This window comes from Bidens hawaiensis, unplaced genomic scaffold (assembly GCF_021521415.1).
Source record: "Bidens hawaiensis isolate Kalapana, Puna unplaced genomic scaffold, B.hawaiensis_p1.1 tig00030492_1, whole genome shotgun sequence".
In the NCBI taxonomy this organism is placed as follows: domain Eukaryota; kingdom Viridiplantae; phylum Streptophyta; class Magnoliopsida; order Asterales; family Asteraceae; genus Bidens; species Bidens hawaiensis.
The window spans coordinates 10136-71083 of record NW_027495075.1 but is presented as its reverse complement, the minus strand read 5'-3'; the positions used below and the strand labels follow the sequence as shown (position 1 = coordinate 71083).

Genomic DNA, 60948 nt, shown 5'->3' with positions numbered 1-60948 from the left:
CGGATGGAATCTTGAGAAGTTCGTACGTGGTGTAAGGTCATTTGTAGGTTTTTCGGGTTCGGGGTGAAGAATCTTCTCACCGGGGAGAAGAATCTTGGAACGGCCGGTGTATTTGGGTAGTTTGGATGCATCGTCGGTCGGGTTGGTTACCTGTGGCTTGACGGTGGGGCGGGCGGCGCAGACAGTGTATAATAACAATAAGGCAAAGAAGGTGAAGGTGGTGGTTTTGTTTTCCATGGTTAATATGGAGGGTGTTGTTTAGGTGTGTGCATGGGTGTGGTTAAAATAGGGTTGGTCATTACGGGTAGGTTTAAAGGTCAGTACGGGCAGCGGGTTGTAGGGGTTATCATACATGTGGTAGGACATTTGTTTCTTGATTGTCGTCCGAAGTTTATGCTACCACAAATGTTATTACATAGTTTGTTCTTTTTGTAGTAAAAATGTTTCCATTCAGTCTGTTACCATGTTTAAATATAAAAACCACATAAATAATTGTCCATACTCTAGTATGGATGTTTATCACCAAGAGGTCGCATACATACATCATTTTCAATGTAAATTTATATTATGAAAGTGACAAAAACAAAGGTTAAATAGGACCATATACTAAATATATATTGTTTGCTAAAAGGTATGTTGGTGTATATATATAGGACATAGACTACTTTATCTTAACAAGAACAGATAAACTATAAGCCAAATTATAATAAAGTAATAACAAGTATTGTAAAGTTATTAATGTGTTTTCAATGTTTATAAATAATTTCCATTGCAGGTGATTAAGATCTTGCATGTTTGAGTTTGTAGCCCGATCGGTTCAAAACATCTTGTAGTATATTTCATGTTACAGTGTTAAAAAAAATTCTGAAAACAAGAGAACTAATGACAAGCAATCTACTTTCAACTTACATAAAAGCTGCAAGAAGTCTTTGAAAGAAGAAAGCGATGACACCATACCAATATCTTGAAGCTAACATACCGATTTTGACTAGCTAAGATTTTGTAATATCAAGATATTGAATTTTCATTCTGCCCGAAGGGCTTGGCTACACTCTTTTATACGAGTTAAGAGCCAGAAGCCCTTGAGGGAGAACGAGCAATCAATGCCTCAAGAGAAGTCTTTTTAAAATCTCCCTCTTATCCCATTGGTATTGAGAGCTTGATATTTGATAAACCTCGTTGGTCAAGTGCCCCTTTTATAAGCCAACAAAATATGGATTTATTGCCAAGAGAGAAAATAATTTATTTTGGTGGGGTCACGCATGCCTTTGGGATTTGTCATCTAGTGGTACCAATGAATCTTTGGTAAGATTAGAACTCACAAAAGAAGAATTATTCTAGGAAAAGCATATCTACCTACAAATCATCAATCCACAAATAAGCATGAGTAGCATCCTTTAATCAATTATTTATGTTTCATATGAACAACGTATACAGATTGCATGAAGATTACGTCGTATCAAAAGTAAGGATGAAGAAAAAAATGCTATGAGAATATATAGTTATATATCCATGTTTTATTTACATATGTAAAACTTAATCTGTTCATCAAATAACCTAAGACTTTAAGGTACACCAAGTTTAAAGATAGCATTGATGTTGTGTTTAAAGATATATACGACTTGATCACGATGATATATAACACGATCAAAGTTAAGAGGGACACATGGCCGTGTTTTGTGATCGTGGCGATTGCTTAATGTACTCTAAAGTCAAATCTTTCTTGTTATTTACTAGATGGTACTAAAGTCTCTTTCAAGACATGTCATTTTTCCATACTCTTTCCATGGACCACATATCATTTCTTTTAAATAACCGAAAGAACAAATGGAAAGCAAATTAAAGGGAAAAATCGGAAACTTGTAGATGCTCCACTACCAATAAGTGCACGACCCTTGGGATACATGACAAGTCACAAGAACTTTTGATCATAAACCATGGGAGAAACCAGAAGCAGGTTCGATCAGGTCCATAAATCGTTCGACCAATAAAAATGTTACATTGATAAGGACATCAAACATATGTACGAGTTTTCTTGTATACGACCCCTTGATGACGAGTATTGACGTTAATGTAAATAAATTGTTTCATGATCATGTCTGAAAGATATATATATAAAACGTTCTAATTCCCAAATCCGACACAATCAAGTGACCAACACTGTATTTGACATGATTAGTAGCTTATAAAATAAAAGCATATTTAAGGATGTGGTGCCATATTTGACATTCTTAGAATCCATTATCTTCCTTGATGCTAGTTTTGAGTGGCAACATATCTTACCATCTTGCATATTGACATTCCTTCATATCTCAAATTCTCAATCATCCACCATCTTTTATATAAATAGTTTTTTATATTTTAGAATTTCAATTTTATGGATGTTGAATACTTGAATTTTATAAATATAATTTATTATTGTTTTCTCGTATTTCTTTGGAGCTAGTGGTAATAGAGAGACTTGGTGTTTCCATGTGACTCAGGTTCTGACTTTTACTAGTTGGATCCTTGAACTAAACGAGTTTTATTTCACCGCACCACCGTGCCTTCGGACGAGTGTTGACGAGCATTCACCTTAGGTGAGGGTTTTTCCCGGATCGAAAAATGAGTATATCCCGATGTGGTGAATTTATTAAGTAGCCAATTTGGAGGATTTGTTGACTGTTAAAAAAAAAGTTAAAGTTTATTGTAATTTACTTCTTTTTTTTTGGTATTAAATAGACTATGGTTATTCTCTTCTAATTTTGGTAGTAATCGTATTTAAATAGGATTTATAGTTATTCTCTCCTATCTTTTGGTGTAAAAATAAATAGATTTAACGATGCAAGCACTTCATTGGCATCAATGAAACTCAAGAAAGCTTCAGAGTGAGATATGCTCTTAGATGGCATCAATAGTGTATCAAGACAAGAGCACTTCTGACTTCTCTAAGTATCTTTTTCAAAGGGTTGAGGATATCTGCTCAAGCCAAAGTCTCTATGTGATGCGATATCATTGGCGAAAAAGTGCAAGACAATTCAAACTCTGCATTGTTGGTACTGCTAGCATTATTGGGTACTATCGGTACTCGACAGTTGCAAGTCTGGTTTGATTCACAACATTTAGAAGATGGGTTATTAATCTTAAAAGAAAAAACAGCTATTTGCATTATCCAAATGTAGCAGTTTAGCGGCATCATACACTCAATGACCCAAACACACACAATTACTATTGGATGATAGTAAGCATACAACATTCCTTAATCATATGTGGTGATTAATGCCAGACAGAACATGCCCTTCGTGCAAAATAGAGATGTTTGGCTTTGAAGGATCCTGATATACATTTACATTATACAGATTATTAGATTAATATACTTGTGTATATAAATATCATTATGTCAATCACTTCACAATTTAATAAGTTGATTAATAATAATAATAATAATAATAATAATAATAGAGTTTAAACAAGTGGATGCAAAAATCAAATATGCGCCTCAGTAAATCTCGCAAGGCTGAATTCGTTGCGGATGTAATAATAAGAGAAGTTGCCAAATTGCTAATTCACTGCACGCTTGCAAGATATAGTTGTGTCGCTCCTCAATACAAATTACATTTTACAAAGTATATACCAAAACAGAAACTCATGTCAAACATATATATCTATACTATATATAATACATGAGACAAGGGTAATTAATACACTTGATTTTAAGAGTTTTACAAATCCTAATATATAAAGTATATGTGTAAGAAGGGGTAAACTTGTCTTTTAAACACAATTCACCTAACTTACAAGTTTGTCCCCTCATCTTTAACCATATTATGTTTTTAATTTTAATCTTAAACTAACTTCCCACCACGATTTTTAAACGGCCATAACTTTTTCGTACGCTAATATTTTTGTAAAAAAAGTGCACCATAAAATCGGGCATTTTATTCTTTTTAATTTGAGTATGATATTATTTTTTCAATTTTTAAAAAATTAATAAGTTACGTAGGGGTGCTCGATGTCAGTTTTTTATGGTTTGTAAGTTAAACTTGTGAGCCCAACCATTAGTATCGATTTTTCGTTGTCCAAACCAAAATTGAATCTTTGAAAATTGAAACCGAATCGTTACCAATTCTCTTATAGATAACAAAATAGGAAAATGATAATTTTAGCTACATAAATGGTAAAGATTAATGGAACACCTAGGATGCGAAATTATAACAAGAACGAAGATTATAAAAAATCATACTGGAATTAGGTTAATTTAAAGTTGCAATAGTCATTTTTACTTGTATTAAAAAAGACTATGTTTATTTATATCTTAACTAAATCTAATATATATAACAAAACTTGTCAAATACTAAATAATAAAAGAGATTAAAATGCATACAAATTTAAGTTGGTCTGATTTAATATGGCCGGTTTTTAGCATAATCCGTGAACCAAACCTTTAGCCACGGTTTTAAAATTTTGAAACCAATCAACCGAGTGAAAGTAAAAAAAAAAAAAAAACCGACCGTGCAACCAAATTGATGACTGGTTTAAAAGGTTTAAAGGCTTTAAACCGAACCATGAACACTCTTAATTGTTATGTGATTCGCAGGGTTTGCGTTCGGACACCCTCCGCATCGCGCGGGCACCCGCCTAGTAACATAATACAGATTGCACATTATACATCAATATTTGTATCATCTAATTGAGACAAGAAATTCCATGAGAAATTGATAACTTGGAGACTGAAGTTAAGCAGATGGACTGTTTTCATCCGCTTCCTTTGCACGGTTGACTTTCCCAAGAGCTTGTCTTAGCCCGATAACAATAAACAAATTGGTCAACGTGAGAAGTGATTCCGCACCACCATGCAACCAATCCACATTTGATAACGAAGTTCCATAATGCACCTTAGCTGCTCCAAAATACCCATAAATCTTTTTATTTTACATATTCACAACTAAAACAATATTCATTTTGTAAACTAATTTTATAAATGAAATTGGAGTTTGGAAAGAGGAGATTACCGTATATTCCTGCTGGGACTGGATGTGATGAAAAGAGGCCAAAAAACATATGAACAAAGAAACATAGTAAGATCAAATGTATTTCATTCAACAATAAATGTGCTTCAAAGTAAATATGTCAAACAAAATTTGACAAAAACTCTTCAATAGGGGTGCAAACGAGACAAGCGTAGTTTTGATTTACGAAAGCTCGAGCTCAGCCTGTTTTGAGCTCTTTTTCTAAAGCTTGAGCTCGGCTCATTAGTCGTTTCTTAAGCTCGATCTCGGCTACGGCTGGGATTGTTTATTATTTCTAATTAATTTATTTACATTTTAATTATTTTTATATATTTTGAGAAAAACCTTAAACGAGCCTCAGCTCAGCTAGAGTTTAGCTTTGTGGCCTGTTAACATGTAATTAATGCATAGAAGTCCTAAGATTCAAAAACTTAAAAAATGCACCTGGCTCCTTAAGGCTCGACGAGCCTTAACGATATTCCCATACTAGGCTCGAGCTCGATAAGGCTACGCTCATTGCGAGCCTTTTATCGATCCGATCTCGAGTAGCTCGCGAGTGGGTCGGATCATTCGCGCCCCTACTCTCCAATTAGGATATAGAAAGATGATTGAAACCATAACACAAGCAAATTATATGTATCAGTTATGAAATTAATGCAACAAAGGGCTCACTATTAGAAGTTTATCATAACAAGCCACAGTTTTCAAAATAAAGTAATTTTGAACATATTTTTGGAATGTAAATGAAAAGAATTATGCATGAAACTGTTTCCAAAATCCAAATAAGATGTAGTTTCACAAATACCATAGTTTAGTCAAGATATCATGATTAGTAAGAACATAAAACTAGCACAATTCAGTTAGGCATTTTAACAAACACTTGGCGGGCATAAACAATGAAGAAGAAAACTTAACTGGTGGCACCCACAAAAGCAAGCAAGAAGTAGAAGCCAAAAAGGGTAAGCTTGGGGGCAGAATTGGATCTAGTGATGAAGTACAAGAATCCAATGTAGGGGAACAAGGAGACAGCAAAGAGTTGCGAAGCTATGCTCTGTGAATCAATGGTGGGTGACCATGGGTCCACTGGAAATGGTAATGCGTTTGCGGTGAAATTAGGTTGATTTCGAGTGGGAAGTTTGTGGGTTTTGAAGTTGAATTGGTTGATTCGATTGGGGTAATGAGTGGCACGCGTTTGAAATAACGAACACGAAGAAGTAGAAGACACTAGTGTCGGATTACAGTGGAAGGATTGAAGAGAGTTGATCATTGCTGTGAGATTTATCAACACCACCAAGTTCAGTTCAGTTCAGTTCAGTTTCCTTATCGTGTTTGGTTCTTTGTCGTGTCTTTTACACGTGTCGTTGGAAAACACAAAATTTTTTATTGGTTTAAAGAAGCAAATGATAGTAGTGTAATTACTAACATTAAATTAATTTAGTGCTTAAATAATTATACACTACAAACAATAACTACTCTAGTTCAAAAAATTGGAAAAATTCCCAAAATAATCATTATGAAAACAAATTTCTAGTTTTAGGTGTAATTTGCAAAAAATTACAGAAATATGTATTATAAACCAGTCGTGACGAGTAGTTTGTAGAACCAATTAAAACTTGTCGCGTGTCCTTAAACTGAACGTAACGAGTAGGTTCACTAATCATTTACTCGTCACGACTAAATAAGTTCATGCCTAGTAATCAACGCCTACGAGTAATTCATAAGTCCTTTAGTCGCGATGACTAGTTTACCTGGTTTACATTACCTATACGAGTAGTTTATTAGTAGTTAACTCGTCGCGACTAGTTTAACCTTATAATCTACTCGTACGGACTAAATGATTATGAATTACTCGTGGGCGTTGATTACGAGACATGAAATTTATTTAGTCGTGACGAGTAGATGATTAATGAACGTGCTCGTTACGGTTAGTTTAATGACACATGGCAAGTTTTAATTGGTTTTTATAAACCAATCGTCACGACTAGTTTATAATACATATTTCTGGAATTTTTTATAAATGTTACCTAAAACTAGAAATTTATTTTCATAAATACCTATTTTGAGAATTTTCCCCAAAAAATATATATAACTAGTCTAGTTATACATGAAATCAGTCTACTGATTAAGTAATAATACACTACAATTAATAATTACTCTATTTATAATAATATTACATTACTAATAAGAGAGATTTCTTGGTGAAATCAGTTATAAAACTGGCCAGTCGTGCTGGTAATAATGATTTTGTTTTAAATTGGCGTAAGCGGATACCTTCCAAATGCAATATTATGTATGGCGAGCAGAGATGAATAAAATTCCTACGATAGAAGCGTTGAAGAGGAGGAATATATAAACCCATGCTAGTAAGTAGTAAGTGTGTTTTGTGTAACTTGGCTATCGAAACTGCACAACACGTTCTTATCAACTGTTTAGTGGCTTTGGTGGGTCGAAAGGCGCCACAGTTCTACTTCCGTCTCCCGTAGTTCCCCCCAGAAACATCCGTTTGCCTACTTCTACTCTGGCCGGGGGTAACAGTCTTTTTGAAAACCAAGTGGCCCTTGAGGAAGACCTTCAGAAAACCCCTCTAACTCGGGGAAAGGAATTCAAGCCCTTAAAATGAGTCAAGTCTATGATAGGTACCAATAGTCTTTATGGCGCGTTTACCCCTTATGCAAAGCACCAATGACTTCGGTCTTCTGAAAGGGGCTTAGGGCATATCATCAAAGAAAGAATCCCGAGGAAGGGGGTGAAGCTGAGGTTAGAAAAGGTTTCTCCCGCTGTTGCTAGTTCTTCCGTTGTTGGTAGTTCCTCAGGTCGGGTTGTTTCTTTTTCAGAGCTTTTTCAATTCTTTCAGAACCTTTCGTATGCGCCTATTGGAAGATTGGGGCTACTTCCTCTCTTTCCGATCTCATTCAGATAATAAGCCAGTCCGGTTTATTAGATAGTGAGTGGGTAAGAGAGGTGCTTGGTCTGTCTCCGAATGTGGGCCTAGAAGCATTAGCCGAGTCTCTGAATATTCCCGAGGGTTCTCAGGAGAAAGACAACCTTAAGGTGCTAACGGAGCTTCCACGTCTCAGTCCAAGAAGGTGCTTGCTTTATTGGTTGGCAGCTTGGTTATAGTCGTTATGAAGAATGAAGGAGCACTGCTGCACTTCCACGACATGGGAAAGGATCATGGGATGAGGAAAAGAAAGAAAAGGTGCAAGGTGAGGAGATATCGAGAGGTAGAATAGCTGAAATGAGTTCAAAGGAATTAGTTAAGACACGCTTCTTTAGCACAGGCCACGGAGTGAAGTTGGAAGGTTCAATGAACTACGCGAAGGGCAAATCTTGGGCGCTATTGTTGTCTATATACAAGTGGCGTAGGCGAAGCTGTGGCGACTCGTGGAGTAGACAGCGAGCTCCGCATGAACAGAAAGCAGCAAGCTGCAAGCACTACTCTAAAAGTAGTGAGCTCCGCAACAAAAGCGAAGCGGGCCGCGGTAGCCTATTCAGTTTTTCAGCTGCATCGTACCGTACTATGGGAGGGGTTCGTACCTCCTTTAGATAGAGCCCCCCTGCTCCTAATGTAGAGCTAGAACTACTGCTACCGTGGAATCCGCGGTCACACATAAGTATCTCGCCTTCCAAAAAGGCTGCTAATTAGCACTAATCCTAATGGGGACCATCAATCAAGAAGGACTTCGAAGACTGCAATCGAATTGATCAAAAAAAAGAAAGAGGGCCAACTCTTCTAGTTGCGCCTCTAACCTTACTACGCTACCCTGATAAAAGGTCGAATTCAGCAGGACTGCAGGCACGAAATGCCGATCAAATCCGTTAAAGGAAGCCTAATCAAAGCGGGCAAACAAGAAGATCTCGAAAGGCGAGAGGCTTTCATAAAGACGTATGATAAAAGGAGGGTCGAGAGAGGCTTATTGCACGATCCACCCAACCCAGCTAAGCTAATCAATGCTGCATAAGATAAGAGAGTGGGAGGCCGGCCCCCCTCTGGAGGTGCACTCCCATTTATGAACATATACAAAGGGCTAAAGAGAGAAGTCCATGGAGAACTACCAAATCCAATTACTTTGATTTGTTCGTACCATTATGTCATCGATCACTGCTGGGTCGGTTGGTGAGTCACCCAAAAAAAGCATCGAGAAAGGGAAAGCATATATGTTTTATGAAATGATCAGCGGTTTCATTTATGCTATGCCCTGCATCGTGTTCGTCTGTGTTTATTGAGCTTCAGCGCCATGCGCTTTGCTTCGCTTTATAAAAGAGAGAGAGCCTTGTCTTGAGAGTGAAAAGAAAGGGCAAGCGATAGAAAGGATAGTCCCTCGCGCGTTCGCGAGAACTACTAGAATCTGTGACTGACCCTGTGTTCAGCACATGAGTGAGCGTTACCGCGTATTTAGTGGAAGCGGATAGTTAGGGACTGACCCGGTACCACTTTGAGTTACTGCCCCGAAGTACTAGACCAGCTCCTGTTGAAGAATAAGGCTTTTGGTTTGGGGCTACGCACCTTGGTTCTAGCAGCACCATCTCCATACCTTCCTTCCGTATCCGAGGTGGGCTCTTTCATCGGCCTCTCTTGGATTTGCCCGAGTGAAACGGAACGCTCGTCATTCGCAGGCAGTTACGGAGACTTTGCTTTTAGCTTTTAGCCTTCCTAGCTAGCCGACAAAGGTCGAACTTTCTTACTTCTTTATTGAAAGCGAAAGATAAAACTGACTTACTGAACTTTTTTATTGAAAGGGTATAACTAACTGGCTAGCACCTTACGAAGTAGTATACTTATTTTGTTTAGTAGTAGGAGGCTTCACATACTCTTACTATCTTTCTTCGATGATAGATCTTTTAAACTTTCATGATAGAGTTGGCTGGGGAGAAAGAAAAAAGGCGGCTCTTCAAGGCGTTGTGATTTTCGGTTGTATTTGAAAAGCGAGAAAGGAAAAGATTTTTGAAGATAAAGTAGTGAAGATTGATGATATCATCCGTAGCATTAAAGCTTTAGGTTTTTTGTGGTATAAACATAGATCTAAATATAGAAATATTTTGTGGTTGAAATAGTGTTCTTTTGGCTTGATGTAATTTTGGTTTGATGGCTGCTCTCCTGTTGGGAGAGGGGTTGTGTTCGTGTTGTTGGTGGGTGGTGCGTTTATAAAATTTTCACAGTTTGAAAAAAAAAGTCATTAGTATTACAATTATGTCAATGTGCCTTTTCTGCTGTATTAATCAATTCACACACTTAGTAGAATAAAATGATTTATACGTTAGCTCATACTTATAGGAAAAGGTAAAAATACAAAGAGAGAAAAAAAAAATAAGAAGTGTGAGAAACATTTGTGCTCTAAGAAAACCCTAAAAAATCAAAAAAAATAATAAAAAAATTATAACTCAAAATATAAATAAAAATCAAATAAATAAATAAATAAATGTTTGTCCCGTCTTTCTCGTTAAAAAACGAAAAAAACATATTATCGAGAAAAAAAAGACACAAGAACGAAAATAAACAAAACACACAATGTTATATAAAAAAAGACACAATAGATCGCAAAATATAACACAATGTCGAGCAAAATATAACACAATTTTGAGTAATATAACACAATATGACATGATGCCAAGGAAAAATACACAATCAATGACGAAACAAACAAAAAAACACTATGATAAATAATAAAAAGACATAACGATCTTTTTTACTCAGTATTGTGTTTTTTTAGAAAGAGAAAGACATGAGAAACATTTTTTTTTTTTACTTTTTTCTGTTTTTTTTATTTTAAATTATGATTATTTTATTAATTTTAAGGTTTTTTAATGACCACCTACTCTTATTATGTACATGAATGTGACTTAGATTGACTAAAACTAGTTGTATTTGGGACTGACATAATATATCCAATCCACTGACCAAATAATCAATATCCACTCTAAATAGTAAGTAGGGTTAACACTTTTGTTCGTACCACCCTTACTCTTGGTCTATTTGATAGTCGAGAAACTTTAAAACTAACTAATTCAAAATATTTTTAGACAGTATAACTCTCATAATAGGTCCCCACAAATTCATAGTGAATTTTGAAAATATTTTCTCTTGCAGACTTGTAGCAATAACACGTTGTCCATTGCAATGAATTTTAATCGGATGTCATTCATACATTTATTTTTTGTTGCTAAAATTTCAAGTTTCTAGTAACTTTGACATTATTATAATCAAAAATATGTTTTTTCAGAATCAAATTAATTCGAATTTCAAATTGGCTGTTAATTCAAATTTAATGTTCTGTGTGATGTTCTTAAATGGGCAGGGATTTCTGTTAAAAAGGAGGCCTCTGTTAACTTTCTCACGGATCCTATTGAAGGGAGGTCTACTTTACGACCAGCTGATATTCTTGTGTTCGGGTGGGCAGGGGGGAAACACGCCTGTGTGGATCTTACAGGAGTGTCTCCTCTTGTTGGGCTCAGGGACCGTGGGTTTGTTGTGGGTCAGGCTGCGATGAAGGCTGAATCGGGCAAAGTTGTTAAACACGAGAAAGCTTGTTTAGATAATCAACATGTCTTTCTACCATTTGCCTTTGATACATTTGGTTTTCTGGCTCCAGAGGCTGTGAAATTTTTGAGTAGGGTTCAGCGCGTCGTACACGGAACCTCTTCAGCTTCTAGGTCCCAAAACTTCGTTTTTAGCAGGATTGGCTTTGCTGTTCAAAAGGGGGTTGCGGCGCAACTTGTTGCCCGTTTGCCTGCCACTTTATTGTAATCGTTTTATAGTAAATTATATACTATCAAACCCTTCTCCTAAAAAAAAAAATTTCGGATCGAATTTTTTGAATCCACTTTAGACTCAAATCGAATTTTTCTAATCTACTTTGAATTCGCATCAAAACGGAATACAACTCAAAATATTAAAATTTGAAGAATTTGATTAAATAACTCATATTCGAAATTCGATTCATTAAACATTAAGTGTTGTTGTACTCGTAATAAATAAATTTATATAACTGAATGACCTCATTTGGTATCAAAATTAATTTCCTTAGTATTTCTTTCTCTTAAATAAGAGCCTTTATTCTTGACGCTAGCCATATTTGATGGCAAAAGATCAAGTACCCTCCTACTAGGGGTGTGTTTTTTAACCATACCCGAATAACGAACCCGAATTGAAGCGGCCCGAGACCCGAATAACCTGAACCGAATTCACCCGAACCGATTAAGCTCCTAACCCAAATCCGAGACAAAATATTCTGGTCGGTATTTGGGTTGAAATACCCAAATTTGGGTTGACCCGAATAACCGAAGTATAATACATCGATGCATGTATCCCTAATTTTTATAGGGTAATTTAGCGGTGAAGTAACACAGTGACCTATGTATTCTTGTTCGATTGTTCTCAAGACTCCAATTAATTTTGGATATATCACATCCCAATGCATTAATTACTATAAAGCATGTTGAGAATGTATATTTAGTTCAAAATTTTAAATAATATAGTATTTAAACCAATATGTATTGAGCATGTTTCTTCAATCTACACAAGTATTGATCCGCAGGCTACGACACTCCTTCATCCGATCTAATAAATGCTTGTATGATAAATTTCATGTTTTGCTAAATAATATATGCTATTGTTGAATATGGCTGTATATTATGGTTTTAAAACGACTTGGAATACGGTTTTTTAATTTATGATATTGTCAAAGGTGGATATATTTTTTTAATTTGTTAAACCCGAAACCCAACCCGAATTAACCGGACCCGTTCAACCCGAAACCCGAAACCCGAACAAACCAAACTTATTTGGGTCGGTTCTTGGGTCAATTTGTTTTGAGCTCAAACCCGAACAACCCGACCCAAACAACCCGAAACCCGAATAAATAACCCGAAGAACACCCCTACCTCCTACCACAAGAGCATATATTAAGACAATAATTGCAAAATTAAAATACGAGTTTATACTTTATGGCATATAATTTGTTTTCTTACGCTTTTGAAAGGTTCGGGAGATTTTTCATGAAGTTTAAGTATGCATGCAGCTCTTTTCTCTCCAATGCCCTACAAATAGTCTGGATCAACGCAGTTGATATAGCATTCCTTCACATGCATCTCCATTGAATAAAGTGTTGTGGTGCTCGTAATAAATAAAGTTACATAACTGAATGACCTCATTTGGTATCTTAAAATTAATTTCCTTAGTATTTCTTTCTCTGAAATAGCAAACCTTATTTTTAACGCTAGCCATATTTGATGCCAAAGATCAAGTATCCTCCTACTACATCAACGCGGTTGATATAGCATTCCTTCATACGCATCTCCATTGATATATATACTAAGGGGGTGTTTGGGATTGCTTATTTTCACCAACTTATAACTTATAAACTTTTTAAAAAGTAATAAGGTGTTTGGGATTGCTTATATTGTGAGAAAAAAAGTTTCATAAGTTACACTTTTGTAACTTATTAACTTAATGAAAAGTTATAAGCAGGTAAAATAAGGAATCCCAAACACCCTCTAAATATATTATATAGTCAAATTTTTTATGGATATTTACACAATTCACTTGTATACCAACATATAAATAATAAAACAATAATAAATAGCATCCGTAGTATTGAACAAGACTTTGGTTAATCACATACAATAGAATAAACTTAAATTTTAAGTATAACACATGGTCCTATATCCATGAAACTATATATGTAACAACCATGTCCATATGTAACTAAAGTTTCAAGCATATGATATACCGAGGGAAGTTGGCACAAACCGAAGAGACCGTGTTCTTGTCACCATCTGCTTCATCTCGGGCGAAATCAACTCGAATTCTGGTACCTCCGGTATAGTGGAAAGAGGGCCAGAAGTGTCATAGGGATAAAAAGCTTCAACTTTTGTTGAGCTATTATGTTTAACCCGGAAAACTGACCTGAGGAGTTTGTTGAATGAGCGGGTGAGTTTGGAGTGTTTTTTGGAGGTGGGATTGTCATCGAAAGGCGGTGGTTGATGGCGGGCAGAGGCGGAGGAGAGGCGGGGCATTGACATGGCTCGGACGGTTAGGGCGGAATCTAGTTGTTGTAGGAAAGATTTGAGTTCGTAAGAGTCGTAGAGAGAGCTTTCACAATCCCATACTTCATGCTTGTGTTTTGTTTTTTGGTGTTTTTGTGTTTGGTTTTCCATTTTTTTCCTTTGAAACACTTCAAACTTTGTAATGTTGTGATATATATAGAGAGGGGAAGAGGAAATGTATTTCTAAAACTTATAACGCCGGTTTTATTATATATTAGTGTAACCGGTTTTATTAGGCATAATGATAATTAATAATGATATGATTACATGTGCGCATATAATAGCTGGTTTTGTTATATATAATAAATTTTTTTCTAGAAAATAGTTACGGTTTTACCATACAAGTTTAGAACAATCGTCAGTGATTCTACGAAATCCTAAAAGGAAAAAAAAAGTAACTTTTAGTTTTGTAAAAAATCTTAGATGATCCGCAAAATCCTAAAAGGAAAAATAACTAATTTTTTTTATTTGACGTCGATTAATCACGTCCATGGTTGGTCAAACACATTAGTAGACTCGTTCATGGTTGGTCAAACACATGTTTAGTGATACGGCTAAGAGTTATTAGACCCATTACAATTGAGTGTAATCCACCAAGATCTATGATCAAGTCCCATCATGTCATTCTAGGGTCAATATTGTTCAACAAGGACTAATGTTGGTAATGCATATTAGTGAGGGACGATGTTGGTTTATGGTTAACTAGGGTTAATGAGCATCTCCAATGGTCAATAGAGATCATTGGGGATGAACGAGGACGCGGGCCAGTGAGAGTTGGTATTCATAATTATTAATAACTAGTGAGGGTAGAGTAATTTATTGTTAATTTATGTTTAATTGGTCAAGTATGGTCCATCATGCTCCATCAAGAGCTATTACAACCAAATATGACTCGCTACAATCCATTTATGACCTAATACAATATTAACCCATGCCACCTATTACGTGTATGTGGAACCAAGGGTTGAAACCAATCCTTTTAACCGGTTGGTTGGGCAGGGGACTAATATATTCCCGAAACAGGTATTTTGTGCGCCAATACTTACTTTGACGAGTGTTGTATGTATATATGCATATATAATTTTTACATTATTTATAACGTTGTATGGTTTTTAAATCTAGCCCGATTATTGTACTGATAAAGTGACAAGTTCATTGTTCGGTCCGGTCCCGAAACATCAGTTTTCTAGTAGTTTTTATAAGTAGAGGGCGCATTCAAACCAGTTTGGGATCTCAAACAGGTATCTAATCCGAACCGATCCAATACTGGTTTTGACATAAATTCCGTTTGCTTGCACATAGGGTAGAGTTTAGGCCCTTGCGCAAAAGGTGAGTATTATCTGTTTTGTCATTTAAATAGCATTGTATGTTGTGTTTTTACCAATATCATGTTTGAAATTTCACTAACATTATCATTATCCAAAAGTTGTAAAAATTTAAACAAGCTAGCATGAGTTTGATTATAGAGAAGAATTAGAAGTGCAGGCTGAATGCAAGAAAGGACATTAATTAGAGGTCACGAGATTGGAACAAGGACCATTAAATTGTAAATATTTATGGTGACAGTGATGGTCATGTTGCAAGAGGTGTTTGTTGCCTTGTGCCTTGTTTTCAATTTGTATTTTAAGTTTTTAACCGTTACAACGAAATAAAGCAACAATTGAATGACTTCCCGCATCAGGAGTTGTATACCATGCATCGACCTTTGTACTTACAAGTCTATTTTCTCGTCAATCAACCACGTCATCACTAAACAGTTTGAACTTACTTGCATCAAGAACCAGCTTTCTTATCGAAGAAAACGAACCCAACAACCCGAAGCCCGTAAACACCACCATAATAATGGCATTGATCCAGTAAGTGAATGAAGATCTCGACGGCTTGTAAGTCATGTTGTATAAAAGCATCGGAAGGATAAAATCCAGAGGAATAAAACCCAAAGCTCCAACCACACCATTAATATCCCCAAAAAATGGCAACATCGCCGCAAAAAACCCGCAGAATATCATGTAAAGCGACCGCAAAATTATTCTTGGTATTAGATTTCGTCTCGAGAACATTCCTTGATTCACATCCGCAGATTTCGTTTCCATTATCTCATAAGCTACTTGAGAATAAACCTGTTTCAAATCGAGTTCTATTAGCCATCAAGTATAATCGCAAACTTAAGTTGTAGACTTGTAGATTCTATTTGGGCCCAGTCCACTGGGCTCAAGCCCATTCCTAATCAGCCCATTTACAGGGGAGCTAACCAATACTCCGTCAAGATGATTGGAAACTCGGGCTGTAGACAGTACACTGCCTCTATTTGGGCTGGGTCCAGTTGGCTCAGCCGATTTCTATTCGACCCATAAGGGTTTGGTTCAATACTCCTGGGTCCGGTTTCTGTTTTTTCAGTTCAGTTTCGGTGTTATCATTTGGGATTGAAATTTTTGGGCCGAAAAAAATTTGTTCCAAAAAAATAGATTATTATGCATTCGGGTTTAATATATTCGAGTAAAACTGTTTATTAAATTCTTATTAACTACTAAAAATTCAAATTAAAAATGAAAATCCATATATCAGGTATGGTCCAATTTGGCTTTTTCGGTTTTAGTTACATGCAAAACCAAAGGCAAACTGAAAGTTCAATTTTTACAAAAACATAAAACCAAACCTTCGGTTTTTGTTTGGGTTTGATTATTTTGGTTCAGTTTTTTCGGTTTTGTGCACCCTGCTAGGATTTATGTTTCAAAGTTGATTATTTAATAATTACATTGTCAAAGATGCTATCTAACGTTAATTGCTTTCAAAAGACATCCAAACACCGCCAAATTATTGAATAATTATTTACTTTTTAGAATTCTCATGTTGACAAAATGGTGACAAGTTGAGATCATACCAGGCCAATAGCAAAGAGTTGAAGAAGAACAAATACAACACCTAGCCCGAGAAGCCAGGTCGGGGCTAAGGCGGGCCCCTCATCTGGCAAGAGACTTTTAAGAATGTTTGAGCTAGCTTTATTGCCAAACACATAATAACCTGAGACTGCAGCCGAGTAGAATGTAACAAAAATCACAGAGTAACACATAAGAAGCCCTTTAAACATCTTCCCTGTTACTGGTGGGGCCAATGTAGCCTGCATAATACCTTTTTTAAAACACAAATATAATTTTATCATGATGATGAAGTTACATAGTTTAATGAACTTACTTGTATTTCAGGAACAATCCCGTTTCCAAATATTGCAGCAATTATAGAGATGGATGTGAAGGCGCTCATAACTATTGAAAACTTTGAAGACTCTAATGAATAATCTCTTGGTGGTGCATTCTTTGATAGCCCTGCATTTTAAACAACATGCGTTTTGACCCAACCCGCTCATTTAGACTAGGCTTGTAAAAGAACCAAACGTTCAGTGAAACGGTTGGTGGGAAGTTCGCTTATATTCGTTTATTTAATAAACAAACAAGCAAGAGCAAATCTTTTTGTTCATTTAGTAAAACGAACGAATATGAACACGTGTCCTGTTCGTTCAGAAGAATTCTCAAATTGCTTTATAGGCCAGTTTTAGAGTTATCAACAAAAACCCTTTTCCTATCTATCTATTCAATTAAAATACAAATAGATAAAGAATTTTTTTATAGTTGATTGTATAGTGTATACACGCAAATAAACACAAAAAAATGGGCGGTTATTCTATTTTCATCATACAATGATTCTTTTTCTTCTTTGTATCATAATTCAATCAACTGAGGTTATTCTAAGCTGTAACTTCAATAAACACAAACATGCCTCGTTCGTGTTCATTCAAGGCTCCTTTACAGGCCTAATTTAGACAGAAGTAATAACCGTACCCGCATGGAGACACGCGCCAACCACAATAAACGTGTAGGCTAAACTCAAGAACAGTGAAGCTAAGTTAACGTGTCGTAGAGAATGAAAAGTCGGTAACTGAGATAGAACCATCATCACCACGGTCACCATTGCTATGAATTCCCAAAGATGAAGGGGCCCGTCAGGAGATACACTGGAATACATTATCTGAATTCAAAGGAAATTTTTATTAACAAACCAATATAAAAATGTTTTTTGAGTAGCATTTAATGTGTATGTGAAGTAACAAAGTGTAACATCGATCATACCTGAAGGCATTCACCAGCAAGCAAGATTGCTCCTATGCTTATGCCAGTGTTAATGGCGGTTTGAACAAATATTACAAAATAGTACATCCAACCAGACCCTGCAAAAATCGTTCACGAACATAAATGAATTTAAATAAACAAATGTTAAAAACATAAATAAACGAACAAGACATGTGTTCATGTTCGTTCGTTTAACTAAATGCACGAAATTTTTTGTTCACATTCATTCACTAATAAATAAACGAACTTCCTACCAAATAGTTCACTGAACATTCGGTTCATTTACAGACACAAAGCTTAAAAACATACCCAATACATCAGAGGCGAGTTCTCTGAATCTGATGTGGCGTCTACCCGCTTTCTCACAGTGTTCAAGAACAAGCGACATGAGATAATACGAGTAAAACGTAACGACCCCCATAACCGTAAGCGAAAAGAAACCGAGGCCCCACCCGAGCCCCCTGAACGCATATGGTAGGGTCAGTATAGTGGGCCCCACTATGGCGGTAGTAAGATGGAAACCAGCATGATACCATTCACCTATCATACAACAAATTAATAAATAAATAACTTTAAACAAAATATTAAATTTGAATTTATGATTAAAAAATTTTTCATTAAACTCAAAAAGATTACAATAAAGTGGCAGGCAAACAGGCAACAAGCTGATTAACAAATTACGATAACCAAAGTGAGCAAAAGATTTCACCTTTGGATTCAAGCACGAAAGCTGCACCGGCATCTTGTTGGCGGGTGCTTTCGTTTTCTGGTAACGAAGGAGCCTCTGTCATAAAGAATGATCAGAAAGAAAAATCCATGAATGAAATTAGCAGTTATTTGGATATATATATATATATACAATATGTATAATATTATTAACTAGTAAAGAAGACTTTGTGTGTGAAATAGGATGATAGCTACAGAAAGAGACATGATAAACTAAAATAATTATAATGATTAAATGTGCCTTGAAGAATCCGGCACAAAGCATACAGAATAGAATTGATGATACAGATCTAAACTCTTTATTATTAATAATTATAAATATATATATATGATGAAGCGATTATAACATGGTGAAATAAATATCAAGCTCTCTTTTACTTATTTATTATTAATATTAATTTGTTATTATTGTTTCTAAAAGTGAGCTAGTTTACACAAACACATGGGGGGTATCACGCAAGTTAAATGCAAATAAACAAAGGTTTATTTTAGGTCACCTGCAAGCAGTTGATGCTCTCGTGCACGTCAACGATAATCAGAGCTTTCACGTTGAATTTAATAGATAGATCTCAACATATTGCGTCGTAATATAGCTAAATCCCTAAATTATGAATATGAAGACTAGTGTTGATATTTGAAAACAAAAGGAAGAGGTAATTGAATACCTGAGGCTGATGTTAATAATGGCTGTTGTAGGTGAATCGTCGACATGCAGATTTGATTGATTGATTGATTGATTGATGTATAAGTAGTTGATTAATCAGAAAGAAAAGGATTGAAGAGATGGAGGCGGATTCCTGAAGAAAACAAAGACGTTTCACTCCGTCTACTTGTTTAATTTTATTTTGTTAAATAATCATCCATCGTGTGAATTTATAATTTTGCCTTCTACAACCGTTTTATATCGACTTAACATCCTCAGCAAACGAGCCGAGCTCGAGTTCGACTAGGCTCGACCTCGGCTTGTTTAACTTACACAGAGCTCGAGCTCAAGCTTGACTCGTTTCAAACTCTATTTTCAAAGCTTGAGCTCGGCTCGTGATTAGATTTTTAAGCTTGAGCTCGGCTCGGGCTCAGCTCGTTACCCCTAATTCCCAGCTCAGATTTAATCTTTGTATAATATTTACACTTTGTTTCATTTAAAGGAGGTAAGGGAGAGATAGAAATGGATTGAAAAAATTGGTTGTGTACTCAAGTTTTATTTAAGGAAGGAAAAAATAAAATGGGTGTCTTCGAGTTTAATTAAAGGAAAGAAAATGAGAGAAGAGTAGAGAAAATGAAAAGCATAATAAGAGAATTTTTATCTTTCCAAATTTGAAAGATTTTGAAGAAATGAAAATTAAATAAAAAGAGGAAGATATCAAAAGAAAAGAATAAAAAGAGAAAACTTTCTTTTCTCTCCTTTTTTTCCACAAATGAACTTGGAACACAACGTAAAATTACGAAAAAGTAAATAAAGGCAAACAAAGTTTCATCAAAATTCCTAAAAATCATGAACTTTTTTTTATGTTCAACAACTCTTATTCATATCTTCCTCATTGATTTTCAGAGACCGGGCACACATGTGAATAAAATATTCATTAAAAAATATATAGTTTATTATAATGAACACAACGTACACATTACATGAAGACATACATGTATACCATACGCATATTTATATTTCAAATAAATAAATTATGTCGGTTTACTCGGATATATAATCCAGTAGACGGGCCATGTTATTGGATAATTAGATATTTTACAAATCTCATACTCGTCCCAAGCAGGGGCGTATCCATCTCTTAAATGGGTGTTTTCTAGGAACCACTCGAGTTTCGAAATAATAGTGTATTAATATATAAAAAATAATATATTGAACCACCTTATAAATTAGAATAGAACCATCTAGATTATAATATAAGTTGCTGGTCTAGTGAATAACTCTTTGAGTTAGTTAACTGAGGGTCACAGGTTCGAATCCGATTTACACTTTTTATAAAAAAAAATTTATGTAGCCTTTTAGGATTTTATAAACCAAAACTTTTAAACAAAGTTGCTCTTCGCATTTCTCCCCTCTCCACCACGATGACACTGGTGCCACACCTCTTTCCTCTGGTAGTTCGGGCATCCAGATGACCACTGACCACTACCGTTCGCCATAGGCTCGTGCCTTTCTCCGGCCATCCTCCTCCAGCCTTGCTAGTTGCTACTCTTTCTCGAATCCTCTAACCGTGACAGTGAGTTTAGATTCATTTGTTAATTGTTTTTGATATTGTTAATTGTTTAGATTCATTTGCTAATTGTTGAACTATTTGTTAAATTTTAGAGTATAATTAGCAAATTAAACTAGTGGTAAAGCATTAATATTTAATAAACCTATCCGAATTTTTTATATTTGATTCTATAAAATTAAAGCATTTAAAACTAGTACATCCCGAAAAAATATTTTTTGGATCCTTCTATGGTCCCAAACCTATGAAATTTTATTCAAAAATAATCTCAAAAGTCAAACCTATACACTAAAGGGATGGGTATTATTCATACAAATTTTTAGAATTCGAGTTTTTCCGTTAGATTAGTTTTATTGTAATCCCAAAGACCTGCTAGACACTAGTTACTATATACCAGTTTTATTGTAATCCTTAAATAAGCCCAAAGACATGCTAGACACTAGTTACCATATACCAGATGGTCCATATCATTCTAGCGATATAAAACTCACTTAATGCATTATAATATAGTTAGAACAATAATTAAAACAATTATAATAACAAATTATTATATATATACGCACACACACGTAGGGTTTAGATTAAATACAAATAATAAATTGGTGCGAAACGTGGAAGTTGAAGGAACTCGCAGTGACAAAACTGTAATTATCAAGCGATCAATCGATCGTGTTGGATCAAACAATTTGATCCAGCATATCCTATGAAATCAATTATGTTAGATTGATCTCATGACTTAGTTCGATCAATTGAAATCGCAGAGTGATCAAATCTCGGGTCAGGGTCGGTTTTTCCAATGCTGGATGTCTTATAGCTCAAAGTTCGAATTTTCAGTTCAAGTGGATCGCATATAAAATGACCTGTCTTTGTAGGGGTAAAATCATAAAACCAAAGGCTACAATTAGGTTTTTGACGTAACAATGACCATGAAAATGTAATACAACATTCGGTAACCATTTAAAAAGAAATACAATAGTCAAGTCGAATACAATACTATTTTTTTTTTCTCTTCACTTTATTTTTTAAATGCATGTATATACTAGACTGATCTTTTCTAAGTTAAGAAAATGGCGATCACAAAACCAAAATACCGAAGCATTACATACAAAATAAAAAAACTGCCTATATAAGGTCTGCCCATACTTGTCCCTTACCTAGAATTAGTGGTGTACAAGCAGAGATTTTTCTCAAACCAGTTCCGGGTTGGGTCAAGTCAAAAGCGGTATTTATCCAAACCGGGCCGCGCCATAATTGAAACATCAACAAGCAAAACCACCAAAGTTGCAAACTATAACCCTAGCAAGTATATAGTGTATATGCCCATCAAAAGCTTATTACTAAAAACAAGTACACACTAAACAGCTAACTCAAACATATATATTCAGCCAATCGATCTGTCCAAAATAATGTTACTGTCTGAATGCGCAAAAAATTACATAAGACTAGGAAATAACAAGTAATTTCCTAAACTCAATACAAACATCATATACCATAAAACAAACAAAAAATACCAATCACAATAGTAATCATAATAATACAATGAGAAAAGATGATTAACCTTTTCAATAATCAAAAACCAATTTACTCATTTACCTCGCGGTTTGCCTTCTCGATATCATTTGCTGCAGATGATCATACCGATCGCGTTGGTAATCAGCCAACATGCACAGTTGTCTAATTGCCTCTCGTTTTTCCTCACCGAGATCCACCAAACCTACATCTTTAACATGAAGCTGTTTTTCTAACTCTTTCACCTTTTCATCCTTTTGACTAACTTTGACTTCAAGTTCATTAACTAACTTTTTCAATGCATCAGCTTCCTCCAACTGTATCATCATCTTTCCAACTTTTTGTTGCAAATCATCTTTTTCGTAACTTATCTTCTCCATTGAAATCTTGGTAACTTGGATTTCATTCATGATTTCATATATCTGTGTTGAAATATGTCCATGATCTTCCTCAATTTTTACAGTTAACAAGTCGATCCTGGTTGATATCTGGTTGACTTGTTGTTTGACCGTGTTTTTAACGCTTTCTTCGGTTTCTTTGTAAGTGGTGATATTGTCAATGAGTGATTTGTTTTCTTGATGCAGTTTTTCTTCTTTTTTCGCGTACTCGGTTTCTTTCTCGCTTAATGTTTGTTCGGTCACGCGAAGTTTTTGGTTCGTGAGACGGAGTTTGACTTCAAGGTTTCTGACTGTTTCGGTCAAAGTGGTGATGTCATCTCCCTTGATTTCCAAATCTCCCTTGAGGTCTTCTATGGCCTCTTCTAGATCTTTGACTTTTGACTCATTGACTTCGTTCTCTTCGACTGTTTTTAGATGATCGTTTGACTTGGTTTCAAGTTCTTGTTTCAGAGTTTGACTTAGGATTTCTAGTTCTGAAATTTCGGTACACTTTTTCTCGAGTTGAGATTCTAAGTCAACTTTAAGATTGTTTAAGGATTCGATGCTTGACTTTAGATCATTGACTTTTTGTTCATAGTCTTTCTTTTCTTCTAAGGTTCTTTCTTGATCTTTTGACTTGCTTTCGAGTTGCTCGTTTAGATTTTGAATTAGAATTTGGAGTTCTAACATTTCGGTACCCTTTTTCTCAAGTTGTGTTTCAAGTTCGTTTTTTAAGTTGCTTAAGGATTCAATGGTCAATTCGAGATCTTTGACCTTTGATTCGTAGGCTTCTTTCTCTTCTATAGTCTTTGTATGATCGTTTGACTTGCTTTCGAGTTCTTGTTTCAAACTTTGGCTCAGGATTACAAGTTCGGAAATCTCGAGACCCCGTTTCTCGAGATGCATTGTTGACTCGTTTTTAAGGTTGCTTAAAGATTCAAGCTGCGATTCTAGATCTTTGACTTTTGATTTATATCCTTCTTTTTCCTCCAAAGTCTTTTCTTGTTCTTTTGACTTGCATTCAAGTTCTTCTTTCAAGCTTTGAATCTGAACCAATAGTTCAGAAATCTCAGCATCCTTTTTCTCAAGTTGAGTTTCTGTTTCGTTTTTCAGGTTGTTAACTGATTCAAGCTTCAATTCTAGATCTTTGGCCTTTGATTCATAGCCTTCCTTCTCTTCAACTGTTTTCTCATGTTCTTTTGACTTGCTTTCAAGCTCTTCTTTCAAACTTTGAACCAGAACTGAAAGTTCAGAAATCTCAACAACTTTTTTCTCAAGCTGTGATTCTGACTCATTTTTAAAGTTGTTTAAAGAATTGAGCTGCAATTCTAGATCTTTGGCTTTTGACTCGTAGCTTTCTTTTTCCTCCACAGTTTTCTCTTGTTCTTTTGACTTGCTTTCAAGTCCTTCTTTCAAACTTTGAATCAGAACTAAAAATTCAGAAATCTCGAGTTCTTTTTTCTCGAGTTGTGATTCTGTTTCGGTTTTCAGATTGTTAACGATTCAAGCTGCAACTCAAGTTCTTTGACCTTTGACTCATAGACTTCTTTTTTCTTCACAGTCTCTCCTGCTCTTTTGACTTAACTTCAAGTTGTTCTTTCAACTTCGAATCATAACTAAATTTTCAGAGATTTCAGGCCATTTTTCTCGACTTGCAATTCTGATTCGGTTTTCAAATCATTTAACGATTCGAGCTGCAATTCCAGATCTTTGACCTTTGACTCGCACACTTCCTTTTCTTCCAGAGTCTTTTCTTGTTCTCTTGACTTGCCTTCAAGTTCTTCTTTCAAACTTCGAATCTGAATCAAAAGTTCAGAAATCTCAACACCCTTCTCTCGAGTTGCGTTTCTGTTTCGTTTTTCTGGTTGTTTATTGATTCAAGCTGCAAATCTAGATCTTTGACATTTAACTCGTAGCCTTCTTTCAAACTTTGAATCTGAAATAAGAGCTCTGAATTCTCAAGACTCGTTTTCTCGAGTTGAGTTTCTGTTTCGGTTTTCACATTGTTCAGTGATTCGAGCTGCAATTCTAGATCTTTGACCTTTGACTCGTATCCCTCCTTCTCTTCACTGTCTTCTCTTGTTCTTTTGACTTGCTTTCAAGTCCTTCTTTTAAACTTTGAATCAAAACTAACATTTCAGAAATCTCAGCAATCTTTTTCTCGAGCTGTGATGATGATTCGGTTTTCAGATTGTTAACCGATTCAAGCTGCAATTCCAGACTTTTGACCTTTGACTCGTACGCTCTTTTTCTTCCAGAATCTTCTCTTGTTCTTTTGACTTGCTTTCAAGTTCTTGTTTTAGACTCTGAATCTGAACTAAGAGCTCTGAATTTTCAACAACCTTTTTCTCGAGTTGACTTTCTGTTTCGTTTTTTAGGTTGTTTGACGATTCGAGCTGCAATTCTAAATCTTTGGCCTTTGACTCATAGCCTTCCTTCTCTTCCACTATTTTTTCTAGTTCTTTGGACTTGCTTTCAAGTCCTTCTTTCAAGCTTTGAATTAAAACCAACTGTTCAGAAATCTCAACAACCTTTTTCTCAAGTTGCGATTCTGATTCGTTTTTCAGACTGTTAACCAAGTCAAGCTGCAATTCTAGATCTTTGACCTTTGACTCGTATCCTTCCTTCTCTTCTGCTGTCTTTGCTTGAAGAACGCACATTTCTGCAATCTCTTCTTTGAAACTCTCTATCTGATTAACAAATTCTTCAAGTTGTTGATTTTTCCATTGACTACTGAATTTAATTCAGCTTTTAGTGTTTGCAACGACTTCACCTCTTCCTCTAATTCTTTCACCCGAACAACATATGCTTCTTTCTCTTCTAGTAATTTCTGTTCATCTGCTACTTTACTGACTTTCAAAGATTCCAATTCCTTTTCAAAGGTGTTGACTTTCTCGGTCATACTCTTTATTTCTTCATCTTTCTGAATCTCAATCTCTCTTTTCTGGGAGTTTAAAGATTCAAGATTTTCTTCAAAGATTCTTATTTTAATTTCTGTCTCGCTTTTATGTGAAGCATGCAGCTCTGTATGTTCAAGAAGCTCCTTTTCTTTTGCAGCCAATTGTTGTTTTAAATGGCTGCATTCAGCAGCAAGTTCTTCAATTTTTTCTTGATTTAATTTAATCTCACTTAATAACACTGAACCCTTTAATGAAATAGCTTTTCTTTCTTCCTCATTGGCTTCTAGATTCTCCGTCATTCTAGAAAGTTCTGACTTCAGACCCTCCTTTTCTCCTTCCAACAGAACATTAACCGCTTTTAGCTCTTCAATCATCTTCTCGGTTTCTTGTTGCTTGTTCACAGCAGTTTCGCGTTCTTCAGTTGCAACGGTCACCTTTTTCGTCAACTCGTCGATATGTGTGTCTGCATCGTGAAGTTGTTCCTTGAGTGTGTCAACTGCATTCAGCTTCCCCTTTTTACTGTCCTTTTCGTTTAAATGATCATCTAAGTCAGAATCAGAATCTGAGCTGTATGCAGAAGAATCTTTTTCTTTTTTAGGTTGAATCTTTTCCTTCAATTCTCCTGTGATGTGATCATACCGTTCATAGACTGATCTATGATGTTTGTGCAAATCTTCAATCAATTCAACAAGTTTGCTTCTTTCATCAGTGTCTTCCTGTTTGAGAAGCTCTAGAATCTTGTTATAATTGTCCTCCATTTCTGCAAATACATTCAGAGCTTTTTTAAAATGTTTCAAATACATTAGAATTATAATCTCCCAAATCATTTTATTTTATAAGTCAATAATGATATTAAGAATCAACATTGGTTTTAGCTTGCAGGGTATCTGACATGTTCATGAATGATAACTTACAAACATTGGCTTTTCAAATTTCATTAGGCTTGTAAACGAACCCAACGAACATAAGCGGAGCACGTTTGTTCGTTTTACTTTAACCCAACAAAACGGTATTTCGTTTTACTTTAACCAACAAAACGGTCAAATACGAACATTAAATGAACAGGCGTTTACTGTTCGTGTTTGATCATTAATAAAATGAACATATTGGTGTTCGTGAACAGTATAAACTAAAGGTTCACGAACACAACTGAGGTAAAACCAGTCAACCGTAATGTGAAGAACAATGTGTTGGCCAAAAATATTATGAAAACTAGACTAACTTGTAATGGGCCAAAAAAATTTTAAGTGAATTTGTTAACAAACGTAAGCGAACAAGATTAAACACGTAGACTAACGACCATAAATGACAAACATAAATGAATTAAATTAACAAACGTTCATGAACATGAACGAATAGAATGACAAGTGTCATGTTCGTTTGTTTAACTAAATAAAAAAAAATTATCATGCTCGTCATTTATTAAATAAGCGAACATAACGAACTTCCCGCCGAATGGATCACGAACTATTCGCTAAACATTCTGTCCGTTTACAGGCATATTTTTCATGAATTCGAATAGGAAAATAATTTGAATTTGAAAATGATACTTTACAAACATTGGCTCTGGAACGCATACCATTTTAGATTCCCTAAACTTGATTGTTGGACAATTTAGCAAATATTATATATTCAAAACATAAGTGAAAAGGTGTTCACTAAAGCAGTAAAGCATATACCTTTATTACTCCCTTTTAGTTCCTCATCTTGGTCAATATGACTTCCAAACATCGACTTAATCTGATCTCTGAAACGATGTTTTCTCATTTCCTTGTTTGGTTTCACGAACTACTCCTCAAATCTTCAAAAAGATAACAGTGTTTGTCTGAAGAACAAAAATGATGTTCTTTAAAAAGACAAGGCAATATTTTCTTTAACAAAATCGAGCTTGATTCTGAAAGTCAAAACAGAATACTTGTTTCAGTAATCAGACACAAGAAACCGGGTAACTTAGATTAACTAATAGAATGGCATGAAAGTTAAAGTAATAACTGTTATATGAAAGTACGATGACTGAACCACAGAACCAGGTTGTCGCACGACACGACATTAGACGTGTATGAAGATCGTTAAAAGTAAATAAATTAAAAAACACCAAAAGTGCCCTTCATGTTTTCCTGATTGAGGGGACTTGCATGATATTCATAGTAGTTTGGCTCGTCTTTCATTCCAATATGTGAAGAAATTAAATCCATAAATTAGGCCTTTGTCTAAATTTCACCCTCTTTCATTCGCATTCTAAATCTTTTTCCTATTTTTGCAAACTTTGTGCTTAAGTTCAAATCATTTTGGTGTTCAATATTATGGTGCTGATATTTTGACAGCTTGTTACCGATGAACCGTGTGTACACGTGGCTTTACCCTCCATTAATACAAATATCATGGTTAACTTCATCATGGATCAACCCTCTATTATTTCGTAATATCTTAGGTCTTCTCTGCATTGAGTGAGTCTTTAAGTTATAGGCTAGGATTTCTGTTTGTTTTTCTGATTGTGTGCTAAGAGAATAAACGAGTTTTGTAATTTGAGTTCTTTCGCTAGTGAGAACTTTGAATTATAATTATTTGTGTTTGTTATTGTTGTGTTTTGTATTCAAAATCCACCATTCTGATCTCGACTAGTATATGATTATTCATAAAACCTCATATTATCACAAATCTAGGTCCAACACATTATGGTCAAAAAAATCTGCAAACTCTTGTGAGGTTTATTCTTGCATTTTACCGTGTTTTTCTGCATTAAACAAAACTCAAAGGATGATCCAAATCATTTCTACACATTTTTGTTCATCTTAGAAGTGCCTTTAATTAGGCTAATACATGTAAGTATGAACCTGACCATTAACTAAACTAAACATAACCTAAACATATGCAAACTTGTAAATCAGGACTGAAAATCAAACTAACACGGCTTCCTGACATATGTGTATATTAAATTAACATCCATTTCAGTTATGAAAATAATTAATAATCCGAATTAATATCATACAACAAAATCACGTCATTTAAATCCTAAATTCAAAATCAAACCGTAATCCGAATCAAATAAAAATCAAACCGATACAACCGGTTACAACTCACAACAAACGATTCCAGCTTATTAACTCAATTCAACAAATCATCAAAATTCAAAAACCGGTCAAACTTCACTGAATCGATTATCAAACCGTTTCAATCACGCATGCAAGCTCCGATAAATCGAGAGATTATAGATATAGGCTCTGAAATAGCATCAAATGAACATACGAATATACGATACGATACGAATGAAATGAATCGAAATTAAGACGTAAAAGTGAGAATTAAACGATGAACCTTTGAATTCCGATACGCGTTGATCGATCACCGGTCCAAAAGCCAATCAGAAATCAAGCTCATGAAACTGATGGCGATGATGATCAATTAGTGTGTGTGTGTGTGTGAGAGTGAGAGAGAGACAGAGGTATAATCAGAATGGGCTGAATTCTGATCTGGAATTTGCTATTTTTTTATATTTTTTTGTATCGTGGCCCAATTGTTTCAACAACTTTCATAACCGTCCGTGTGATATTATTTTGGACGGTATGCACCTTGTGCTTTGTTATATTGTATAAAAATTAGTTTTCATTTCTAAGATCGATAGTTTGAGCTTCAAAATCTATCTTGTTTCATCGTGAATTCTTTAGATGTCTGGTTTTAGTCGTTTGAGCTATCGAATCAAGTTATAATATTTGTCAAGTTAAGATCGAGTCTGAATCAAGACTCGCTTAAGTAATGGCTTTGTCAAGTTGCTACCTTATTTGTAAATAGTAATATCGCAGTTTCAGTTCTTTGATGTTAAGGAAAATGCCTTTGTTTTAGCTCCAAACATTTAAAAGGCACGTTAATTTTTTTTTCCTAGGACACGAGAGGGATGGGATAACTTGGATAGAGAAGCCAAACCCAAGTAAGATTCATTTTTGACATCCGGTCACATGCTTCTTTTTTTCTTTGAAGATGCAGAGATACACAAAAGAGATTCAAGAGATCCAATTATTCTTCAAAAATATATTCTTTGTAAGCTATATATTAAATGATTATGAACCAATACTCTACTACTATCAGAGTTTTAGGATTCTCATAGGTAATTAATTTTGTTAATAATTTTCTGTTAGTTCTCATCATGAATCTTGATTTATCATTGTATCTCACTTGGAAGTGTGAGCGTGACACTTGATTCGCTTAGTGAGTAAGGCAGTTTCTCCTTAAAATAGAGTTGTGTGTTGACCATGTAGCTAGATCAACATGTTTGTACTTAGTTTTCTATTGGATTTTCAAATTTAGTAAATAAAATGGTTATATGGATAATAGAGTTTCTCTTATTGGTATTAACAGCTACTATAGAAGAAATGTTTGTATGCGGTGCTAATGATTTAATTTTTTTTTTTGTTCCTTAATAAATAATGAACTCATAAAATAAGACAAGTTTCATTACACATCAAACGATTTACAATGAAGTGGCAGGTAAGCGGACAACAAGCTGCGTCGCAACCTCCTTTTGGATAGCAAACCCAATCCTACTAAAAACAAAGTTTTGATTCTTAATAATCTCATATTGCAATGTATTGTACCTTACCCAAAACAACAGCACATTATGGTTTTAAGTTTGGTCTTATGGGTGGTGGATAATTTGATTAGAAATCTAGGCTTCAATTTATGCTCAACTTTAGACCCTTAAAAAATTACACAACTACATCAAGTGAGCATCACGTGGTAATATGGTGTGAGTGTGTGACAACAGGATTTTCCGTTGATTTTTTAGAAATAACTTTATTGCTTCTTATAAATTTTATATGTGACATGTGTTTACCATGTGTTTGTAAAATGATAAATTTTAAATCTATGAATACCATGTATATTTATGCATTTATGTTTTCTAGTACATGTGATGACAAATATAGACAAATAATGCCTTAATATTTTCAAGGGATACTGTGTGCGGAACTGATCATATTATAAATAAATAAATAACAAAAGGAAAAAAATGGAGAATGCTATATATGTTTTTTTGTCTTGTGTGATATATTGATAAGTTTTTTTTTTTTTACGTAATTCAAACAAACAATATGCATTTTATGTAGCATACAAAATAGTTTCAATATATAATTGGCAATAATAATAAAAATAATAATAATAAACCCTCAGAATGACATTCACATACACTGCTTATCATTACTAAAAAAAATACACTATTATTCCAATGTATAATTTTGTGTGTGAATAAATAAATACTACTCGTAACTCTTATGCTAGAGAGTATATGCAAATTGCTTGTATCAAATTTTTTAACATAATAAAGCATGTTACTCCTTGTTGTAAATTTTTATACAAATAAAAGACTTAAAAAAATGTATATGACAAACAACTTGCATTTATTTTAAACGACTTAGTTTCACTGGCGAAGCTTTACTAGGGCCAGGGGAGCCCCCCCCCCCCCCCGGTTTTTTCGCGTAGTAGTGTAAATTTACCTGTTTTCGTCCGAAATTTTTTATGCGTAGTGTAAATTTAGGCGTTTTCGGCCGAAAATTTGAGTCCGGCCCCCCATCGTTTGTGAATTTTTGTATACATTTTGAGTCCACCCCCCGGTGTCTTAGTCCAAGCTTCGCCACTGCTTAGTTTGCCATTTAAAAAAGGCTAGCGGCGTAGCTTGTTACCCTATTGTCTTATGTATCGATGTAAATACTACTTTTTAATTTATTCATAAACGTAATTCAAATTGAATTAAATGCATACTTTAAATGTCATAGAAACTTCATTTATAAACAGCATTAGTATAAGAATATAAGATGCACTTGATTATAATAAAACCAACATGAAAAATGTTGCACTTTTGGGTGAATAAAAGAGCAAGTGAAAACTATAGGGCTTATGGGTGTGACTTTAGTAAATGAAGGGCTGGAGTGAAAAATAGAGAAACTGAGGTGGCATAAGAAAGTAATTTTGTCTGGCATGCATGACAGAAATCAGAGATGAACCGCTTTTTTTGTGGTTTCAAATTTTTAATCAAAGACTGAAACGAAGAATATTATTGGTGAAAATTACATACGAAAAAGAAAAATACAACACGACGCTACTTTTTTCATAATGATGTAACGTTACACGTTTTATGCGTCGTAAATATATTTGTTATTTTTATAATTTTAAATATATATTTATGTTATGCATAAAAGTTTATTTTGATAAATTATTATCTTTATGCTAACAATGACAAATTTCAAGTAGTTTTCCTATTTATGTATTTTATGGATGGATGGATTTCACAAGAATATAAAATCTAGAACAAAAGGTGCAAATATACAAAAAAAAAAAATTATTATGTTTAAACTATAAAACTTGATGTCCATAACTTTAAAACTTTTATGTCCATAACTTTAAAACTTTTAATCTTATGACAAATAACACATTGAAAGAAATAATATAAACCAAGCAACTTGTCAAATTAACCGAACATGATCTGTTTAGCTAAATCCAAGCATGCTTGGGGGTTCAACTGATTCAAACTCGTTTAGACTACATTACTAATTCATGAACTTATTATTAGATTCGTGTACTGTCTTGTAGAAATTCACCCTATATCATTAATCTATGATAAAGGTATAGATAAATCATCTTTATTATACATAAATATGCATATTTTTAATAATTTATTATATACTTCAATCCAGTTATCTAACAATTCTTTCAATAAAACAGAGATTAGTTAGCAACTAAAGTCACTATTTGCATTAACTGTTAAAAACTGGAGCGCACCATCACATCAAGGTATAAGGCGGACGGGACACTTATTGTTATTAATAATATATCAATCAATCAATGACATTCATCACATTTTTACTTTTAATTACTCACAAGCCATAAAATTACAGGCAATACTTACCCACAAGTACCCTAAATATTTTTTAATTTATTTAGTTATTCAATGATTAATAATAAAACAATTTTATGTGGCAAACGTTTGTCATGAATTGAAGCCATGCATCTTACCCACATAAAATGGTTGGTGTTGCCACGTGGTTTGGAAGTCATACATCATACCCATATGAGTGCTCCGTCCTCTTTGAACTTGTATAAAGTCATTTTCAACTTTAATTATTGAATTTGACTTTTAATTGTAATAATTATTGTATTCTACAAAAGTTGTATATAAAAAATTAAGAGAAAATACCTAAATTGTTTTTGCTCTTGAAAGAGATTTCATTTTTATTCTTCAAATTTTAGGATTTAAAAAATGTTCCTTTCAAACACATTTTTGACGACATGTTTGTAAAACACGTTGTCAAAGACGATTTAGACTCACAAGCATATAGTCAAAGACGTGTTAACCTCTTGCTTGTTTTTTTTAATATCATATTATTATAACTATTTTTACTTATATTTGATTTATTTATAACTTATAATATATAAAGTTTTATATTATTTTAAATATATCATTGAGACGTGCTTATTTTTTTATCTGTGAATCGATATAAACTTGACTCACTCAAAACCGAGTTGTGTAAATTAATATCAATTATCAAAGTGTACAATAAAATTGTCCTGGCACGATTTCAAATAAAATCTGTGCTCATGTAACAATGGTCTTCATATGAGCATAAAACTATGGATTAAATGATATATTTTTATAATAGAAACTAAAAGTATACCAAATATATTTGATATTAAATCATTAAAATGCTTTTTGAAATTATTTATATTTATATTATTTTAAAGATCAAAAGTAAGTATATATCCTTTCATTAACAATCAACCATACCAAATTTTGCACAGACATCGATTAATGAGAACTTATTGACGAGGAAATGAATATATATAACAAAAGAAAATTAGTCCATGTATCAAAGGGTTGGGCATGGCTTTGTATTTTTAAGGGGTATGGGTACACATTTTCTCGTTGTCAAAAACATGTGTAATTTATGATTGAAGTAAGAGAATTTGTGAGTTTTCATTCAAAAAAATTAAACAGATAAATAGTGGAGTACTTGTACAAAAAAAAAATTAAAATAAAAAAAAGTACATAAACAAATGTACACCCTAACAACCCACTCAAAAGTGAAGGCAAACATTTCCTCTATCATTTAAGCTAAATGCTGTAGATTAACGCTTGAGGGCATCATCACCATCCACGTTGTCCACCACCCCTAATGCCGCCCCACCCTTCTAGCGAGCGTTAACCGCTCCCCACCCCCCCCCCCCACACACACACACAAACCCACCACCACGATAACTCCCATTAACACTTCGGCACGGTGTTTAAGACCACTTAGCCTGCAAAAGTGATGTCACATCGGTGATTGACGTGAGGTCGAAGACTCGCGCAAAAATAAACCAAATACAACTAATTAGATAGTGGTAATTGGGTGTCGAACACGAAGAGTTTGTGGAATATGCGTTACTGAGTAGCTTACAATTAAACTAATATAAATGTAAATGACAGGAAGTAATTTTCAAGTTGGTTTTTTATTAGATTTTAAGAACTAAATTAGCTAATACGAAAGTTGTAAACAATTGATCGAACAAGTATTTCTCTTGGAATTCGGGTTATCACGTAACACTCTTGTCAAGGTTCAATGGATAAATCATAATATCTTGATTTTGTGTAAATGTGATTATTTGTGATTAATCAAGAACTAAGTACTCGGATTACTAGAACGCGAGGTTGTTACTTGTTAATCAATCAATATGTTCTTAACCCTAATTCCTTCTACTAAATCTCAATTGTCAATGACACCAAGAACGTATAGAACGAAACTAGGTTTAACACGATATGGACAGATTACAAACAATCAAACAAACATCATAGTTATACTAACATCAACAATTAGATAACCAATCCAATTCAAGAACAATAAACATAAGTGTATTGTGAATAACCTTACATCCAAGAGAAACAACAAAGGGTTTAGCCACACATGATTGGCATCATTGATTCAATCTTTAATCCAAAGCAATCAAAAATTATAGTGTTAATCTTCAATTAAAATCACCCAAAATATTGTTTCAAGGCACCAAAATCACCCCACACAAATGTCTAGATCGGAATATCATGAAAAGGATCTCAAAAGCCCATTATAACATCAAATTGGAGTTGTAACCGTCACTAGCGTGCAGGCCCCACCGTAAGCTACGGTGGCCACCGTAGCTTAGGTGGCTTTGAAAACCACTACGGTAGGTTCTAACTGTTTACGGTAGGGAACTACGTTGGAACCCTACCGTAGCTTACGGTGGCTACCGTAAGCTACGGTAGCCTTAGCTCCAACACACTTGATCTTCTTTGACTTGTTGACTGCCATCGCCAACTCTCGAGTCCTTTGCTCCTCTTCATCATAGTTCACTTGAATCGCCATTTTTAGCACTTGTACCTACAAAACGCATGACATAATGTGGTAATCCAAATTCGTGAAATTAAACATAAACGCATACGTTTTAACGATAAATACTACACTTAAGGGTGGTTCTACAATTCACCCGTCAGTGATGAGATGGGCTGAAGGCTAATGGGGCTTAATTAACTCCCACAACGATCAACCTAAAGATAGAGAGCCTACTCTCAATAAGACCCCTAGTTAAAAAAAAACACCATTTTTTTACATCATACATATACAAAATGGATAAAGTATACACAGACATTTTCCTAGATAAGAGATATATGTAGAACGGTAGAAGCCACATAAGTGAACCTATCATCATACATTTCAACATTATGAAAGAATCAAGAATGCAATATGAAACTTCAATTCATTCCTTAGTTTTGAAACAAAAATACATATCACAGAGAGAAGTATTGTGTGAATTAACGAATGTATCGTAGCCCAACAATGAGGTAACGGATAATCTAAGCATCCATGTGGATTATAAAATATGCTAATAAAGCAATGAAATCATACATGATGTGGAGAACCTTGTGGTCCTAACACATGGGCGTTCGATCCTTTTGACTAACTAAAAGTCTAAAAAGAAATACAATCAAAGAAAGTTTTCCATGGCAAACAATTGTAAAAGAGGACATTGTTAATAAATCGGTTATGGATTATGTAAAGTAGTGAAAGACGACGATTATTTTAAAGATTTGTAGTAATTTGAGGCAAACAACTAAAAAGGGTGACCCGCTATAGTTTGACCAGACCTGTTCTAGGTTAATTTTTTTTGACACCCACTAGCTAAGATTCTTGGATCCGTCACTGCTTGCAGGCTTATCATTTCAGACTTCTCCGGTTTATATTGATGTAGATGATGGGAGGTCCAGGGTAAACAAATTAACTTATGTATTTATTAATGTTTATATTGGTTATATGTATTGTTAATTATAATATGATGTTGTTTAGGTGACTAATGAAGGTTTGCAACATGGCCTTTGTTGATGGAGACGATGATGCTGTTACTCTAGGTAAATTTGTAGGTTTGCAGTTTGCACGTTAGAAGCCGCGAATTATGATGGTGGCTATGTTGGAGGTGGATGAAAGACACGGATGGTGGTGATATGTATGATTTAGATTTTCAAAAAGTGTTTCGTGGTGATCCGCAATATTTTCCTACAACAACGTTAACATGTTACTATTAAATCTGAGTTTTTCATTTTGTACATAATTAGATTGTTGTATTGCAAGCAATAGTCGGATCCCATTGCATCGCGAGGGTTACCTACTAGTATATAGTATAAATGTTTGAAATCGTCTAAATTGTTGAGTATGTATGTATATGTGTATATATATATATATAATATATATATATATATAGAGAGAGAGAGAGAGACCTCAAAACACAATCAAGTGCCGACTTTGTGGCTGATCAATGTATAATAAGACATCAAAAAATAATCAAGTGATACCATGATAATGGTTGCTCAATTATAAGACCTCAAATAATCAAGTGATATCGACTTTGGATTTAGGTTCTCGAACCTGATTAGATCAAAATACGAAATTCCATGTTTGATGTTAGAATTGGTTTCGATAGGTAAACCAATATTTTTATCAAAAAATTAATATATATCGAATCAATAAGCAATTAACACACCTTAAAAGCTGAAAGAAAAAACCAACATGTGTGGATCCTATATATTTGGGTGGATGCAAATATGCTCGTCAACTGCCAATAAGCTCAAGTAGAACATGCACAACAAAATTTTTGTCCACTTGTACTCATAATACTCATGGACCACAGGATGTTGTCGGTCCCACGCATTGATCAACAAATTCTTATGAACTTCATATTAAATATTATGATATATATATATATATATATATATATATATATATATATATATATAGGATCAGGATCATGTGAGAACTTTTTGAAAATTGAGAACTATGAGAACCATTTTGGACCACAAAAAAACCCAAAAATAAAAAAAATCATAAAACAAAAAAAAACACAAAAATAAAAAAAGTAAAAAAACCAAAGTTCTTATTTATAATCCCGGTTTCTAAAAAAAACGTAAAAAAAAATTCTCGTTTTAGCTAAATTATACATATACATATATGCACACACATGTTTTTTTCCTATACACATATGTATAATTTAAGGTAAATGATAATGTACATATGTGTACATTACATAACTAGAGATTAAATGAAAGTATACATATGTGTATAGATATAATACGAATTAAAAAGAAAAAAAATCGGATTTTTTATTATACATATATGTATAATATGTACACACATGTTTTTTCCTATACACATATGTATAATTTAAGGTAAATGGTAATGTACATATGTGTATATTACGTAATTAGAGATTAAATGAAAGTATACATATGTGTATAGGTATAATACGAATTAAAAAGAAAAAAAAATTTCGGTTTTTTTAATGAAACCGGAATGAAATATAAGAATTTTGGTTTTTTTACTTTTTAAAAATTTTCGGTTTTGTTTGTTTTATAATTTTTTTTAATATTTTTTTAGAGGGTTTTTTTAGTGGTCCAAAATGGTTCTCAAAGTTCTCAATTTGCCAATACTTCTCTTAGGATCCTTACCCTATATATATATATATATATATAGTTGAGTTCAATGAAGAAATCATATTAGTGTGAGAAGTTGAAGAAATCCTTTGAATCAATCAAAATTTTGTTTTTGCTTTTTTCTTTTAATTAATTGTAAGGGTATAATGGTAAAGATTAAAATGTTTATATATGGTAAGTTTTAAATTATGAAAGTTTTACAATGAATTAAAATTTTACTATTTTACTTGTTTGTTTATTAAATTAACAATGCATACTGATTCATTTTTTTATTCGTATTACATTTCTTATTATTTTGATATAAGTCATATTTCACGTAAAATCCACTAAACCATTCAACATATCAACTAAACGCGTTCACTTTGGGCAGGTAGATCATTTCCTTCCCAGTTCCCACAAACATACTTTGTTAAATAGATTATTATGAATAAAGGTACATTACTAGTGCAATTTTTTTTTCACCTCATAGCATTTTATATGATTATCTAATCTTCTTTAATGTTGTGTTTTTATCATTATTAAAAGTAAAAGTTGACAATATAAACAACCAACGTACGTTACATTAAATAAAACAAATACATAAAAATTAACTATGGTCAATTTATTAGTTCAAAGTACACTAAACACCATAAAAGTAACTTGTATAACCAAGTTAACCAATTCTTCAAAACTTTATGAAAGTCACGAATCAAGTTCTCAATCAACGGGTGATGTCGGTGATCCCGAACTTAGAAAACATAAGTCTCTTTATCACTAGCCTACACACAACCAATACACAATTTTCAGATAAAACCCTACACAACTTATAGAATAATCCTACACAACGTACTTACACATATCATTATGTATACTTAAATTAATACCTACACAGCCTACACAATTTGCAAAAATATTAAAAAACACTACACAATGCTTAGTTAATACCTACATAATTTTTAGAAAAAACTTACACAATTTTTAAAAAAAAAATCAAGTACCTATATGTAGAAAACTAATACATAGTTTTTAGATAAACCCTACACAATTTACACATAACATAATATATGCTTAAATTTACAACTACACATCCTACACGTTATTCTATTTATTTATTTATATATCGATTTTCATTTGTTATTTATATTTTTTATTTTTCTTATTGTATAAATTGTTAGTTTTGTTATTTGTATGCCTATATCCATTATTGTTTATTGTTTATTTTTACTTTTTTTATTTTTTGTGTTTTATTTTGGTTTTAATTTTTAATCACATTAAATATATAAAGATATATTATTTAACATGTAGATTGATTCATATTAAAAAAATTGTTGCTTATAAGTTCATGCTTTACAATTCGAAATTTATATGTTTTTGTTGCATAAAAGCATGTGTAGGTTGTATGCACAAACATATTTTGGCGAAACACCATAACCATACATACTATGCATTGACAAAATAAAACATATCAAACGAAACATATCATTATTAAAAAACAAGCAATGCATTCTATTTACGTATATCATTAAAGTATATGTTTATCATAACAACGTAGGGATAAACAAATATAATGTATTCTATGTAGGTTTATTATTTTAGTGTATGTTTATAATATCAGTGTAGGAAAAAATAACAAATGTATTCTATGTAGATTTATCATTAAAGTGTAGGTTAATCATAACATTGTAGGAACACATTTGCAACTATGTAGGCTCTACGTCAACTAATGTTGGTAACTCCATCATGTTTGCATGTGTAGAAGTCTACATATCACATTGTATAGGAGTTTGTATAGGTGGTCAATTGGTTCAGAGTCAGTGTAGGAGTCTGTGTTCCTTGTGTAGGAATCTGTATTAACAAATGCATTTTTGTAAACTGGTGTATGTTTATTTCAGAGTCAATAGGATTCTCTCTGACATTTATGAGTTTCTATATTTGTTATAACAACGAAATTACAGCCGTACCCTTTTCTATTAAAACTCATTAAAAACATTACATATTATTACAAAAATGTCATAATCAATGTAAGCATTTGATCACTATATCTAATGGCCATGATACATTTCTCCAATTTCTCACTTAAATTTCATTTCTCCACTGAACCGTCCCCTATATATATATATATATATATATATGATATGTAATGAAGAGTGGAATGTGACATTTGAGCCAAAACAAGGTACACCTCAGTACGTATTTACCGATTAAGTAAATAAACGCCTTTTGCATAACAAACGAACGATTAACCGAACGGGTCGGGTTATGACCCAGATATCTCGGGGGACCGTCTATAAGTGATATACGATCTATACAAGCTAAAATATTAGAAATATGGCCTTAGTTTGATAGCAAACAAGTTAAACGAAAATATGCTCGTTTAACTACCCGCTACAGATTTAAACGCGAAAGATAGTTACAAACCAAGCATTGTATCATCCGTTAAGCCAAAAAAGACTTACCAAACACTTTTTTGAAATGTTTTAAGCGATCCGTGAAAATATTTTTGATTTTTACAAACATATAGTATGTTTTTATAATTTTACACAAAATTAGCCGAAAAACACTCGTTTTCGCACTGTTTAACGCACCCGATAAGTTTTTCGCGCCAAAAACCGAACCCGAACTAAATTTGGACTGGGCTTTTTGTTTTTAGGCTTGCAAATTTATTAGTTGGGCCAAACAAAGGCCCAAATGAGCCTAAACAAATTCCCGGCCGCCACTTAGGACCAAAACATCTCTTTATTATATAAAGTCTTCAAACTCCACGATTAATCTACTCCTCAAAATATCCATCCAAATATGCTCTTGGAGACCTATTCTAGCAAATTCCAGCCACACTTAGGTAAATAGCTTATTTTTTTATTAATATTTTAACTTGTTTTAATCATGTTTAATCACTTATAAACATAGTTGGTTGCCAAGAATCATTCCTAACCATGTAAAAACCCTAAAAATGGTCCATAAACATGTTTTGATCATACACATGGTGAGAAACCTGGTATAACAGTTTTTTTGGCCATAAACACGGATTAAAGGGTTGAAACGACGTTTTTACGGTTCAAAAGTTCGTTTTTGTGCACTAGCCGAAACCCTAAGTTAAGGGCTGTTAAGTTGATGAAAAATTGCTTGGTTTGTGATATAGGACTTGTACCTAGCTTGTTTAGAAGCATAAGAACCTGAAAACTTGATTAAAAAGTCGGAAACGAGCCAAACCCGCTAAGGTAATGCCGAAACACTCGCTTACGGGCTATTTAGGTTAAGGTTATGATGTGCATATTTTTAGGACTTGAAATTTTTCAGGAACATAAGGGACCATGTCAATGAGTCCCTGTTCAAATTTGGTAATTTTTTGACCTTCCGAGAATATTTGGCAAATTTATTACCGAATTGGGACGTTTATTTGGGAAAAATAGCTAAAATACTTCAAAAATTATGAAATTTTTCTGGGAACTCAGATTTGATGTATTTTGATCACATATGAATTTTGGGATCATTTGAAGAAGTTTAAAGGTGTTTTATTTATATGCGTTCGTATGAATTTTTATAGCCGAATTTGGGCCGAAAAGAATATCACACGAACTTTTTACATTTTGAAATTGATACAGGTTGTTTTGGGACATGATTTGAGCATTTAGGAATTTTTGTGGAATTTATGGAAATTTTTTGGGGTAAACGGACGATTTTCAGGCGAAATATAGCTGATAAAATGAATTTTTATAAATTAATAAATCAGTAAATAAATTCCAGAAATATTTTTATAAAAATCTAAATATTTTAATTGATAAGTGGTTAAATTTTCATAATTTAATAATTAACGGTTAATTAATTATGCTAATTTGAATATTAAACAAATTCAGTTTTTATAAAAACCGGCAAGTTTGCGACTAGCGAACCTGCGGGAATATCAAAACACAAGAGTGATCAAAAATCATATTTTTGGACTAATTAAGTGAAAACGAACTTTTCTATGAGGAACCTGGACAATCCGGGTGGATTGTGCGCGTTTCTTCTCAAATCAAACTGAATAAACGGAATCGGGCCCCGTGGCTAATCCGGGACCCCATTATGTAATCCTTCTTTATAACTTAATCATTTTATTAACCAATACACTTACCCAAGCTTGTTTTCCCATAACTGTTTTCTGAACGCGTAAACGAACAACTTGGCCCAGCTGGGAAAACGGGAATATGAGCCAAGTTCAGTTTTAAGTATTAGACATTGAACAACATCACAACCTAAGCCTATTGCCACTTTCTGGGCGTTCCAGCTACACCCAGATTAGTTATACAGCCCAGTTTAGTATTGAGTTTAGTATTGAGATTATAATAATATTAAAATATTAATATTATTATAATATTGATTATAGGAACTACTGATAGCGGACCGAACAAACCACGAGCTGATACAGTAATGATTATCCACAAAACCGTGAGTTTAATGACCCCATTTTTAAATTGTTTTACGAACTTTTGGGGTGAAAAGCATGTTTGATTACATATACATTTCTGAAATATGTATTGATGTGAATTATCTAAGTGCTAACACACGAAAGTCCCCACGATCACAGTGATTAACTTCGAGCCGGTGGCTTGTGAATAGTACTATTGGTTTGACAAACCCAAACGGAATCGGCTTGGTTGCCGTGTCACATAGCGCCGTTTGCACATGACCATATTTATACAAACAGGCCATGTATTGTTAGACATAGCTACCGGGGCATGTTGTGGGCGGAAAGGGGCCGCAGTGGTTGATGGAGCGTGGGAAATGGATGCACGCAGCACATACAGTCAAGGCTTCACTGTAGCTTAGCATAATTACATCATTTACATTCATACATACATACATACTTATTTCATCATTACAAGTGTTAACTTGTGAATACTCATTACTGTTTTCTTGAAACTCGTGAAACTCACCAACTCTAGTAGTTGACCCGTTTTAAACTGTTTTTCAGGTGTACCTAAGTCGGAGTAATTTGGTGATCTGTTACTTGCCCAAGGTGTGTGGTTGATGCTATGTGAATAGAGGCAAGGGTGTTAGTAGTAAGAACGTATAGTTAACGAACTAGTTTGGTTTGTATCACCTAGACTGTAAAACAATGATAGAACAAAGAAATGTAATATATTGTAAATTAGTGTGTAATGTTTCTTTATAAACAATGTGTTGATACCAGAGGTGTCTGTTACATTCCCGTTTTACGCTTCCGCATTGTGCTAGACGGGGTGTGACAGAAGTTGGTATCAGAGCCATTGGTTATAAAGGATTAGGTTATCCACTAGGGTACCTAAAATATAACCGTAGGCTCGATTAACTCTGGGAAATATTTAAATAATAAATTAATATAATATGCTGATGGATGCCGGGATGAACTTGTAGGGCAAGTGAGTTATTGTGGTCCGGAACATAATAACAGACTTGCTTGTATGAGGGAATTCGGGGAGAAGTCGCGGAACGTGTGATTAGGTAAAAGTGGCAACATATATGTATAAAAGGTAATGTGAAAGTATATATATATGTAACACTCATACATGCTTATCTGAAACAAGGTGTATGAATACGTGTACGTATGATACTGTTGATGACGGTAAATTTTACAATGAATATTATATTCATTTATATTTAATATTGATTTAAATAATAATAATAATTAAAATTCTAATAAAACTAATATTATATTTTAATATAATTAATATTAAATTTGGTTTAATTAATTAATCTCCTCGACAATAATTAGCGATAGCAATAGATGCTATCTTTATAACTAACCTTTGTGCAGATTCATGTTAAGGAATAACGAGTACGTACCGGAAGAAGAACCGGTAATCTCTGTTGAGGAGGATCCCGAGGAAGAATTAGAGGAGGATCCAGAAGAGGAGGACCCAGAAGAGGAACCGTAGGAGGAAGAGGAAGAGGTGGAAGAAGAAGTTATTTGTAGAGAGCTACCAAGGAATGTGCCTGATCTATCCGGCTACAGATGCGATAGTTATCCCCCCAGGTCACCACGCAGGGATCAAAACGAAGTTAACAGTCAGTATCGTTCACCTGCTAGAGTAGCCCGATCACCCATTCCACCCATTCACCTGTCGCCGACGACTTCAGCTACTGCGCGAGTCCGGCAGACTGCTCGTATTCGGGTAATCTCGATTGACCCTACCTCGATTCCATTCAGATCTACCCACGACCGGGGAGGACCTTCACGCCCTAGAGTAGATATTTCATCTTCCCGTTCATTGAGTATACCTACCCCTCGCCCTGATCTCCCAAACACAGGAACAACTCTTGGATGGCTGTCCTGACTGACCGTGTGATAGACCACTCGATAACCATAGATAACATTAACCAGGAAAGGAGGGACGTGACCCAGTACTTATCGACGTTACATCATATAGTACTGAACTTGCAGCAGTCAGATGCCTACCACCACTGGTGTTTGGATAGGGTGACAGTTCGACTGTGGAACTGTTACTGGGTGATTACGGTGCTGTTATTTTTATGTTTGTGGCTAGCCTATCGTCTGTATGGATAGATGCGGAATATTACAATTATGTGTACATGATCTTTGGATACTCCATGTATGTATATAGTAGTATGTTATGTTAACGTGGAGTACAATTTTGTACATTATTACAAGCACTGACCCTTATAGGGTTAAGTCTAATGGTCACTTCGTGACAGATTTTGATATATACATGCACGCACTGGCATTTATCAGGCTAAGTCTATGTTCTCTTTGATATCAATGTACAGAACAATTTGTGAAATGTCAATATGTTATCTGATTTACCTGTACAACATTTATTGTGATTATTATTACACAGTGCCGTAGACCGGAATTAGTACTAATTGGCTTATATTTGTTTATCATTATAGAATGGCCCCAAAGAAAGCAAACCCTCTGACTGAGGCAGAAATAGCCGAGATGATTGCTCGGAAAATGCAGGCAGTAATCCCACTTATCGTAACACAAGTAACTGCTGGTGTTAATGCCAATATACAAACAAACCAGCAACAAAACAATAATACTCCCCCAACCAACACTGAAACAATTACAAACAATAATCCCCCACCGGATACAAATAATGTCAACAACAATAATCCCCCACCGAACCCAAACAATAACAATAACAACCCTAATCCCCCTCGAAGGGAATATTCGATCAAAAAATTTATGGCCTGTAAACCGATTGATTTCAAAGGCACTAAAGGGCCAAACGGGTTAATCAAATGGATCGAAAAGACTGAATCTGTCCTCAATATCAGCAATTTTCCACCCGACAACATTGTCAAATATGTTGATTCTACATTTACTGATCACACATTAATGTGGTGGAACACTACGATACAGATAAAAGGTCAAGATACGGTGAATCGCATGACATGGGCTGAACTCAAAACACTGATGCTGGAACATTTCTACCCAAAGAACGAAATTCAAATGTTAGAACACGAACTTTGGAGTTTGGAAATGAAAGGAGCGGATCATCTGGAGTATACGAACCGCTTCAATGAATTGGCCCGCTTAGTACCATGGTTAGTAACTCCTGAAGATAAACGAGTTGAACGTTACATTTGGGGTTTAGCCCCGGAAGTGAGGAGTTTGGTGAACTCCGTGGGGCATACATCGTTTGAGAATGCTGTGAACCAAGCTGGTATTGTGACTTTTGATTTAGTAAGAAGTGGTGTATTGAAAAAGGCTGGAGAATCAGTGGGTATGAAACGAACTGACTACGGGACGAGAGCACAAGGAGGACAATCAAGCAAACGTGCACGTCCGACAATAAGAAATTATGCTATAACTAGTTCCGATACGAAGCAAGACAGGTATAAGGGACCCTTGCCAAAGTGCGATAAATGTAATTACCATCATGTGGGAGAATGCAGATTCCCAGTATGCCAGAAATGTGGTCGAACTGTGCATTATGCCCCTAATTGTAGAGCAGGTGCAGAAATTGCGAGCCGACCAACTCAAACAACTCAACCTCGTCGTCTACCGCCGCCCAGACCTCAGCCAATCCGCCAACAACCTATCCAACAAACTTCAACCGCAGCAACCTACCGTGCCTGTTATGAATGCGGCAGTACAGATCATATTAGAAGAAATTGCCCTAAGCTGAATCAAAGAATGGTTGCTAGACCGAACCAAGCATCGACTTCAAATGCGCCTCGGGGACGCGCGTTCGTTATCGGGTCTGGGGAAGCACGACAAGACCCGAACGTAGTAACAGGTACAATTTTTTGTTTCTGATCAATATGCTTCTGTATTATTTGATACTGGTGCCGATAGAAGCTTTGTTTCCACTAGTTTTGTATCCCTGGGTAACATGCAGTTAGTGAACTAACAAATCCCTATACTATAGAACTCGCTAACGGTAACTCTATAACTGTCAACCAAATAATCCAAAACTGTTCCGTTATTCTTAATGACCACCCATTCCTTATTGACCTACTCCCGGTAGAGTTAGGAAGTTTTGATGTTATTGTCGGTATGGACTGGTTAACCAAGTATAAGGCGGAGATTATGTGTAACGACAAGACAGTTAAAATTCCCTTTTCGAATGGTGAGGTGATTGTGGTACAGGGAGAGAAGTCTGGTTCGATATTACCTCTCGTGTCTCATCTCAAAGTGTTGAAATGTTTACGCCAAGGGTGTATGGCATTTTTGGCAAACGTGACTATAAAGAACCCTGATGAGAAAAGCATAGAAGAGATTCCCGTTGTATGTGAATACACCGATGTCTTTCCTGATGATTTACTCGGATTACCACCGAACCGACAGGTTGAATTCTGCGTAGACTTAATTCCAGGATCAGCTCCCATAGCTAAGGCAACTTATCGACTGGCACCCTCTGAAATGCAAGAATTATCCAACCAATTGCAGGATTTGTTAGATAAGGGTTTCATTCGTCCCAGTTATTCTCATTGGGGAGCACCAGTACTATTTGTGAAGAAGAAAGATGGAAGCTTTAGAATGTGCATCGATTACCGGGAATTAAACAAAGTTACCATTAAGAACCGATACCCTCTTCCACGAATAGATGACTTGTTTGACCAACTCCAAGGGGCAAACTATTTCTCGATAATTGACATTCGATCTGGTTACCATCAAGTTAAAATCCAAGAGGAAGATGTGTCTAAAACGGCGTTCCGAACTCGTTATGGCCACTACGAATTCCTAGTTACGCCGTTCGGACTGACTAATGCTCCCGCAGTTTTCATGGATCTTATGAATCGAGTTTGTAAACCGTATCTCGACAAATTTGTTATCGTGTTTATTGATGACATTTTGATATATTCTAAAACCAAGGAGGACCACGAGCAGCAAGTACGAACTATCTTGGAGTTGTTGAGGCAGGAAAAGTTGTATGCCAAGCTGTCGAAATGTGAATTTTGGCTACAAGAGGTACAATTTCTAGGGCACATTGTTAACCGACACGGTATCCATGTGGTCCCGAGTAAGATTGAAGCCATCAAAAATTGGCAAGCCCCAAAGTCACCAAAAGAAATCCGCCAATTTTTGGGTTTAGCTGTGTATTATCGGCGTTTTATTGCTAAATTTTCAAGCATATCCCAACCTTTAACCCTTTTGACTCAAAAAAATCGCGCTTACGTGTGGGGAGAAGATCAAGAAGTGGCTTTTCAATTGCTGAAACAGAAACTGTGCCAAGCCCCGATACTGAGTCTTCCAGAGGGAACTGATGATCTGGTAGTTTATTGTGATGCGTCCCGGAAAGGTTTAGGGTGCGTACTTATGCAAAGAAACAAAGTCATAGCATACGCTTCTCGACTGTTAAAGGTGCACGAGAAGAATTATACCACTCATGATTTGGAACTGGGTGCGGTTATTTTCGCACTTAAGATCTGAAGGCACTATTTGTATGGCACCAAATGTACAGTATACACCGACCACAAAAGCCTACAGCATATTTTTGACCAGAAAGAGCTAAACATGAAGCAAAGGAGATGGGTAGAGCTGTTGAACGATTATGACTGTGAGATTCGATACCACCCGGGCAAGGCTAATATAGTGGCAGATACTTTGAGTAGAAAAGACAGGATTAAACCACTACGGGTCCGAGCACTTGGAATGATCGTCCAAACCAGTCTCACCGAACAAATTCGTATTGCTCAAAACGAAGCTCTAAAAGGAGATCACTTGGAAGATGAAAACTTGCATGGGACCGAACAAAATTTTGAAGAAAGAACTGACGAAATTCTATACTACAAAAATCGAGTTTGGATTCCCACTTTCAGCAATCTGCGTGACTTGATCATGGACGAAGCCCATAAGTCCAAATACTCCATTCACCCAGGAACAGATAAGATGTACAAGGACTTGAAGGAGTATTATTGGTGGCCCGGTATGAAGAAGGATATAGCCACGTACATCAGTAAATGTTTAACCTGTGCGAGGGTTAAGTCTGAATATCAAAAACCTTAGGGAATGTTGCACCAACCGGAAATACCACAATGTAAATGGGAACAAATTACCATGGATTTTGTAACACATATCCCAAAAACCTCCCGAGGAAATGATGCAATATGGGTGATAGTTGACTGATTAACCAAATCCGCACACTTCCTTCCAATCCGAACCACTTACACAATCGAAAAACTTGCTCACATCTACATCAACGAGATCGTATCCCGACACGGCGTACCCGTTTCAAATATTTCTGATCGTGATAGCCATTTCACCTCTCGTTTTTGGCAAGCCGTACAAGAAGCTTTGGGAACCCGAATTGACCTAAGTACCGCCTACCATCCCCAAACCGACGGTCAATCTGAGCGAACCATTCAAACCTTAGAAGATTTGCTTCGCGCTTGTGTACTAGACTTCGGTGGAAACTGGGATCAACATCTTCCACTAGTTGAATTCTCATACAATAACAGCTATCACAGTAGCATTCAAGCGGCACCATATGAAGCGCTGTACGGACGGAAATGTAGATCACCCTTGTGCTGGACTGAGGTTGGAGATACCCAAATTACACGATCTGACTTGATTCAAGAAACCACTAACAAAATCCGTAAAATTACAAGCAAATTGAAAATCGCCCGAGATCGACAGAAAAGCTATGCTGATGTTCGTAGAAAGTCGTTATCCTTTGAAATAGGTGACAAAGTTTTTCTGAAAGTATCCCCGTGGAAAGGCGTCATTCGATTCGGAAAAACCGGTAAACTAGCTCCGCGATACATTGGGCCATATGAAGTCATTTCTAAAATAGGTCCTATAGCTTATCGACTGAAACTTCCTGTGGAGTTTCATTCTATTCACGATGTCTTTCATGTTTCGAACCTGAAAAAGTGTCTTACTGAAGAAACCGAAATCGTGCCATTAGAAGACTTAAACATAAACGAAAAACTGAATTTTGTTGAAGAACCGGTGGAAATATTAGAGGGAAAAATAAAACAATTAAGACACAACAAAATCTCTCTAGTAAAAGTTCAGTGGAATACACAAAGGGGACCCGAATTCACGTGGGAGCGGAAATCCGAATTCAAAAAGAAATATCCGCACCTGTTTCCAAACAAAGACAAAGTTGAATAATCAAATTTCGGGGACGAAATTTTCTAACGGGGGAGATGTGACATTTGAGCCAAAACAAGGTACACACCTCAGTACGTATTTACCGAGCCAAAACAAGGTACACACCTCAGTACGTATTTACCGATTAAGCAAATAAATGCCTTTTGCGTAACAAACGAACGATTAACCGAACGGGTCGGGTTATGACCCAGATATCTTGGGGGGGGGGGGCATCTATAAGTGATATACGATCTATACAAGCTAAAATATTAGAAATATGGCCTTAGTTTGATAGCAAACAAGTTAAACGAAAATATGCTCGTTTAACTACCCGCTATAAATTTAAACGCGAAAGATAGTTACAAACCAAGCATTGTATCATCTGATAAGCCGAAAAAGACTTACCAAACACTTACTTGAAATGTTTTAAGCGATCCGTGAAAATATTTTTGATTTTTACAAACATATAGTATGTTTTTATAATTTTACAAAAAACTAGCCAAAAAACACTCGTTTTCGCACTTTTTAACGCACCCGATAAGTTTTTCGCGCCAAAAATCGAACCTGAACTAAATTTGGACTGGGCTTTTTGTTTTTGGGCTTGCAAATTTATTAGTTGGGCCAAACAAAGGCCCAAATGGGCCTAAACAAATTCCTGGCCGCCACTTAGGACCAAAACATCTCTTTATTATATAAAGTCTTCAAACTCCACGATTAATCTACTCCTCAAAATATCCATCCAAATATGCTCTTGGAGACCTGTTCTAGCAAATTCCAGCCACACTTAGGTAAATAGCTTATTTTTTTATTAATATTTTAACTTGTTTTAATCGTGTTTAATCACTTATAAACATAGTTGGTTGCCAAGAATCATTCCTAACCATGTAAAAACCCTAAAAATGGACCATAAACATGTTTTGATCATACACATGGTGAGAAACCTGGTATAACAGTTTTTTTGGCCATAAACACGGATTAAAGGGTTGAAACGGCGTTTTTACGGTTCAAAAGTTCGTTTTTGTGCACTAGCCGAAACCCTAAGTTAAGGGCTGTTATGTTGATGAAAAATTGCTTGGTTTGTGATATAGGACTTGTACCTAGCTTGCTTAGAAGCACAATAACCTGAAAACTTGATTAAAAAGTCGGAAACGAGCCAAACCCGCTAAGTTAATGCCGAAACACTCGCTTACGGGCTATTTAGTCTAAGGTTATGATGTGCATATTTTTAGGACTTGAAATTTTTCAGTGACATCAGGGACCATGTCAATGAGTCCCTGTTCAAATTTGGTACTTTTTCGACCTTCCGAGAATATTTGGCAAATTTATTACCGAATTGGGACGTTTATTTGGGAAAAATAGCTAAAATACTTCAAAAATTATGAAATTTTTCTGATAACTCAGATTTGATGTATTTTGATCACATATGAATTTTTGGATCATTTGGAGAAGTTTAAAGGTGTTTTATTTATATGCGTTCGTATGAATTTTTATAGCCGAATTTGGGACGAAAAGAATATCACACAAACTTTTTACATTTTGAAATTGATACAGGTTTTTTTGGGATATGATTTGAGCATTCAGGAATTTTTGTGGAATTTATGAAAATTTTTTGGGGTAAACGGACGATTTTCAGGCGAAATATAGCTGATAAAATGAATTTTTATAAATTAATAAATCAGTTAATAAATTCCAGAAATATTTTTATTAAAATCTAAATATTTTAATTGATAAGTGGTTAAATTTTCATAATTTAATGATTAACGGTTAATTAATTATGCTAATTTGAATATTAAACAAATTCAGTTTTTATAAAAACCGGCAAGTTTGCGACTAGCGATCCTGCGGAAATATCAAAATACCAAGAGTGATCAAAAATCATATTTTTGGACTAATTAAGTGAAATCGAACTTTTCTATGAGGAACCTGGACAATCCGGGTGGATTGTGCGCGTTTCTTCTCAAATCAAACTGAATAAACGGAATCGGGCCCCGTGGCTAATCCGGGACCCCATTATGTAATCCTTCTTTATAACTTAATCATTTTATTAACCAATACATTTACCCAAGCTTGTTTTCCCATAACTGTTTTCTGAACGCGTAAACAAACAACTTGGCCCAGCTGGGAAAACGGGAATCTGAGCCAAGTTCAGTTTTAAGTATTAGACATTGAACAACATCACAACGTAAGCCTATTGCCACTTTCTGGGCGTTCCAGCTACACCCATATTAGTTATACAGCCTAGTTTAGTATTGAGATTATAATAATATTAAAATATTAATATTATTATAATATTGATTATAGGAACTACTGATAGCGGATCGAACAAACCACGAGCTGATACAGTACTGATTATCCACTAAACCGTGAGTTTAATGACCCCATTTTAAATTGTTTTACGAACTTTTGGGGTGAAAATCATGTTTGATTACATATACATATCTGAAATATGTATTGATGTGAATTATCTAAGTGCTAACACACGAAAGTCCCCACGATCACAGTGATTAACTTCGAGCCGGTGGCTTGTGAATAGTACTATTGGTTTGACAAACCCAAACGGAATCGGCCTGGTTGCCGTGTCACATAGCGCCGTTTGCACATGACCATATTTATACAAACAGGCCATGTATTGTTAGACATAGCTACCGGGGCATGTTGTGGGCGGAAAGGGGCCGCAGTGGTTGATGGAGCGTGGTTGATGGAGCGTGCAGCACATACAGTCAAGGCTTCACTGTAGCTTAGCATAATTACATCATTTACATTCATACATACATACATACTTATTTCATCATTACAAGTGTTAACTTGTGAATACTCATTACTGTTTTCTTGAAACTCGTGAAACTCACCAACTCTAGTAGTTGACCCGTTTTAAACTGTTTTTCAGGTGTACCTAAGTCGGAGTAATTTGGTGATCTGTTACTTGCCCAAGGTGTGTGGTTGATGCTATGTGAATAGAGGCAAGGGTGTTAGTAGTAAGAACGTATAGTTAACGAACTAGTTTGGTTTGTATCACCTAGACTGTAAAACAATGATAGAACAAAGAAATGTAATATATTGTAAATTAGTGTGTAATGTTTCTTTATAAACAATGTGTTGATATCAGAGGTGTCTGTTACATTCCCGTTTTACGCTTCCGCATTGTGCTAGTCAGGGTGTGACATGGAAGAAGAAGATGATGATTTTTAAGAAAAGAAAATCTTGGCGGTGTAGGCAGATTATAGTTAAATCTTGTCAGTGTGGACAAAATTTAAATAAATATTATTGGAGTGGACGGAATTTGAATAAATATGTTGATACACGTTTTGTGCGTCTTAGTCTTTATCCGGGCATTAATGTAATTAGTATAAAGTATAGGGGTCTTAATGTAAATATGGCTAAATGGGCCATTCGCTCTAATGTTATGTTTCATTCGTTACCCCGTAACGAATGTAACACATTCGTCTATTCTGTAAGCTCATTCGTTAACCCAGATTAACGAATGAGGACTATTCGTTATATGGTAAATGTATTAACGAATGAATGGTTCATTCGTATGGTTTAATGTAACGAATGACAACAGTTAACGAATGTGGTCATCCCCTATTTATATGCTGTAACTTATTCATTAATGTAAGTTTTCAAGTTTGTTTATCAATTCTCTCTCGTTGCTCTGCCAATTCATTCTCTTACATCATTTATATCGATCATAACGTACAACGACCTTAATCGTATACCTAAACATCATGTATCGTCGTAATCATAAGTTCTAGAGCCTTTCAATGCTCAACCAAGTGCTTTCAAGTGGTATCAGAGCCTTGGATCTGATCTTTGATACATAATCAAGTTAAAACAGTAATCAATTGATCAATTTCGAATGTGAATTGATTGATTTTGTGAGTTAATTGAAGTTCAAAACCAGAGACCGGTTATTAGTTAAATTGAACTTGATTGAAGAATGTTTGTGACTTCGGACATGGCTAGATAGGTTCGGATTTGGTATTGGATTGTTTTGATATAAGTTTTAAGTAGTTTCAGTAAGATCCGGGCGAGTTCAAAGTTGAAATTGGAAGTTTGAATCGTTGAAGACTTATTCGTTAAGATGAAGTCTTATTCGTTAGGATGAAGACTGATTCGTTACACTCATTCACTAAGACCTAACCGCTTATTCGTTAAAATTTCAATCTCATTCGTCATCTTATTCGCTAAGATCAAACCTTATTCGTTAAACCTTCTTCGTTAAGCCTGATTCGTTAACTTTCACTCGTTAACGAATATCTTAGACATTCGCTAAAGTACTCAATTTTTAACGAATATCCCATTCGTTAAAGTATCTCAGTTTTAACGAATATCCCATTCGTTACTAGCTCATTCGTTAAAGGGTTAACGAATGTGAAGAGTTTCATTCGTAAGGAACCCATTCGTTACTGACTCATTCATGTGAACAGTAAACTTTGTTAATACCTGAAGTTTATCAGTTGGTTTATCATGGCTGCTCAGAATTCACCTTATTATGCGTTAGCGTCACAGAACGTCTTATTGCAACAGATGCTGACGATGGATAACGAGATAGGCAGTCATAATATATGTCCCAAGCTGTTGAAACTATCGGACTTTGCCCGTTGGGAACTAAGATTCCGTGCACATCTGGGATCCGTGCATCCTAGCAGTGTTCGTTTTCTTGATGATGTTTATGTTGCACCACTGATCGGTAATGACAACACGAGTTGGACTCCGAAACCTTTTAAAGAGTATGAGACACATGAGTTGAAGGACTTTGAAAGTGAGACGAAAGCATATTCTACACTCACTATGGCTTTACCGGAACATATTTTTCATCAATATAGTACAATCAAAGTCTGGGCTTCATTGTTTCTACCTTGAAAATGAGAAGTTTGGGCAATACTCTCGAAAGCAAGAAGACCTTAGTGAAATTCCAATTCAGAAACTTTATTCTGATGAAAAATGAAACTGTAAAAGAAATGATCAACTGTTTCAGCCACTTGATTGTTGAGATGTCTTCTGTTGATCTTGAGCCAACAGAACAAGACAAGATTGATACTTTGAAGAATGCTTTACCTACAGACTATTCGACTTTCCTGTTTGTGCTTAAAGAGAACGGATTCCTTCAGAAACCTGAACTGACTGCTGTACAATTCATTAATAAGATCTAAGAAAGGGAATTCGATCTTAAATGTCAATCTACTTTGAAAGAAAATCAACATCAGCAGTCGTCAACTCAAAATCCGTTACTTTATGGTGGTGCATTACCAGCAAATAATGCAACAAGCTCAGTGCCTATTAATGCATTCTTTGCTCAATCCCAAGAGGAGCCTAATGTAAACAGTCCTCATAATGTATGTTTTATGGCAAATGGTGCAACTGGCAACTCAAATGCTCATACATCAAGCTTGCCCAAGGTTAATTTACAAGAAGCTGAACAATAGTTCGCTTTTGTATGTGCGTTCATGACTTCATATGAACAACTGGTGGGAAGTAAAATTGCTACGAGCGATCTCACAGATGAGGACTACGATCAAATCGACCCAGATGATCTTGAGCTTATGGATTTGAAGTGGAACATGGCCATGATTGTTCGAAAGGTTAAAAGGTTCATGCAACGAACGGGAAAAGATCTCCCCACGTTGAACAAAAGGGTTGGGTTTGATAAGTTAAAAGTCAAGTGTTATAATTGCAGTGAATTTGGCCACTTTACCAAAGAGTGTGACAAGCCGAAGAAAGATTATTCTGGCTCACGCAATTCTGACCGTGCTTCTACATAGTCTTCATCTGGAGGAGATAAAAGTAACACTGCTGGCTCTGGTGATCAAGACAAATCTCCCGTTACTCAAGCTTTATTGGTCAATGACGGAGTTGATTGGTCTCAGCGTTTATTGGGAAACCAGGAAAACGTTGCTATCGTTGAGCCCGTGGAGAATTTTGAGGATGCCAGTAGCGATAACGTATTGGAGAGTAGTGATTCCTCTGACTTGGAGACTGAAAGTGATCAATCTCTGTCATCTCAACCAGAATCAACTCCTGAGAAAACTGATTCTTATGCCTGCATGGCTAAGATTGATGAGGTATGTCCTACACCTCAAATTAATGTAAATGAACATGCATCAATAATGGTGGATTGTTCTGAGTGTGCTGTGTTAAAAGCCAAACTTGAAACAGCATTAACTCAAAACAATACATTTACTAATGATTACTTTACGATCAAGGAATGCTATAAGCAAAAGACAAAATTGCTTGAGCAAGCTAATCTGAAAATTCAGAAATTATCAGATAGTAATCATGATCTTAAAGCAAAGGTTCATTGTAAAATTATTGAAGTGGATCAACATTTAAAGGAGATTCTTCGTCTCCGAACTTGCATTTCCAATCTCGAACAAGAAAAAATGGAATTAAATCATAAACTTAGTAAATTCAGAGATTCTTCTTTTCTGTTGAATGAAATAATCGAGGTTAATCATTCACATAAAAAGAACAGAAAAGCAGGTTTGGGATATGTTGAAATTCCTCCTCCATTTAATCAGGATTACAGTAGCATTCCTAAGATAGAAAATTCTTTAATTATGCCTACTGATAAAACTGAAAATGTTGAGTCATTTGAACCAACTCATGAACCAGTTAATATTGAAAGCAAATATGTGTTTACCAAAAATGAAATGGACGGTTCAATTGAGGAGCTGACTGAAACAGATGTGATTGTTAAAAATAAGGACATTCCAATTGACAATCACATTCTGTGTGAACCAGAAGATTTTGAAAAAGCTGTTTATGGTGCAAAATCCTCAAGTGTTTCTTCAAACAATTCACGTGTTCCTAAGGATATTCCTAAAGTAATTCCAAAGGAACATGTTAATGTAACTTCCACAGACAAGCTTTCAGCGTCTGATGAGGAATTAATGCGATTCATTAATCCTCTACTGAAAACTTCAACTGGAAAAGTATTTAAATTAAAAGGTCTCTCAAAAGTGTTCTCAGACAAAGAAGTTCCATTGAATCTTCTTAAACCAGAATTGATTGAAAGTGTATTTCAAGATGAAACTACTAAAAGAACTGAACTTGAGAAGAAATTCCTTCAATCAAAAACTAGTAATGTTCAAAAACAAAAAACAAATGTTTTCAAACCTATAAAATTCATAAAATCGTCAGGTTTGGAAAATTTATTGAATTTGACAAATCTTGAATTTTACAAAACGAAGAAGGGTTTAAAACATGAGTCATCGAAGAAGGCCACTTTTGAGACATCTAAATATGATGATCTTAAAACTTTGATATCGCAACCAACCGGTACATCATCACAACAAAGTTTAGATTCTAGACTGTGTTTCAAATGTGGTGAACCGGGTCACGTTTCAAGACGATGCAAAGCAAAGATCGACAATATCAAAAATTATCCAACTTGCAAGACTAAATCTTTTTCCAACACAAAGGAAAATCAAGTTGATGATTCTATGATAATGTATTCAAACATCAATCTGAGGAAAGTAATTCGGGTTGATGCACTTAATGTATTGAACACATGTGTTGATCGTGCTCAACCCATCTGTTCAAACACAGATTCGGGAAGAATTCGTGATGGTTATCTTAAGAAGGAAACCAAGAAAATTGCCACTTATTCTCAAGTACCGAATACGTGTGTTAAATTATTAAGTTCTCCAAAAGTTCCAAAGGGAGAGCCCAAGACTGAGGCTTGGGCTGCCTTTTTGGACTAATCATTTTACTTGTTTGTGCAGGGTACATCTAGGTCCGTATCAAGTCAAAAATGGATATTGGATAGCGAATGTTCTCGGCATATAACCGGCAACCTAGACCTTCTGAACAACATTAAAAATATTCAAAGGGGTTATGTGGCGTTTGCTGGTAATCAAGGAGGAATGATTACAAAAGAATGGGAAGTTTCAAACGGTAGAATAACGTTTGAAAAGGTTAATTATTGTGAAAAGATGGATCACAATCTGTTGAGTGTTTCACAGATTTGCGATAAGAAGTTCATCACCATATTCACCGACAAGAAATGTGTTATTCTTCAACCGGGATACACAATTCCAGAAGACATGGTTGTCATGCGATCACCTCGATCAAATGATATTTATGTACTTGACATGAGTTACGATGTCAAAGTTTCGCCTTCATCTACTTGCTTCGTGCAACGGAGAAAGATTCTATTCTTTGGCATAGACGCATGGGACATATTCACTTAAGAAAAATGAACTTTTTGATGACAAATGATTTAGTGAATGGAGTGTCCCTCAAGAACTTCAAATTTAATGATCATTGCGTCGCATGCAAGAAGGGGAAACAAAAGAAGAAATCACACCCGACCAAATCACTAAACGATATCGTTACTCCTCTGGAACGACTTCATATGGATCTTTTTGGTCCTGTGAACCGTGCTAGCATTTCTGGAGATTTTTATTGTTTGGTTGTGACGGATGATTTCTCTCGTTACTCGTGGGTGTTATTTATGGGATCGAAAGATCAAACTCCTGTGCTAATTCAGAACCTTATTACAAAGATCGAATCACTTTACAAACTGAAAGTGAGACGAATTCGTAGTGACAATGGAACCGAGTTCAGGAATAATGTATTGGATTTCTTCTGTATACAGAAAGGAATTCATCGGGAATTCAATGCACCTTATGTTCCTCAACAGAATGGGGTGTCTGAACGAAATAACCGTACGCTGATTGAAGCTGCACGTACAATGCTAGCTGATTCAAAGCTACCTGTTCAATTCTGGAACGAAGCTGTGAATACTGCTTGCTACACATTGAATTGCGTACTAACGGTAAAGAAGCTAAAGAAGACTAGTTACGAGCTTCTACATAATTGTAAGCCGAACTTAGAGTATTTGGAACCATTTGGGTGTCCATGCACTGTGTTGAAGAAAGACGTTGGAAAGTTCGATGAGAAAGCTTTTGAGGGTTATTCTTGGGTTATAACTCTCCGAAGAAGCGGATTTTCAATCTTTCTTCTGGTTGTGTGGAGGAATGGTATCACGTTGATTGTCAAAGTTATACGACTCCACCAACTGGTACAGGACCCGATTGGATGTTCGACTACGATCGATTATTTAATTCATTTACATCAACAGTTAATGACATACCTGAGGATCTCGTTAGATCGTATTTAGAGGACCAATGTCTTCCAAATCCAAGGTTTTCCTCGGTTTATGCAAATGACTCTCCTAATGTATCTGAAACATCATACGATTTTTCTGAATTTTCCGATGATGCTGAGTTTGTTGATTCATCATCTGTAATGGTAGATGATGCTCAAGAGACTACCGAGCCTATTCTAATCAGTGATGATTCATCATCTGTCTCTTTAGACACTGCGGAGGAGAATATCACCAATTTGGATGATAATATATCTGTTCATGGGAATCCTACATTACGGATTCATTCGCAACATCCACAGGATCAGATATTTGGTGATGTGAACGACGGGGTTCGCACAAGGCACCAATTGGCTAACATATGTGATGGTCAATCTGATCATAATGTATCTCCTACTGAGGATTCGATTGTTTGTGCTTATGCGGATTTGCACTCTTCGGGTATCCTTAGTATCGCACAATACACCTGCTTTCTATCACAGATAGAACCGACAAGTGTCGCAATGGCACTCAAGGAACCATCATGGGTTGAAGCTATGCAGGAGGAGTTGCAACAGTTTGTTAGACTGGTTGTATGGGACTTAATCGACAAACCTGATCGCGTTAAAAAGGCGATTCCTACAAAATGGGTTTTTAAGTGCAAGAAGGATGACCGTGGGGTTATCGTGCGAAATAAGGCGCGATTGGTCGTTCTTGGTTACAATCAACAGGAAGGCATAGATTATACAGAAGTGTATGCTCCGGTGGCACGACTGGAGGCTATACGAATCTTTCTTGCCTGTGCAGCCTACAAAAACTTCAAAATTTATCAAATGGATGTAAAATCGGCATTTCTTGAACAGAGCAATTCTGAAGAAGTGTACGTGAAACAGCCTCCTGGCTTCGAGGATCCAGACTTTCCTGAGCGTGTTTACCGTTTAAACAAAGCTCTTTATGGTTTGCATCAGGCCCCGAGAGCCTGGTACAGCACATTGGCTGACCATCTGATTGAAAGTGGATTCAAGAGGGGAACTGTGGATTGTACGTTATTTTACAAGAATATGGGTGATGATCTGCTCCTCGTCCAAATTTACGTGGACGATATTATTTTTGGTTCGACAAACGATAGTTTATGCAAAGAATTCGAGAAAACGATGCAGACAAAATTCAAGATGAGTTCGATGGGAGAAATGAGTTTCTTTCTGGGTTTGCAAGTTCACAAGTCTGACGCCGGGATCTTTATCCATCAGACAAAATATGTGAACGATCTCTTGAGTCAACTCAAGATATCCGATGGCAAAATTCCCTCTACTCCTCTTCCCGTGGGTCACAATTTATCACCGGATGAATTGGAGGATACCGTAGATCCGACCCTATATTGAGCTATGATTGGATCACTCATGTATTTGACTGCTTCTCGACCGGACATTATGTTTGCTGTCTGTTTGTGCGCTAGGTATCAATCGAGTCCCCGAGTGACTCACCTGGCGGCAGTAAGGCGTATTTTACATTATCTGAGGGGAACTCCAGACATCGGGTTATGGTACTCCAAAGACGATAAGTTCGATTTCACCGCTTTTACTGACTCGGACTATGGAGGTTGCAAGATCAATTTCAAATAGACAACGGCGGGATGTCAATTCTTAGGAAACCGGCTTGTTTCCTGGCAGTGTAAGAAGCAGACGACAGTCTCAACTTCAACAGCCGAAGCGGAGTATGTGGCGGCCTCGAGTTGCTGCTCACAGGTTCTCTGGATCCAGCAACACTTGCGGGAATACGGTTTGAAGTTTCTTACTACTCCTATTTTTATTGATAATTCTGCTGCAATTTCTATCACCAAAAATCCGGTTCAACATTCAAAAAGAAAACCTATTGAAATCCGTTATCACTTTATACGTGATTGCTATGAAAAGAAATTAATATCAATTGATAAAATTCATACGGATTTTCAAAAGGCTGACCTTTATACCAAAGCTTTTGACAAAACGCATTTTCAATACTTGCTTGGTATAAATGGTTTAAAATCTTTCACATAAATTCAAAAGTTTGGTTAAATCATTTTTTTTTATTTCAATTTTTACTGTTTTTAGGGGGACAAAATAGAAAAATACAAAAATATGGTGTTTTCGTTTTGTACAGAAAAATTTTATAAACTCTAAAAACATTCAAATATTGAAAAATCCAAAAGCATTGAAAAATGCTCCTCAAAATTGAGTTTTGAAGCAAAAAGGGAAAATGATAGTACATTGACAGGATTGATCTAGTACATGGATAAACTAGATTAAAAAATTACCGTAAGGCCAGCAATCTGATATGCAAAGATAGGCTTGACAGACTATATAGGAACTGATAAAATATAAAGATAATGAATGCCGAACCTAGTGGAAGTACATCTTGAAAGATTGATACTATATCTGATTTAAAGAAAAGTCAAAAGTCAAAATGATTACTGTGTGTGCATGTTTTCATTTTTGAAGAAAATTCTGCTTTGTTTTTTA

General features: G+C 35.2%; 1 protein-coding gene and 1 pseudogene across 2 annotated transcripts; both read right to left on the bottom strand.

The window, feature by feature from the left end:
* Positions 1-15668: 15668 nt before the first annotated feature.
* On the bottom strand, positions 15669-18951 carry LOC143580450 (putative GABA transporter 2; the record flags this gene model as incomplete). The annotated part of the gene is made up of 7 exons (XM_077063467.1): positions 15669-16153; positions 16915-17151; positions 17226-17356; positions 17870-18056; positions 18158-18255; positions 18467-18697; positions 18867-18951. Coding segments are annotated over 7 exons (1359 nt in total), but the record flags the coding sequence as incomplete, so codon positions are not given.
* A 3669-nt stretch (positions 18952-22620) lies between these two features.
* On the bottom strand, positions 22621-29303 carry LOC143580449 (uncharacterized; annotated as a pseudogene). The gene is made up of 3 exons (XR_013143660.1): positions 29198-29303; positions 27562-27776; positions 22621-26642 (listed from the first exon to the last, which is right to left on the bottom strand). The product of XR_013143660.1 is annotated as an uncharacterized LOC143580449 (transcript).
* Positions 29304-60948: the final 31645 nt, after the last annotated feature.